The 71376-nt window shown below is 35.1% G+C and overlaps 6 protein-coding genes and 1 pseudogene across 6 annotated transcripts; 5 read left to right on the top strand and 2 right to left on the bottom strand.

Annotated features, from left to right (window-relative positions):
* The first annotated feature begins 5205 nt into the window (after positions 1–5205).
* Positions 5206–9682, top strand: LOC7490749 (uncharacterized). The gene is made up of 11 exons (XM_002298965.4): positions 5206–5566; positions 5786–5974; positions 6134–6187; positions 6737–6847; positions 7473–7535; positions 7642–7896; positions 8040–8186; positions 8266–8293; positions 8562–8632; positions 9121–9180; positions 9456–9682. The coding sequence occupies exons 1-11, from the start codon at positions 5327–5329 to the stop codon at positions 9522–9524; spliced, it is 1287 nt and encodes a 428-aa protein (XP_002299001.2). The 5' UTR covers positions 5206–5326; the 3' UTR covers positions 9525–9682.
* A 3322-nt stretch (positions 9683–13004) lies between these two features.
* Positions 13005–13388, top strand: LOC7480372 (auxin-responsive protein SAUR78). The gene has a single exon (XM_002298966.2). The coding sequence runs from the start codon at positions 13005–13007 to the stop codon at positions 13386–13388; it is 384 nt and encodes a 127-aa protein (XP_002299002.1).
* A 4832-nt stretch (positions 13389–18220) lies between these two features.
* On the bottom strand, positions 18221–23980 carry LOC7480374 (uncharacterized). Its single transcript, XM_024595634.2, has 8 exons — positions 23484–23980; positions 22822–22917; positions 21465–21575; positions 21082–21391; positions 20648–20738; positions 19968–20301; positions 19383–19531; positions 18221–18930 (listed from the first exon to the last, which is right to left on the bottom strand). The coding sequence occupies exons 1-8, from the start codon at positions 23820–23822 to the stop codon at positions 18414–18416; spliced, it is 1947 nt and encodes a 648-aa protein (XP_024451402.1). The 5' UTR covers positions 23823–23980; the 3' UTR covers positions 18221–18413.
* Positions 23981–30798: 6818 nt separating this feature from the next.
* Positions 30799–32008, top strand: LOC7490750 (serine/arginine-rich splicing factor SR45-like; annotated as a pseudogene).
* Positions 32009–34930: 2922 nt separating this feature from the next.
* On the top strand, positions 34931–36496 carry LOC7480375 (putative F-box protein At1g32420). Its single transcript, XM_002298969.3, has one exon. The coding sequence runs from the start codon at positions 35045–35047 to the stop codon at positions 36281–36283; it is 1239 nt and encodes a 412-aa protein (XP_002299005.1). The 5' UTR covers positions 34931–35044; the 3' UTR covers positions 36284–36496.
* A 531-nt stretch (positions 36497–37027) lies between these two features.
* Positions 37028–40911, bottom strand: LOC7480376 (protein Iojap, chloroplastic). The gene is made up of 5 exons (XM_002300513.4): positions 40577–40911; positions 38967–39090; positions 38084–38222; positions 37887–37975; positions 37028–37530 (listed from the first exon to the last, which is right to left on the bottom strand). The coding sequence occupies exons 1-5, from the start codon at positions 40826–40828 to the stop codon at positions 37409–37411; spliced, it is 726 nt and encodes a 241-aa protein (XP_002300549.2). The 5' UTR covers positions 40829–40911; the 3' UTR covers positions 37028–37408.
* Positions 40912–43365: 2454 nt separating this feature from the next.
* Positions 43366–44819, top strand: LOC7490751 (lignin-forming anionic peroxidase). The gene is made up of 4 exons (XM_002298970.4): positions 43366–43643; positions 43719–43910; positions 43996–44161; positions 44278–44819. The coding sequence occupies exons 1-4, from the start codon at positions 43428–43430 to the stop codon at positions 44670–44672; spliced, it is 969 nt and encodes a 322-aa protein (XP_002299006.2). The 5' UTR covers positions 43366–43427; the 3' UTR covers positions 44673–44819.
* The last annotated feature ends 26557 nt before the right edge of the window (positions 44820–71376 follow it).

A 71376-nucleotide genomic window follows, 5' to 3' on the forward strand; every position in this document is an offset into this window, starting at 1 on the left:
TATTTAATATATTTTAAAATTAAATAAAAAAAATATAATACACTATAATATCAAACCCGAACACCAACACTAAAATTATTTTAGTGTAAGGATTGAGTTTATTTGGAAGTGTGGTTGCGGTTGCTTTTCAAAGTGTTTTTCATTCAGAAATGTATTAAAATAATATTTTTTTTTTATTTTTTAAAAATTATTTTTATATCAGCATATCAAAATGATCTAAAAACACTAAAAAAATATTAATTTGAAGCAAAAAAAAATAAAAATTTTTTAAATTTTTCAAAAACATTTTTAAAATTCAAAAACAAACATGACTGAAGATAAAGGTAAATAGAGAGGTACGAGGCATCTATCCATTATTTTTATTTAGAAAATGGGAGTTTATTTGTTTTAGTGGATGGTGGAGCCTAGAAGATGTGATTGGAGACTATTTATGTGTTAGGTTTATGAGTTTAGTGATAGAGATTGACTTATTGTTTGGATTATTCTTTTTTTTAATGGGATTTTTTTGGGAAGGTATATGCTATAGGGAAATGAAATGAAGGTAAATTTTTCATGAATGACATCCACTTGTGCAAAGAAATAAGCATAGAGAACCATCTAGGTGGTGACCCAGTGGTAAGAGCTTGGGACCAAGAGGTTTGCTCCCTCTGTGGTCTCAGGTTCGAGCCCTGTGGTTGCTCATATGATGGTCACTGGAGGCTTACATGGTCGTTACCTTCAGGGCCCGTGGGATTAGTCGAGGTGCGCGCAAGCTGGTCCGGACACTCACGTTAAACTAAAAAAAAAAAAGAAGCATAGAGATGGTGATGTCATGGTTTAGTTTAATAGAGTGTTTGATCAATACAAGTTATAATAGTAATTGATTATTTAGTCGGGTATTGTTTGTTATTGCGGTTAGCTGAGCGGTTGGCCGCAATAACAAATATGCTCTTAATCATATATTAATTGACTTTTAATATTTTAGGAAATTTAGAATTGATAAATTCAATTAAATTTGTGTTGTTGAAAATTAAAAATATATTTGAGTTATTGATGGTAAATAAAAAATCCACTATTTTTTATTATTATAATCGTTTAAAGATGACTTGATCGGTTGTGATTTCTAGAAACTCTCTTGCTATGGTTAACTAGCTTCTTTTCTTCGAGCTTCTAGTATGGGATATGAGCAATTATATGAAAATGGCTGGACTTAATCAACTAATGATACACCTAGTAAAGCAACACCATGTTCAAGAAAGGATGGCTTGATTGTTCAGCAATGGCTAAGAATTCCTTAAATAAATTAATTTAATTCTTGATTTTAACTGTTAAGTTATATTTATTTATTGGAGTTAAAATCTTGCTTCAGATAAAAGTTAAAAAAAAATTAAATCCTTGATTTTGGTTTAAAATTTACTTAATGAAGAAAACATGAAAAATAAGTGCCTTGAATAACTATTTCTGGCTGATAGAAAATATGTTTTTACCATTTTATTCTTACTCTAAATAAACATTTATTATTGATCTAGAGGAAGAAATTTGATAAAAAGTATGTCATAGTTATGTTTTCATGATGAATTCGTTATTGAATAACATGTCTATTATTATTATACCCAACCCTGCCTAGTGGGTTAATCTAGAAAATTTATGATCTAGAATTTGACCAGAATTAAGTTTCAATTTAAACTAAAAAAGTAATTGAGTTGATTAAACTCGGTTGATTTAATGGGTTGATTCATGACATGATCAAACCTTGTTTAAACTTGATCAAATCAATAATAAATATCTTTTTAAAAAAATTAAAATGACACTGATAAAAAAATATTGATTTAAATCGATCTAATTATCTACGAGTTGATTTGGTAATGCAATAATTCAATAATCTACCCTTTTTGAATTAGACCTTGAACCGGTGTGCACAACTATTTAAAAAAACGATACAAATAAGATAGAAATATTTTATTAGTTATTCTTTTGAATCTATTTTTTTAAAAAAAAAACAATACAAGTAGGATAGAAATATTCTTATCATTTTTTATGGATCATGAATTTTGTAAGCCCCTAGAAAATGAATGCATGAAATTAAGTAAAAAAAAAAAACTCAATAGTAAAATACGAAGCTTTAGCGTAAAATATGAAACACACATAAGTGACTAAGGAGAAATTAACACCTAATATGGGGAAGACAAAGGACGAGATGACTAAATTGAAAAGGCATGAGTAAGTAAGGGATAAAAACAGAAAAAGGAAAAAACCCGTCAGCCTTAGGATGAAGAAGAGGGTTGAAGGCAGAATAGAAGAGGAAGGAAAAAGAAGAGACACTCTTCTCTTCAGCACCTCTTCTCAAATAACAAGTGGAGAAATCACATGCAAGTAGATAATTGAGAGAAAATAAGGGGTTTGAGTGAAGATTTAAACACAAAAAACAAAACAAAATGAGAGAGAAGAAGAAAGGAGGTTGGCAACAACAAAGGGGAGGTGAAGAGAGGCCAAGAGATTTAAGGGATAAAAGGTTTTAAGGAGCAGAAAACGCAGTTAAGACAAACCAAAAACCTTCCTTGACCAATTTCTAATACATTGGGTTAGTGTTATACAAGATATTAACCCTTAGATTATGGTTCTTGAGGGATTTTTTTGGGGTGGATAGAAGTGAAAATAGAGTGTAAAAGGGGAAGGAGAGGAAGACTTGATAATGATAGAAAATATTGAAAAACAAAATGAGTAAGAGAAGGCTTGAAGCCTTTCGGCTAGACATGAAGAGGATGAAAGGGGGCACTTTTTAATGTTGAATTGTATATGCATGTTAAAATAAACAAGTGTGGGATCATATAAAAGGCTATGATGTGTTGAAACATGAACATGTAAACAAATTTATGTGGTGCATGATTTTGTGAAGTTTAGTTTTGAATGTGTAAAATCTCAAGAATGAGTATGTAAATTTTTAAAGAATGTACAGATGAAAAATATTCATATGGTCTAGGGGGAACACCGAGAACAAGATCTTCTATTGGTGAAACTCACTCGACCGAAGAAAGAGGTAGGTAAAATCTCGTCTACAACTCATGAAGTTAAATCTGAGTTTCGGATTAATAATGAATGCTAAGCATGAAAGTAATGTGGATGAATTGTAAATATGATGTGAAGTTAATGTAATTGAGTTGCTTTCACAATGAGCGCCAATCAATGTTGGGATTGTTATAAAGTTTGGGGAAACTAATAAATTTGAGTTGCCTATAACTTATAAAGTTAAATATGAATTTCGGATTAAATATGAATGCTAAACATGAAAGTAATGTGGATGAATTGTAAATATGATGTGAAGTTAATATAATTGAGTTGCTTTCGCAATGAGCGAAAGCCAATGTTGGGATTGATTCTAAAATTTTTCAGAAATCAATGAATTTGGGTTGCTTTCACAATGAGTGAAAGTCAATGTTGGGATTGTTTCTAAAGTTTTCGGAAACTAATGAATTTAAGTTGTTTTTTATAATGAGCAAAAGCAACTATATATATATATATATATATATATATATATATATATATATATATAGAGAGAGAGAGAGAGAGAGAGAGAGAGAGAGAGAGTTGTAAGACAAATGGCTCATTAATTTGACATGTTTATTTAAATAGGAAATTTTATCAAAATTTCATTAGAATTGACTATTAATAGAAGAACATGATGACATGTATAAATACAAAATAAAAAAAAAATTAGCCATGAAAAGAAGTCACAAAGAAAATGCATTTTCAGTTTAATAATGTAAATTTATCATAGTATTTTCAAGTCTGTTTAGTATTGTGGTTGCTTTTGTGGTTGTGATTTTAAAAAAGCAATTTTAAAAAAAGTGCTTTTTGTGAGGTTTGTTGTTATTTTTGAAATGTTTGGTTAAAACTGCGGTTGAAATTATAGTTGAAAAAAAACAGTTTGTTGTGTTTGGTTAATATGCTTTTTGTATGAGGTTTGATTGAAAAACTACTGAAAAGGACATTATATATATATATATATATATATATGCAAAATATTGTTGTTTTATAATTATGATTACATAATAAAATGAATAATCCTTGTACATTAATAAAAGTTTTTCATTGTCCCATCAAACTATTTGCAATTCCATCTCGTACAAAATCCATACATGAAGGTCGCTGTGATCCTTGATTAGCTGAGCGAGGTACAATATCATATAAAAAATCATCTGGAATGAAATTGGGATTGCGATCATACTCGGAAAAAACCTCATCATCTTGCTTTCCCGAAACCTAAAGCACAATTCTCTCAAGAAATCAAGATCACCAACGGATAAAACTACACACAAGAAGACAGTTTACTGAAATCTTGAAATCCGCCAACACTACTAAGAAAACTGATCAACAAAGTGTAAGGAAAACACAACAAGTTTGAATGGCAGATTAACAACAAAAAGAGCCCCACAAGAGATAAATAAAACACGAAATTGATCCATAAATCGGATACAAAATCTCCAAATCAGTACTCAAAACCCAAAATGGCAACTACATAATTTCTTCAACAGACAATTTCCATTAAAAAATCAAGATTTCAGAAACAAGTTCCCAGCACTGTTGTGCTTCCTGTAAACCGAAACAATGGAGACTGCTCGGCACAAATGATTTTGGTGAAGATGATCTGATCTTCGCTTCACAACAAAAGGGACAACAGGGAACAATGATGAACACTGTCTCTGGCATCAATCTTCGTCCAGATCAAGGGAATAGGGGGGAAGGGAACAGAGGAGACGAGCTCGGGTTGGGAAAATATTGTGTTAAAATCTTTCGTTTGACAGGAGAAGGGACAGAGGGGAACAAGATGGAACACTGTCTCTGACATCAATCTTCATCAATCTCGTTCAGATCAGTAACAGAGGGGAAGGGAACAGAGCTTAAGCTCGGGCAAGGAAAGTTTTTTTACAAGAAAAAAAGTGTGTGAAAAGTGTATGGCATGGAGTGAAAAAGCAGGTGTTACTTGCTTTTCCAAAACTAAGGTCCAACCTCATTTTTTTGTGGGGCCATGTTAAATAAAAAGTGTGGTTGAAAATAACCAAACATCTCAATCCTGTTTTTTTATTAGCCGCAGCCACAGTGCCCAACTGCCTCTAATCTCTTTCTTAAGGATTAAGGATGGAGGTATTACAAATTTAATTTTTTTGTTTTTTTTTAAATTACGTGTAATGAGTAAAATCTTTCTTTTTTTTCCACGAAGCTTTATCCTGTTGTTTTTTTTTTTTTTCAAAAAAAGAAAAGAAAAGAGGAAACGGTGAAAGGTTTTACATTCAGTGGCCCCTTTTCCCTCTGTTTTCCTCACAGATAAACCCTTGTCTGTCTCTCTAAAATGGCAAGAGTAGCGTGCAGCAACCTTGTACCTGCCTTGTCTCTTCTTCCAAAGAAATCAACATCATCATTTCCTGTGTGTAGAAACCATTCTTTCTTCACTAACAACTCCCAATTTACAGGGTTTTTTGGGATTGCCAATAGGCGGTTTTCCGCTTCTTCTTCAAAAATAAGCATGAGCTTGAAAGCTGGAATTGTTGGCCTTCCTAACGTCGGCAAATCCACTCTCTTCAATGCTGTTGTAAGTATCTCTACCACCCATTTTGCTAAATTTCTTTGCTTCTTTAGAAAATAAGAGAAATGGATAAAGAATTGTTCTTGCGGGCCTCTCTGCTAAGTATGTGAAGTAAAGTTTGAATATTTGAAGGGGTGGACTATGGATTTTTGTGTTTATTATGTTTGTTGTTATTCTGGTGGTTTATGAAAACGTTTGATGTGGGATTGAATGGCATGTTTTCAGGTGGAGAATGGAAAAGCTCAAGCTGCTAATTTTCCGTTTTGTACAATAGAGCCGAATGTAGGGATTGTTGCTGTTCCAGATTCAAGACTCAATGTACTTTCTGAACTAAGCAAGTCTCAACGAGCCGTCCCGGCATCTATTGAATTTGTAGATATTGCTGGCCTTGTCAAGGGTGCCAGTCAAGGGGAGGTTGTTTGCTATTTCTTTTACTAGCATTGACTTATTTTGGAATTAATTGATTCGATAGTCAAACCTTTTTGAGGAAAAGAAATGGCTTTGTATTTGGACTTGAAGTTTGATTGTACAGTGTTGACTTGTATTCTTGCTATTTTGATTTATTTCTTGCAGGGGTTGGGTAACAAGTTCTTATCTCATATTCGAGAAGTTGATTCCATTCTTCAGGTTCATCCTTGTTCACATCTTTTTTCTTTTTTATGAGTTGTTCACATTGTTGCTCTTTTCTAGTTACTTACCATCACAGTATACTTGACAAAACTGCCTTTTCTTTGGGCTCTTTGGCGGTTTTAGTCTAGTGGTAAATCCCTGTCTCCCATCCCAAACAATCTTAGGCTGGAAGCTGGGCTTGCCTTCTTAAGAGGGTGGTGGCCCTTGAACTGAACCCTAATACTTGCAGAACTGGCATTCTCAGGTATTCACATTTTGTTGTTTCCTTGAAGTTGGTGATGGTCTAATTCAACAACTGAGTCGATAAACTAGATAAGGAAGCAGCAGGGGGGTTTTGGGGGTTGGGGGGCTGGCGCTTTTCTATTTTACTTATCAGGATGTTTGTAGTCATCACTTGGCAGGATAATGACTTATTTATTTTAACTCACAAGTTTGAATGTCTACTGGAAGGCCTGCTTTTTTGCACAATCCTGAATACTGTTGCTGGGCAATAAGTAGCTACTATTGATGTGAAAGTGTATTAAAGGCCTATTCGTTTTGGTTCAGGTTGTTCGCTGTTTTGATGATAATGACATTGTTCATGTAAATGGCAACGTCGATCCTAAATCTGATATTGATGTAATCAACTTAGAGCTTGTTTTCTCAGACTTGGATCAGGTATGCTAAATAGAGCTAGAAAATTTGCTCCCTCAGCATTTTCATACTATTGTTGTCTTTAACTCTTTATTTGTGATGGTACTTTATAGACAGCAAAGTGCAAACTGATATGAGATGTTAGAAGCTTGCGAAAGAGCAAGCTTATATACTAAGTATTTGAAATTTATGCGCTAAATTTGATATCGCACCACTTAGGATCCTGCGGTTAGGTAGAAGTTTAAAATCTCAATTTCCTTTGGCCAATATTATACCCGTTGCTTCCTCATATATACATAACCAGGTAGTTCTCTATCAATTAGCTGTTCATTTGCAGTGTTCAGATTTTTGGAAGTTTATACAAGGGCATACATTTAGTTTGGGGAGTTTCTAAATCTCATATATCTTGTCTTGTTTTACTTCATTGATGGTATTTGAAGTCTAAGGCATTATTTGGTGCAAAAATAAATCAGATAGGGTGCTCAAATGGGGTCTTATACTCTTGTTCTTCAGCGGTGCCTTTTTTCTTTTAATTGCATTTACTTGAAAGTTCCTTGTGAAGGTAACCTTTGTATGTTACTGTTAACATATGTTAATCATCATCAAATAAGCTGACAGAACTAATTTAGGCATTTTACAAGAAATGCAGATTGAGAAAAGATTAGAGAAGCTCAAGAAAGGGAAGGCAAGGGATTCACAATCAAAACTCAAGGTAAAATAAGGTTTCTTTGCTTTCAATGCCTGTGCAAGCAGCCTGTCTGCTATATTTGCAATTTCAGATAGATACTATATAAACCAATGCAAGTTTCTTACTTCAGGAAGAGGCTGAAAAGTCTGCCTTGGAAAGGATTCGAGAGGCACTCATGGATGGAAAACCAGCACGATCTGTAGCATTAACAGATTTTGAGAAGGATGCAGTAAAGCATCTTTGCTTGCTTACTATGAAACCAGTCATATATGTGGCAAATGTTGCAGAATCTGAGCTAGCTGATGCTGGAAATAATCCTTATGTCAAAGAAGTGATGAATCTTGCATCCGAGTTACAATCTGGACTAGTTACAATTTCTGCACAGGTACAGTGATATCTTCTAGAAACCTTAGCCTCTATACATGTGTTCTGCTGTTTATTGCAGACCAATATACCTTGTACAAGCTTTGAATTGTCATTTTCAATTGTTGCATGAAGCAGGTAATTTAAGGATGCTTATTATTGCAGGTTGAATCAGAGCTTACAGAACTGCCATTTGAAGAACGAAATGAATTTCTGAAATCACTTGGTGTTAGTGAAAGCGGCCTTGGAAACCTCATCACAGCAACATATATCCTTTTGGGGTTGCGTACATACTTTACCTCTGGAGAGAAGGTGAATAGTTTGATAAAAAGTTTTCTGAATATATTATTTATGTTCATTATTTGAAGTAGTATTTTCTTATTTTCCACAGGAATCAAAAGCATGGACTATACATGCAGGTTAGTTTTGCTGTCTGCTGAACTTTCTTTAATTGAAACTGACTCGCTCAAGAAAATGTTTATATTTTGTTCTGCTTGAGAATCAGTTTTACTGACTTTTGAAGGAGAGAAAAATCTGCTTACTTATTTGAGTCTTTTATATGTGGGATGCATGTATACATTTGTCATGAAGTAAAGCTGAATGGTCTGAAACCACCCAACCGATACCTCTTTACGTCTGCTCAGACTGTTATGATTGTTGCCTGAGTTTTTTTCCCTCTTGATTCAGGAATGACAGCACCTCAAGCTGCTGGAGTTATACATTCTGACTTTGAGAAGGGTTTTATTCGAGCTGAGACAGTAAGCATCTTAATTAGATTTTTTGGCTTTCTCTATTAATGTTCAGATTGTTGACTTTCTAGCCAAATATGGTGTGAGAATTGTGTTTATGCAATTGTAAAATTAACTTGTTCACATCAATCTTTTATATCTAAGAATATTGCTGGGATGTCAATCCCTCATTTGGGTGCCTTGGTAGTTCTTTTTCCCGGGCTTAAGCCTTCTCTCTTAACACGCCCTCCCTCTTCTGTTCAAAAAAAGAGAGAAAAAAGAAGAAGAATTGCTTAAGTGGTAGCAACGCAATGATCTTGAAGAGTAGAAGAGTAAACATGTGGTTTTTTCCATCTTCATTGAAGTGTTTAGAATATATATCCTACCTTTTGCACTTTTGGATTCTGTTATGATATGCTCAAGCGACAAGCACAGCTGTTGTTCAGTTATTGATGCTACCATTGCTTGTCTGACCATTAGTTTTTACTTGACCAAGGTGAGTTTTTGTTTTATTATAGGTGTCTTATGATGATTTCGTGGCTGCTGGTTCACTTGCTGCCGCAAGGGAAAAAGGACTTGTGAGTTTGTTGCTCTTCTGTGCACTTTAATATTCCTTGAATAGTAACGAAGCATAGACACATCCTGGGAGGACTGCCCTCATGTTTCTCCAGCCTTAAGACAGATTGGGAGAATGAACAATCTCTATCTCTTTCCAACCCACCCCACACACTCACATCTACACACAAACTTGGGGGGGGGGGTGGTGGGGGGAATCCTTTATGTGCATGTAGTCTTATTTCAGGTTCCTTTCCTCTTGAAGATTCACTTACCTGCGCTACTTTGACTTTTGCAGTTGAGATCTGAGGGCAAGGACTACATAGTTCAAGAAGGAGATGTAATGCTGTTTCGTTTCAACGTTTAACAGCCATTATACTAAAGATAAACACATCTTGTTGCTTTTCCAACACAATTGGTGAACAATTTTGAATACAGCTTAAGTGAAAGATAGTGTTCATTTCTTGAAATCATCTTGAACTGGGGACCTATCTTGCATACAAAATGAAACACTTTCATTTTTTATCTGCTCATCCAAGCAAACCACAGAATTTTGGCTGAGTAAGCTGAGAGTACCCGGGATGAGTAGAACAGCTCATAATATGTCAGACAAAACTGATATGAGTTATTTTATCCCGTTCATCGAGACTTCACAGGTTTATGGATAAGTTGAGAGCAGAGCATGTATCATGTAAGGTGATTTGGACTACTTTCATCCCAAGTATTGTTTGGATGGAATTTTCACAAGCACTCTTCTTTGAATATTACACAAGAATAAGGTCTAGAAAATAGTCTTGACAGCAATTTGAGTATCCTCAAGTGCCGAACAGAAGCCAGAAGATGCATTTTCTTGTTCATTTTGGGTTCCGAATCTAGACCCCCGTTTGCTTCTTAGAGGTACAAACGAATTTACATTTTATTTCTAGAGGTATCTACATGCTAGTTGGCTTGTACACAAGCTCATTCTGCATCATAAGGTGCTGAAACTGGTGTCTGGCTTGTCATTATAAGAATACAGGTCCGCAGGCTTGATTAATTTTTTTATAATGTAAAAAATATCGCTAAGAATGTGGGGAATATTTTTTTTGGTAATATTATTAAATCTAAATCTTGAAGTTTCTTGACTTGACGTGACTTGTTGCTTAACATAAGTTTTCAATCAAATTATATAAGAGTTAACCTAAAATGAATTAATTGATTTAATAAGTTCAAAGAAAATATAAATGACCTTTAAAAGCATGAATCAACTTATTAAAAAAACAGATTTATTTTAAAAATATTATAAAGATGACATTTTGGATGACCTCGGTCACATATAACTTGGTTCATGAATTTAATCGAATTTAATAATTTTTTTTAAAATAATTTTAATGCACGTGAAATCAAGCATCAATTATAAAATAAATGTTTATTCAAGATTGCAATAACTCTAAACAAAACATGAAAAAAATCATTTACGAAGTTTATCTCCTAACCAGTTAAACTTCTCAACAAGTTAAAACATTGATGAATGAAATTGAGAAAAAAACAAATAATGTTTTTTTTTAAAAAACATTAAATCGAAGTTAAATGTTGTTTTGCATTTATAGATGTTATAACAACTTAACTTTGCAAAAAAAATAAAATAAAAAAGACAATAACAACTTCGTTCAATTAAAAAATGTTAATCCACAATAATTGAAGGCGACAAGTATGAAAGTTACTATAGTAAAAAACAGTAAATTAACTATTTAAACCCATACTAATTAATCCGAACGAATCTTTTAAACCTAAATTAATATTCTAAATTCATAACTCGTGAAATTAAAAACTCAGGTTCAAGTAAAAATCTTATTTTTCAAACCAATTTAATACTAAATTATAAAATTATATAAAAAATCTCAAATTAAAAAACTAGCCAAGTAAAAAAATAAGAGCAAAAAAAAAAAAAAAAAAAAAAAAAAGAAGAAAAGAAAAAAAGCATGAAATATAAAATAAAAAAATAAAAAAAATAAAAGGGTTGTATTTGATTATGGTCTATTGTCTTTAGTCTCCAACTAATAGCATCATTTGAATTTGATTATGCTTTATCTTTTTTTTTTTTAGTTTAACGTGGGTGTCCGGGTCAGCTTGCGCGCACCTCGACTAATCCCACGGGCCCTGAAGTTAACGACCATGTAAGCCTCCAGTGGCCATCATATGAGCAACCATAGAGTTCGAACCTAAAATCACAGAAAGAAAAAATTTTTTAATCTCAATTTTTTATCATTTGACCACCACCTAAATGGTTTATGATCCATGACTCATCATGGATCCTCCAACCGATGTGATGGATTATGCTTTTGCTTCTGCTTCAAAGCAAGCACTAATCCCTTCTTCTGTCACTTCGAAGCTGAGCTGGAAAGAAGTTCTTTGCTTTCCATCATACCCGGTCTAACCATGGATTCACTAAATTCTCGGGTCAATTTCTAAATTATCAGGTCATTTATAGTTCTAAATAACCGAGTTTTGTTTTTTATGCTGATGTAGTTAGGTTTGATTAGATTAATCGAGTGATGAATTAATAAGTCTAATTTAAATCTTGGATCGTGAATTTTTTATGATAACTAATCAAGCCAGACAAAGTTTAATAACTGTATTATTTTTAATCCTCAAAACCCAACACATTTGTTTAGGCACCAAAATTTTATTTATTTTAATTTTTTTTGTTTTGGATCGTTTTGATGTACTGATCTCAAAAATAAATTTTAAAAAATAAAAAAACATCATTTTAATACATTTCAATATAAAAATCACTTTAAAAAACCACCACAACCAGAAATTTATTATTAGCTTTGGTAGATCCATCTGTGACCAATGTTTAATTGTCATCAAATTATCTTCACACTTCAATGCTACTGAGCTATCCCAGTCTGTCCAAATGAGCCTTAGTACTACTAAAAACGTTTGTAAATATTTTATTGGGATGCTTTCCCAAAACAGATGAATTAGGGTTACATGGATATAATTTTTTTTTTTGGTATTTAAGAGTGTGGTAATAATTATTTTTTAAAGTGTTTTTTACTCGAAAATATATTAAAATAATATTTTTTTATCTTTTAAAATAATTTTTATGTCAGCACATTAAAATTATTAAAAAACATAAAAAAAATTAATTTTAAATAAAATAAAAATCTCAAATTTTTCCCATTCCCTGTTTGGAACGCAATACCAAATATACACTTGGTTTAAAAAAAAAAAAAACTATACTCAGTTATTCATATATTTGAGAAAAAAACCATTTGAGTAGTCAAATAACCTTTGTTTTGTACACTAGATGTTTACCTATATATAATTTTGTTTTAAATTTTAATTTTGTATTCATTGATGAAAACTTAATTTTTATTTATTTTACATACAAAAATCCCATATATTTTTTTTTAGAACTTAATTTTTCTTGAATCACATTTAAAAACTTTTTTTTAAACCTATTTTTTTAAAAAGCATAACCGATACCAAACACATAATTACACGAATTCCAGGTCTGGTATGAAAACTGCGGGCTTGGACATTAATGCCCAACTGACCAGTAACTAGAGCTTTGTGTGTACTGTGTACTTTTGTGCCTGTAAAAGCCCCACCATACAACATCGATCCATAAAAAGATGGCTTGTTTAAGTCATTGATGCTCGAAATGTTCGGTTGCAGGGCTCAACATGCCCCACATTTCCAGCACAGTAAACAATGACATAGCACCCACCATGGCTGATCTAGCCAGCCACCCCAGTTGCTGCTGTCGCACCCTCTGTGAGTAAATGGCAAGTCTCCTATATATGCATGGCCCATTCATATTGTCTTTCTGTTCTTTCCTTGTTTCCCTCAAAAAACAATGAAGAAGATCAGTTTGATACTACGTAAATGCAAGAGTCTGTCAAGGCAACTAGGGAGATCTTCATCTTACAGTAGCCTAAGGTCCAAATCTACCAGAGAAGATTTATGGGGTCATCATGATCATAAGCAAGAAGATGAAAACCATGCGACTATATTTGTTGGAAGCACAAGGAAGAGGTATGTCATCAGCTCCAAGTATTTGAGCCATCCTTTAGTGAATGCTCTCATCGAGAAGTCAAAGCAAAAGCCGGGAGAGGATAGCATTTTGGTGGTGAGATGCGAGGTTGTCTTTTTCGACCACCTTTTATGGATGCTTGAAAATGCAGATCCAAGTGTTAATTTTGGTTCTTTGGAAGAGCTAGCTGATCTCTACATGTTCTAGAATCAATGGAGCTCGATCTCTCCATGCATGCATCAATGTCAAGGACTTGGTAAATCGATCTTCATGTAAGCAGGTGGTGCCAGCATGATCTTATTAGTTCGAAGTGGGATTATAATGCTTTGGAGTAATATTGCTCGTAATGCACTAATTACCATTCTTAATTGTTGGATTAGTGTATGGTAAACACCATGATCTAATGTTTAATCATGGTGATTCTTTGTTGTTTTCATTTCATTATTCTTGATCCTTCGTCTAAATAAAAACCCTCAAGGTTGTTTTTTTTCCTGTTCGGTAAAAAATTATATTTCAGCCTTGTGAATCAACAATTCAATAATAACACTGTTCAATTTCGTGGTAGAAGTAAGAAGTGATTGAATATTTCTCGTTAATTTTTTAAAATCGTTTAGAAAAGAATTTAATCTCAATTAACGTGTAAATTAATGAAAAAACCTTCATCAACGAGTAAAAAAATATAATTATAATATCAGAACAAACATTTATATATAAAAAAAAAGGCAAGGAAGAAGATCAATTAGCAAATACTACCACCATCATTGCTTAATTCCTAGCTTCTTGATGATTATGATTACAACATTATAACCTACGATCATCACTCCACTCCATTGTGGAAACTATTGAGATCTTACCATATCTTGATATGGCACCAACAAGATCTTGAAACACCACCAACCAGCCTTGAAGATAGCCATAAGAAAAACACTTGGAAGGAGATGAAAGTGCCTTTCCACTGGTAGAATCAGAGTCTTTGTATAGTATATTTTTTTGTTTAGAGAGGAAAATGATCACATCAACACACTAACTAATTATGGTGTTTACAAGGAGCTTTCCGGGCTCTTAAAAAAGGCAAAAAGCTGCCCTGAAAAGGCTTGGATGTAGATAGGGAGGATACCGGATTTGGAATCATAGTAAGTAACTTCCGGTGGTATAGTTTTGAAACCTGGCTTGTGATTAGACTTGAAAAATAGCTTACGTATCTACGTTATCGAGTCAGCTTGCATGTCACTGGATTAAATCTAGGTTTCATATCTAAAATAAAGTTGTTTTTTTAAAAAATATTTATTTTGATTTGGTCGAGTTTAGTTCAGACTAGATTAGTGGCCTGCGCGACACTACGAGCCGGATAATTTTTTTTAAATTAAAAAAAATAGGAGACGATCGTGCTTTTAAAGAAGTGAGAAAAATTTGATAATCGAATTAAATTTTGATTAATATGATAATATGATAAAAAATAAGGCAACATAAACAAGAAATAAATGAAAAAAAATTTCTATGGGAAAAGCTTGGTTAACACGCGAAATTCATGATCTGGACATAAGATATGTCAAGATTGTGTGTTTATTGTGTGTTCTAGATTTATGATAATTCAATAAAAAAATTTGATTATAAATAAAAATGAAATTGCAACAATTAAGATACAAATATAAATTAAGATATTTAATAGCTCAACATGAGTCATTTACCCGGTTGTGTTTAACGAATTTGTTTATTAAAACCAATTTGTAATAAAAATTGACAAACATATAAAATTTATTTTATAAAATAAAAGAAAAAAAACTATGTAAGGTTGCACATATTAAAAATATCATAAGAAATAAACATTTTAATTTATAAAAATAAATTTAATTTATATAAAAAATTACAGATGAATCACACTAACCTATAAAAAATTAAAGACATCCAATACAGTTAAAAAATATTAATTAAAAAAAAATACTAGAAAAGGAAAAGCCCAAGCGTGTGGGCCTTGAAGTCTAGGCCCGTGCGCCTAGGCCTATTTTTTTAAATTTTTTGTTGTCCACCCCTTTTTTTTGAAAATAAAGAACATGCAGGGAACACGTCACCTGCTGTTGTAGACTATGTATTGTCTGCCAACTCAGATTCCTGCCATCATTGTTATAGTTAGGAAATCAGGCCTACAAGTTTTTTTACCCAAAAAACCCGTTTTCAACCACAAAACACCCTACAAACATCAAGAAACTAACCTATCAACCCGTTAAACCAAAAAAAGGATCCAAACCACTAAATCAAACTGAAAAAAATTGCATCCTTGATATAGATTGGGTTTTGTAGGCTACATTGAGGTTTAAAATAACCACCATAAGACTCTTATAACTTAATGGAACTTGTTAACACTAATTTTAACTTGTTTGGTGGTCGTAATCGTCACCAACAAATAGTTTTTTTTCTCTTTGCCAGAATCCAACAAATCCTCTCCCATCCCATGAAGAAAACTGAAAAATTAAAAAAATAAAGTTTGGTATCAAAATGTATTTTTTAAAAATTAATGGGACCGATCACCTTATAACAAAAAAATGCTGGGGACTAAAATGTACTTCACAAACAAATTTGAAAGCGCCACCTATATTACACGTGTTTTTCACTTTAGTTCTTTATCTTTCAATTCAACCCTCTTTCTAAAAAAAAAAAAAACATGAAATTAGATACTAATTTTGGCTCAAAAGGGCTTAATTATACAAATAAAAACTTCAAGGATCAAATTGAAAATTTTAACAAAAAATCACTGTTACAATCCACAATAATTTGTGAGATAATGAACAGTAATTTTATGCAAGGTAAAAACACTAACTATTTTAGTTTTTGTTAATTTGTCTGCTTTAGATTTTTTACTTGAAAAATTAGTGTTTTTTGTTTTTTCATTGTCTCTCCATTTCACTTCCTTTTTAGCCGGCTCTTTGTTTTCTATTATCTTTCCTCCTTTTGTTTTTTAGGCTAGTATTCAAATTTTAAAGAATCATTTATATAACGGACTCTGGATCTCACGGTGGCTGGTGAAAAGGACACCGTCGATGATGGAAAAAAAAAGAGGGCTGGTGGTGGTGGTTGATTGTTAGACGACTGAGAGAAAGAGACTAAGGATTTAGAAATTTAGAGATTTTGATTTTGTTCTCTGTGTGTATGAAAGTGAAATTAAACGCGATGAAAGAACGTGATTTTGTTTTGTTCTGTAATAGCAATAGGCCAATAGTCGTTGGACATTTGGAGCTGGAGGAAACAACAATGACAATTTATGTTCTATGATGAAATCGTTAAATCGGTGGTGAAATCGTGTTTTTACGTACGTGATTTCACTCGATTTTAACGATTTTATCCGATTTCAACTATTTTCGAGTTTTTAGAATGATTTTGCACGTTAAACATATATTGACTTGTAAAATCGTACGATTTTACGAGTCAAATCGCGATTTTAACAACCTTGTTTATATTGATATCCAACTAGAAAAAAATTCCTTTGCTTGCTTTGATTTCTTTAATTATATTTTAACAATAAGAACATAATTTAGAGTGATATTTTACTTTTTTTTTTATTGAATATCTTTTTTTTTATCTGAATTATGATATTATGTAATGCAAACATTACTTGAAAAAATAGAAGATAAAAGTATAATCTACTTAATTTCAATTTTATGTTCTCCAGATATATAAAATGTTTCTAGTTTTCATGGTTTTGATTATAAATCTTTAACACATATTTTACAATATTTTGAACAATTTTTTTTTTAAAAAATCAACGAGTTAAGAGCCAGGTTTTGACTGGATCAAATTTATAACTAGAAGATTAATGGGTTAACTTAGGTTTTTGACCAGATTATTTAATCTATTCTCTTTTTCTATTTTCTTTTAAAATACAACTGGTTGAAATCCTGAATCAGCTGAATTCTAGATCAACCTATAAAACTTATCCAAGATTTAGAACTACTTATATAGCTATATATTTGCAATAACTTGACTTTGATGATTATTGAAATTGATTATAAAACAAACAACACATTATATATGAAGACGATCAACCTTCAAATGGAAGTGAAATACTTCAAAAATGAAGCACAATGCTTCCGGACCCTTTAACCTATTCTCTCATACCTGAGAAAAAAAACCCCAGCTGTTCATCCTACATTCATTCTACAGCGTCAGCATGGAGACATCTTCATTACGTAAAGCAATCATCATGGAGATCATTCTCATATCAGCACAAGAGCTCACGTCTATGAGCAACTCATCTTCAACTCCTGTGCAAACCTACGTGGTGGCCTACATCAACCCTAAGGAAAAGGTTGTCTCAAGAGTTGACAGAACCGGGAACACAAACCCTACTTGGAATGACAAGTTCGTTTTCTCTGTGGACGAAGAATTTGAGCACAGGAGGCCAAATTGTTGCTTGCTTTTGGAGATCTATAACGTTAGGAGATGTAGGAACATATCTTGCTTGAAGACTTGTTGAAGAAATTGCACGGCGTTCCTTGTGCAAAATCCACTGGTGAGCCTCATGGAATTATCAATACCGGTGCAGCAATCTGGAATGGCATGTTTCATGAAGAAATGCCAAGGTAGAATTCTTCCAAAGTTGCAATGGACCATAGAAAGTTGATGGGCAGTGGCTAGAAGCCTAGAAAAGTTTCATTATCCTGGTTTCAAAAACTGTCTTCCTATCCTGATCTAAGAAAGAGTCGCTCTCTTCCTCGTATGCAGGGAAGATGGGAAAGACGGTGGCTGGCCAGCCTTGGAGACCGACGATATCTTGAAGATGAAGGGCGATCTATATCTTGAAGATTAAAGCAATGAAGGTTTCCATAAGGCTCTGTATTCTCTGTTTCTTTTTTGGGTTACATTGTATAATTCTCTTTGAAGATTCATAGGGAAGATTTTTGTGTTTGCATGCTTTTTATTAATTCATATTCTTTACGAATTTACCAGCACATCATCTCCGACACTCGTTTTTGGGTAAATTTACAACAGAAGTTGAAGGGAGAGGCATGATAAAGATGCCAATAACAAGCCAAATGAAACAAATATACCAAAGAATCATCACAATCTAACACATTTCAAAATTCCCCCATGAAAGGGGGGGAAATAATGGTAACAACATGATGCCCGGAACCAAAAAATGTGGGCTTTTTTGGTTAGCTAAGTCACTCATGTACCTTATCCTTATCCGAATAAAAGAACTGCCCAATAAAAAAAAAAGCATTTCAACATACAGACACCTTAAGCACTTTTTTCATCTGATTTTGATGCCAGTTTACTCCTTTGTTGATGTTCTGCAACTTTATAATCTACCACTTCTCTGAAGAGGGCTGAGTCAAGCACACAATTCTGACTTCCATAAACTGCTGCTTGGACACTTGCCATCAATTTTGCAATTTCTCTCCCAGAAAATCCCTCTGTTCTTTCTGCTGCTTCCTTTAAGATATCATCGGTCAATCCCTTTATTTCTATCTTCTGCGGTTGTCTTTTGAACAAGTTCTGAAGCCAGCCAGATTTTCTTGATCCAGCCTGAGCTATATACTTGTCCAGATAAAGCTTGAGCAGCTTGAAGCGTTCCTCTGTCTGAGGTAAAGGAAATTCCAGGACTTCATCTATCCGGTCTGCAACAGCTGAATCAAGATCACCAGGGCGGTTTGTGGCAAGAGCAAGGACTATGTCCTTGGACTGGTCACCAGTGCGGAAAAGAAGGGCATTAAGTGCACTTCGTTGAGCTTCGCTCATGTAGGTCTTATTCCGCCTGCAATGTTCAGGAAACAAATTCATTTCTCTCAAGCGGGAACCTGGTTCAACTTGTAAAACTGAAAATAAATTTACTAGAACTAAATAACTAGCAGGGTACAGTAATATTTATGAGCAAATTATGTCTTGCTTTTACCCATTTAACATTATTTTATATAGTTCAACATTTTATCAGCTCACTCAGAATAACACAGGCTGCATTAAAGTAGACTAAAATTCAAAAACTAATAAAATTATCTGCTAGTGCATAAATGTTCTCTCCATAAAGAGATACTTTATAAGTACACACCAAACTAAAGGGGATTTTAGTCTATTTTATTTGTTTAATTTTATTTTAGTTCATTTTTCAGACTGAAGAATGACACCTCAAGCATCTTATATGGCCATTAACAAAGTATTTTAAACTCCTTGAAATGAAATTCTTTTATCCAAAAGAAAATTGTCACTTACTCGCACAGAAATGCATCTGCTTCATCAATGAATAGCAACAAACCCCTCCGAGACTTCTTGGCCCAGTCAAATAACTGGTGAATCTTTGTGACAGCCTGTGATCCCAGAGGAGCAACATCTCCACCAGTCATCAAGGCATAATCTAAACCCTGCATGTAAATTTGAAGTCAGAAGAAAGAAGAAAAGAAGCAGCAACACATTTTTCAGAAGCTATCTTAATATGATGTGATAACATATGAAATGCGAACTCTACAAGAGCAATTTGAAGTGTCAATAAATTTACATTTATCAAACTTGTGAGTCAAAAGTGCCAAATATCTAATCCCAAATAAAAAATACTAGCTAGCCAGCAGAAAGCAGAAATGGTTATGGCAATAAACATGTGAATTTATGACAAACATTTTGACTTCCATCCCAATGAATCCATGACATGACAAGGTCAGAAAAGTGAATGCACTACAATCTCTCAATTCATGCTTGCAACTTCAATACTGAACAAAGAAGATTGACATCACATGGCATAATTAATGAATTGAAGACTTCAAAGTACTAATAAAAAAATTAAATTAAGCTTAGATATCATACAGATTTTTGAGCTAACTCTCTAGCAGCCATTGTTTTCCCTGTTCCTGGAGGACCATAGAAAAGCATGTTTCGAAATGGAGCCTGATGGGATTTTGTATTGGCAGTTGCATTAGCCAGCTGTTCAATTCGTTTCTGAAGAGAAGGATGTAAAATCACATCACCAAATCCATTTCCATTTTTAGAAGCTGACCCTTTATTAGCACCACTTGATAAAGTTCTAAAGGAACGGGTAAAAACTCCTGACCAAGGGTATTTGCCCTTGGAGGACTCTCGTATTAGTGATGGTTGTCCTAATATTCTATCCACATAGCTCCAGATCACTCGAGCACCTTCTCTGCAATTCAAAAATTGGAAGCAAAAGCTGTAGAGTTAATTCACACATTCAGGAGACTTGGTGGACACAGTAGAAAATTGACTGCTCACACTTCCACACTAACTGCGCAATAGCAGACCCAGACATGGCCAACTAGACATCTAAAGATGTAAACTGATATTCAGCACACTGACCAACCATTTAAGACCTTGACAACTCAAGGCCATCTACTCAAAATAACAACAAACATAGCAAACTCAGAATCTCCAAAGTTTGACTACATATTAATTACAGGAAAAAACCTGCAAAGGTCACTAACAGCATACAAGTCCACCAATCAGCATCTTCAAGCAAGAGTAATTTTTACCTTGTTGTGTAAATCCCCGCTGCAAGAGCTGTGACCCCTCCCACAACAACAACCAGCTTGTTTTGATCGGTTAAAACAGCTCGCAAACCACCTATAAAAGTTAGATAGACTCACATAAGATGGTATCTTCTTGAGCAACAATCAATGAGCCAATAAAACCAAAACAATGCAATTAAAGCTTTATGAAGAGTACTGTTAAAATTAATTAGTAGAACACCAGATTTGATGTAGAGAAATCAGGGACCATCAAGCATTCAGTTGATTTGCTGATGGACAGGGTCCCTGAGCTAGGGTAGAGAGGTAGGGCCATCAGTTAACCAAGAGAAGTCCAGCCCTTCCTAATAATCATAATCTTTTATAAATGCCATAGCCAAGGCTCTCTTCAAACAAGGCTTTCTCCAAGTTTAAGCTAGTGCATGTGATTGAGTTTATACCTCCAATGTGCTCAAAGGTAGTGTTTATTGCAGCAACCCATTTCTCCATTTCAGCATTTGCACGATCCTTCAGTATTCGCCTATTAACATCTTCAGCTAGCTTTGCTTCATGGGCTCTCCCTTCTGCTTCTGCCATAGCTCTCACTCTAATTGTTTCACGTTCTACCTCAGCCTTTTCCCTCTCTGTTTGTCGCCGCTGTGCTTGAATCTGTTCTTCTGTTGCTCTTCGAGCCTGCTCCAGTCTTATTGATGATTCTTCTTGCAGTTTCACGAGCTCTTGGTTCCTTGCTCTTTGATATTCATTTTCAGCCTGTAATATGAACAAATTAAACTCCTCTCCATGAAATAACTCCTTTCAATCCTAAAATGTTAACAGTACATGCCTGCATCCTCTTCCTAGCCAGCTCATCTTCATAGCGAGCCATCTGGGATTTAGTTTGCGCCTGGTGCTGAGCCAGCTTCTTCTGCTCATCATATACCACCCTTTGTCTCTCCTGCCAAGCATATGGAAGAAAATTTAAGAAAAATGATGATATGTCAGCAACAAAAAATGTGTCAATCCTCAAAACATATCAAGTCTGCAAAAGCAAAATTCATTCTGCAGGAATATAGTAACACAGATTCTATTGTCAACTTCTCATAACAAAAAATCAAAGACCAATCTCCCACAAGCCATTTGCCACAACTAACAAGTACATTGCTTTAGGTGAATTAATGAGCAGAGAAAAACAAATTATCTGCCTCTATTTTGAAACTTATTTTTCCCCTTAGGAGAGTGGGTGCCTTTCATTCAACAAGAAAGTAAAGGGGCTTAATGGTTGGAAATTTTCTAAGTGCACAAATACCAATTTCAGCTAAAACTTCAAAATTAAACTACAGGAAATTTAAGAAAAACTATGACTCAAATACTAACAGATTTCTAATAAGAAGCTGATCTACAGAAAAATTGTCTTAACCCTAACATAACTGCACTGATAACAATAACTGATAAAACACAGGGAAAACCAATAAAGAACCACAACTATTCCCCAACAGAACTCCGATTCACATCAGTAAAAAACAGAGAAAAATGAAGAAACACATCTAGCACAAGTTCTCAACCTACACCTAATACCTAATAGAGGATAAAATGTTGGCAGTGGAAAGTAGCAATCTAGAAATAGTAGCATAAGATAGATGTTTCACCTCAACAACTAATCCACTGGGTGCTAGTAAAAGGGCATTTAAGATCACATAGCAATTTCTGCAAGCCACCGATTAAAGAACATTTTATGTGATCCACACTAAAGGAAGACCTGATATGCCTCAATCAGAAAACTTGGTCACAAAAAAAGAAGAATTGCAACCAAGCAGATTAACTTTAATTTTGTCAGGAAAGCCCCCTCATTTGTATTCCAGGAGAAATAAATGACGTATAGAATTCAATGCCTATCCTAGCAATATGCATTCCTGAGTTCATAACTCCGAGATTAGTTGGCAGTTTCCAAAAAAGAAATTGAGGTCAGTCATGTTATTATTTCGAAGACCTACAAAAATAACAGGTGACTCTTAGCCACCACTTGATCAAGTAAAAGGAACCCAACAAGACAACAGCAGAGACTCCAATATGCATTTTCACTTCAAGTATCTTTAAGACTTCTTAGCCACCAACCATTTAATGGCTAACAAAGAGGTCTCACAAGTCACAAGCTTGACGGAAATTAAAAAAAAAAGAGAGGAACTCATCATAGTGTAACTTACAGTTTCTGCCTGAGCTTGCATTGCCTTATATTCTGCAGCCTTTGCAGCCAATTCTGCCTGTCTCGTTGCTTCTTGTGTCTTTATAGATTCAAAGACCTACACAGACAACAAGCACCACTATTAGCACATCCATTAACTGAAGAACCATTCAAATGCACATTCTACATCAATGAATAACCAAAAAATCCTGTCAAAAGTCATTTCGAGCACGCAAATTTCACAACAGCAAAATGAATCCAAAGGCCTGGAAATGGAAAACTAAGAACAATTCAATTCACTCAAGCAATTCCGGAAAACTAACTTAAACTCTAATTTTTTTATACCAATGCAAAAAAAAAGTAGACTTTAAAATAATTGAAATTCTCTATCCACTCATCTCCATAACTAGAAATAACAACATAAACTTCAAAGCTAAAATCAAAACTCCACAAAAGCAATCTCAAAACCCAACAAAAATATCTAAAAAAAATCCTCCCACTTAAAAACCCACCAAAAAAACACCCAATAAACAATAAACAAAATCTAATTTCAAAAACCCAGCAAAAACACCACAAACCCATTTTCACAAATTTCCCATAAAACCCACCACCAAAAAAAAAGCCATACTTAAAACAACCTCAGAACCCCACAAAAAACTACTTTCTTTGAAATAAAGTTTCCACCTTTTTAGCATGGGAAGAAGAGGCAATCTCCTTCAGAGCCTTAGCACCTCTCTCTAAAGCCTCAGGATCAAAACCAGACGACGTTGTTCGTGGGTTATCATTCCTAGGAGCTCTAGGACCAGACTCACCACTACCCGCGACCGTTGATGGAGGCAGAGCGGACGGCTGAGATTGGTCAGAAAGAGAAGAAGTTTGAGGAGGGGAAGGAGAAGGATTTGAGGAAGAAAAAGGAGAGAAATTAAAAGGGCCATCAGCAAAAGACACAAGATTTGATTGAGAAAAAGAAAAGGAGGCTGCTAGTGCTGAGATTAGCCCTCCAATTTCGCTTGTTCTTCCCATTTCCTTTTTTGTAAAAAGAAAAGACAGTGTGGAGAGGACCCCTGGGTTTAGGGTTCTTCTGGTGTTGTTATGTCTTGAAGAGCAAGACAGTCGCCATGGAAATTGGAAAGAGAGATGGAGAAGGTTTTAGTAGGGTTTTGGTTTCGGGTCGGGTCGGGTCGGGTCTTTACTATATGATTATTTATTTATTTTTGTTTTAATGGTTTAGGTATTTAATTTCTATATTTTGATCAAGTTTTTGGGAAGATGCTTAAGTAAGTCTATTTACAAGGAAAAAAAAATTAATTCTTGTTATTTTCTTAAATCAAAATTAATATATTAAAAACTAGAATTAATTTTATTTTTCAAGTAAATCATTTATATCAAATTACATTTATAAAATCTTAAGATTTAAACTACAGATAATAAATAAATTACGCTCATGAATAATTAATTTGTCAGTTTGGCTCTTGAGACTTAATTTAATTTAAATTATGGATTATTAGGTTATTGTATGCATCATTAAATTAATCAAATCTAATTATTTTTTTTTAAAATTTTATAAAATTAATTAGAGTAACTGTTAATATTATTTAAATTGAAACATTTAAAATAATTCAAAGTGAAACTCAATTTAAATTAAATTTTAAATTGTTAAATTAACAAATTGACAATAATATTAAGTAGGGTTTAATAACTGTACTATTTAATGTTATTTCTTTTTAAAAAATATATTCTTATGTTTTTTTTTAAGAAAAACGAAAAAATTATTTTTTTCATTTTTTTCATTTTATAAAGCCTACACATGCTATCTTCTTAGTTTTTACATGAGAGTTTAAAAAATATGATAAAAATTATTTTTAAAATTTAAAAATATATTAAAATAATATTTATTAAATTTAATTTTTATATTAATAAATCAAAACATTAAAAAAATTAATTTAAAAAAAATTCAAATTTTAATTAAAAAAACAGATTTAAGCTGCAATCAGGTTTCGGAAATAGCAAAGCCAATGCGAGGCAGGTCCTTCATCGCGGTCAGGCTTCGGTTCCAGGTCCTCCACCATTTTTTTATGGTGGGGAAGGACTATGATTAGTTATTAAGTGTTTTTCTTTTCTTTTCTTTTCTTTTGATTAATTATGAACTTGTAATTCTGTAGTTTAATTGCTAAAGAAAGCATTTGAAGGATGTTAAAGCACAATTGATCATCGATAAAGCATATACCATTAAGCCTGAGCATAATAGATTAATTAAAGGGGTTGTTAGTGATGTAAATATTGAAATAGAGATAATGAACTGAATTCTTTCTTTTTACTTAACACTTTAACCATTGTCTATTACATTGTTTATATAGACTAGTATGGAAACAGAATAAACAAAATAAACAACGGTTAATTAACAGAATAACAGACTTCTATAACAGCTTTAACTAACTCTAACAACTTTAACAAACTCTAACTTCTTCACTGTTGCTTGCTGAAGAAGTTAACTAAAGATTGCAGGATTGCTTGTGACTGTTACTTGCTGGTGATTTGCACTGCTGTATTCATTGTTGAAGCTGCTGATGTGGAGAAGACAGAGAGGACAGAACTGCACTGCTGGCTTTATTGTGGACGTGAAGAAGATTGAGCTGTATACAATTCAATACTCCCCCTCAAGATGAGACGTATAAAAGGATCAAGGAGAATAAATGTTATGAAGACTCATCTTGGACAACAAAGGATAAAAGTGAGTGAAGCCAAGAGCCTTAGTAAATATATCCTCGAGCTAGTGTTTGGAGGAAACATGAAAAGTGCGCAGAATGCCTAACTGAATCTTCTCGCGAACCACATGACAATCAATGTCAATATGTTTTGTACGCTCATGATAGACGGGGTTAGCTGCAATGTGAAGAGCAGCTTTACTGTCACAATAAAGAAGAGTAGTTTGAGGTGGAACTTGTAGGTCTTGAAGAAGATTGTGAAGCCACACAACCTCACAACAAGTGGATGCCATTGCTCTGTACTTAGCCTCAGCAGAAGACCTGGATACAGTGGTTTGTTTCTTGGATTTCCAAGAAATCAAAGAATTGTCAAGGAAGACACAGTATCCTGTTACTGATCTTCTGGAATCAACACAACCTGCCCTTGGAAGACACAGTATCCTATTACTGATCTTCTGGAATCAACACAACCTGCCCAGTCAGAATCACAGAATGCCTTCATTTGTAAACTAGAAATAACTGGAAAGAACAACCCTTGAGCTGGAGATGCTTTAATGTAGCGCATGACTCTAGTTGCTGCAGTTAAATGAGGGACTCTAGGCTTGTCCATAAATTGACTTAAGACTTGCACTGCAAATCAAATGTCAGGTCTGCTGATAGTGAGATAAAGTAACCGCCCAACAAGCCGTCTGTAGGCAGTAGGATCATCTAAGATTTGTCCAGAATCTTTAGAGAATTTCATATTAGGTTCCATTGGAAATTGTACTGGTTTTGAAGCCAACATATCAGTATCTTCAAGAACTTCCAAGGCATATTTTCTTTGGCTGACAGAGATGCCAAGCTCACTGCGAGCTATTTCCAAACCAAGGAAATATTTCAACTGACCAAGGTCTTTTAGCTTAAATCTATCATTAAGCAGTTGGATAAATTTTGAAACCTCGGCTGAATTATCGCTGGCAACAATTATATCATCAACATAAACCAATAATGCGATGAATGAACCCCCCAAAGTTCTTGTAAATAAGGTGTAATCAGCTTTGGACTGTATGAATCCAAACTCGAGCAGGGCAGAAGAAAATTTAGCAAATCATTGCCTAGAAGCTTGCTTTAAGCCATAGATTGACTTGTGTAATTTGCATACTTTGGACTCCCCCTGTTTGGCAAAGCCAGGAGGTAAAGACATGTAGACTTCTTCATCTAATTGGCCATGAAGAAAAGCATTATTCACATCCAACTGATGAAGATCCCACTTCTTTACTACGGCAACTGTTAAAAGGGTTCTGACAGTGGTGAGCTTAGCCACAGGAGAAAAAGTCTCGTAGTAATCCAATCCTTCACACTGATTATAGCCCTTGGCAACTAACCTGGCTTTATACCTCTCCAAAGTCCCATCAGATTTTAACTTGACTTTGTAAACCCATTTGCACCCAATAACATGCTTGGAAGCAGGGAGATCAACTACAGTCCATGTATCATTTTGTTCAAGTGCTTTGATCTCATTATCCATAGCCTCACGTCATTCCTCATGTTTAACAGCTTGGATATAAGATGTGGGTTCAACAAGTGCAGAGATAGAAAGACTAAATAATTTCTGAGTAGAGGAAAGATGATCATATGAAAGAACTGAAGAAAGAGAATAAGGAATACCTGAAACTGTAGACGAAGGTGCAGGATCTGAAGTGGAGGTTGCAATATGACAATGATAGTCATGCAAATATCCAGGTGTGTGTTTTACCCTAGAAGACTTTCTACTGGGATGCGGTGTAATTTCTGAAGCAGATGGTATACATGGTTCTGTAGTGGGATTCATGTTACTTGAACTAGAAGGTGAATCATTGATGGAACTCAATGGGAAAGAATTTGTAAGTAAGGGATCAAGTAAAGGAAAAGCTGAGTCATGTATTGGAATAGGCAAAGGTAAGACAGAATCATTAGGAGATATAGGATACGTGAGTGCAAAAGGAAATATAGTTTCATGGAACACAACATCTCTGGAAACAAACACAGTTTTGAGATGTAAATCATAAAGTTTGTAACCTTTCATGCCAAAGGGGTAACCAAGAAATATGCATGGCTTAGCTCTAGGATCAAACTGATGTCGATTGCGAAGAAGAGTATTGGCATAACAGAGACAACCAAATACTCGCAAATGAGAATATGATGGAGGGGATTTAAACAAGGTTTCATAAGGAGACTTATTGTGCAGTATAGGAGTAGGAATTCTATTTATCAAATGCACGACTGTAAGAATACAATCCCCCCAAAACTTTAAAGGCAAATGTGACTGAAAATGAATGGATCTAGCCACATTCAAAATATGCTGGTGTTTACGTTCAACAGTGGAGTTTTGTTGTGGTGTTTCAACGCAGCTTAGTTGATGGACAACACCCTTTGATGCATAGAAATGGCTCATGTTGAACTCAACTCCATTATCTGACCGACTTGATTTTAGCATTGAATTGTGTCTCAACCAGATTGAAGAAAGCTTGAATGTGAGTTCTGGTTTGAGATTTATTTTCTAAAAGGTGAATCCATGTAAATCTGGTATGATCATCAACAATGGTCAGAAAATATGATGAACCAGTAAGAGATTTTGTAGAAAATGGGCCCCAAATATCACAATGAATTAAATCAAAAGGTTGTGGGGAAATGGATGAACTATGGGGAAAAGATAAACGATGTTGTTTGGCCAATGGACAGATGCTGCAATTCTTATTTGATTCATGTAGAACTTGAGGAATTACATGAGAAAGTAATCTCAAAGGCAAGTCTGAAGGATGTCCTAATCTATAATGCCATAAGCTTTTATTGACAAAGTTTACAGAGAAACTAGCAGAGGCTAAATCAGTGACAACATGATTGGACACGAATTTTACAGAATTGACAGAAACAGAATTCTTAGGTAAAAAAGAAACTGGATTTTACAGCAAATGATATAAACCTCCAGCTTCTTTACCCACACCAATCGTTTTCCAGCTTGTAAGGTGCTGAACAAAACAGAACTTTGATAAGAAGATGACACAACATTGTAGATTTTTGATTAGTTTGCTAACAGATATTAAGTTGAATGAAAAAGAAGGAATACAAAGTACATCAATGAGAACAAAAGATTCTGAGATCTTAATTGTGCCAATGTGAGTAACTGAAGCATATTGTCCATTGGGTAATCTTACGGATTTGGAAACAGCAGAAGTAATACTTGTAAAAAGTGACATGGAACAGATCATGTGATCTGTAACACCAGTATCAATGATCCAAGAAGTTTTGGTAGAATTTGTGAGTGAAGACTGTTGAGTTAAAGACAAGGAAGATGCAAAAACAGAATGTTTTGAATCTAGAGCATAAAGTTGCATATCACTTGTGAGTGAAGAATCACCTGCAATTGTCATATTTTCACCTTGCATGGAGACTTCTGATTCTTTAGTTGCAAATGAGGAAACTTGGTTGACAGACGAGTCATGCTCTGAGATGGACGGTTTGAACATGTTAATTAGCTGCTGACATTGTTCATAAGTAATAGGAAGCTGAGGGGTATTACAGCCAGAAACTTGATTAACACTAGGAGGTGCATTCTTTCCTCTGTTGAACTTGTAACCAGGTGGAAAACCATGAATTCTGTAACATTTCTCCACAGTGTGACCAGAAATACCACAATGAGAGCATATAGGCCGATCTTTTCGAATATGAAAGGATTTGTTACCGGCAAAACGAGTTGGAGACACAGTCTTTGTAAACAAAGCAGTGGTGTTCTGATTGAATGAGAGGCTTGATGAAGAAATCATACGTTGCCTCTCTTCTTGGATGACAAGTGAGAAAACTTTATTGATTGAAGGCAGTGGATCAATCAACAAAATTTGACCTCGAACCTGTGAATAACTTTCATTCAATCCCATTAGGAACTGATAGACTTGTTGTTGATGATGGTAAGACAGAATAGTTTTCAAAGCTCCACATGTGCAGGTAGGGATTGGCTGGTGATTTCCTAACTCATCCCATAATCCTTTCATAGCAGTAAAGTATGAGCTCACAGAATTGTTTTCTTGTGACAAACATGAAATAGATTTCTGGAGCTGAAAAATTCGTGGTCCATTGTGCTGAGAAAACCGATCCTGTAGGTCAATCCATATTTCAGATGCATCATCAATGTAAATGATGCTATTAGCAATCTCTGTTGAAACAGAATTGAGCAACCATGAGAGGACCATGTTATTGCAACGAGTCCATGCCAAGCCTTGAGAATCATAAAGATTGGATGGCTTAGGCAAAGTGCCATTAACAAAACTGAGTTTGTTCTTGGCTGATAAAGCCATCATCATCGCCCTTTTCCATGAATTATAGTTTTCACCATTGAGTGGCTTTGAGACGATCATGGCTCCAGGACTGTTACCATGATGCAAGAAGAAAGGATTGGAAGAATCCATCTCTGATGTAGGGTTGGTATTGACAGCCATTGTTAAGAAAGTAAAGAGAAAAAAAGAACTGATGAAGAGGATGAAGATGCGGAAAGAAAACTTCAAAGAAAATGCTCTGATACCATATTGAAATAGAGATAATGAACTGAATTCTCTCTTTTTACTTAACACTTTAACCATTGTTTATTACATTGTTTATATAGACTAGTATGGAAACAGAATAAACAGAATAAACAACGGTTAATTAATAGAATAACAGACTTCTATAACAGCTTTAACAAACTCTAACTTCTTCACTGTTGCTTGCTGAAGAAGTTAACTAAAGATTGCAGGATTGCTTGTGATTGTTACTTGCTGGAGATTTGCACTGCTGTATTCATTGTTGAAGCTGCTGATGTGGAGAAGACAGAGAGGACAGAACTGCACTGCTGGCTTCATTGTGGACATGAAGAAGATTGAGCTTTATACAATTCAATAGTAAAACTTCTGCATTTTTAGATTAATGGGTATTTTGTATCAATATTTCGTAAGTTCTTGTTCTCCAATGAATTAAAAAAAGAAGCTATATGTTGGAGTCTGCACTCTGTGGAGGAACTGTTTGTCCGTGGTTGGTTGATTCCAGTTTTATACTTCATGTCAGCTTGACTCTATTCTCTTTGATTGTGACTGTGGTAAGAATTGTTTTCTAGTATTTATTCTGATATGTAGTCTGGAAGATTCTCCTTGTATTCTGATACTTTTCAAGCCCCTTTTGTATCTTAATTTCTGAAGTTTGTTTAATGAAATCAGCACTTCATGAGCTAATGTGTAAAGTTTTACATGCATGCTTTCAAGCCTCTGTTTTTTTTCCCCCTTTTTTTTCCATGCTGTGGCGTTCTAACTATGAAGGAGCTTGAGCTGATGTTAGAGCACTCGGATTGTTACAGTATTACTCTGCTCATTGCTTTTCTATTTATCAAGGGTTGGAAATTAATGCTTACTTTCTGCATTTTCTGCCTCCTGATGGGTAAAATCGTTTAGGGAATTCTTACAGTTATGTTAACCAACGATCATAGATAGTGAAACTAATGTTTCATTCATTCATGCAGGTAACTCTGTAAGTTTATAAAAGCTTTTGTGCTGTGTAATTGGTAAAATGTGTGCTTTTAAGGTGCTATAACATGTTGCACTTGAGCAGGTTAATCTACCAAAAGGATTTGGGTACGTTGAGTTTAGGACTAGAGCAGATGCTGAAAAGGCTCTGCTATACATGGTACTAAATGCAGCTGTGACAAGAAAAATGTTATATGACTGTGAATGATGCTGTAAATTGCCTCCATGCAGGCCCAGATTGATGGCAATGTTGTTCGGGCAATGTTCACTCTATCTTCTACCATATCATGAATTAATGTATGTGTTCATGATTAATTGCTGTTGATGTCAGCTTCTCATCATCGGAAAAGTCTGGCTTCGCCTCAAAGATCTCCTGTTGGTTGAAGGGGTGGATCTCCTAGACGTCAGCTGGATCCTCCATGTAGACGTGCAGATTCTCCTGGTTCACGCCGAGCAGACTCCATTTCGTCGTGGTGAGACACCTCCAAGGCAGAGAGACCTGCATCACCAGCCCAGAGGTCGATCTCCATCCTCTAGCTCCTCCATGGCGATATAGGTCCCCATTAAGGCTGGCACTTGACTATCTATTACATATTTTCTCCTTTAATATCGTCAGTAATTTTGAAGCTAATAACACATTATCATCTCTTCCTAGGGCCTCAACCCGAAGGATGCGTGGTAGTCATGTTCGTAAACGTTTCTCCTGCTCCAAGGCAACAGTAATTATACCTTTTAAACTATTATAGTCTAAAACCTGAAATCCCTCAAAGCCACTGTTCCACTTGTTTTCTTTGTTGTAATAAATACAGTTTCTGATATTCTTTGGATTCTAACTTATTGGCAATTCTTTTCCTTTTACCTCAGCTCACCACCCAGACGAGCTCCTAGTCCTCTAAGAAGGTCTCCACTTCGTAGATGCAGCCGCTCTCCAATTCATTGGCCTGCTTGTTCTCGCTCAAGTTCACGAACTTTGATTGCTTTGGAAGATTTGATTGTATAACAAAATATGATTGAACCTTCTGTTGTAAAAAAAATATCTGAACTCAGAATACTTTTGTTACATTCTTTGGTGGTGTTGATTGACTCCGTTTTTCATCATCTTTGGTGGTGATTCTTCAATTAGCTATATATTATGTAGTTTTGATGTCAATCCATTATATACAATGCATGGTTCTTATGATTAATAAGCTCAATTTCAAGGGCATTTTACGATGCATGGATCATTCTTAAAAAATGCACTGATTTTCAGCTCTCTCTCTCTCTCTGTAAGATCTCTCCCTGAGACTTGAGAGGAAGAAGCGGTAGCAACAGTAGCAGCAGCGGTGCATAAGCCATAGGTAATGTTTACTTCCCTGATCTCTACCTCCCCCCCTTTCCCTCCCACCTTCTCCCCTGCCCTCCCTGACTCGTCAGTTGTGAATGATAAACTAGTGAAGATTTTATCCAGTTCTTGATACTTTTGCTCAGGGCTTGTCTCTCCTGTGTTTTATGGAGGCTGTGTATTCAATATTCAAGTATAGCCTCTTCCTCCATGGAAATTCTTTTCCCCCATGCTCATTTTTTCCCGCTAAGATGATTGATTCGAGAATGCAAAAACTGCATTTTTCTTAAAGGTTTTAAATGAAGCCAAGTTATTTTATTGCTATGAATTACCGTCCAAAGACGTTATAAAGGTATTTTTTCCAAGCTTGCTCTTGCAAATAATTATGGAAAAAAGAAGTCCTGCAAACTCTCTAGAGCCCAGCCCTGTCATGAGACTTGGTCTAGCGTGCTAGGTCAACATGCAACAATGACATTGAGCCTTTTTCTTCTTTCTGTTGGCTTGGCCATGGAACAGCATCCAAATTCTCCGTTGGCAAGAAATCTTCTTGAGAATTCATCAATTCAAAATTTCATTTTTATAGCATGTCGAAAACCCAAATATATTAAAAAAGGATTTAAGTTTATAATGTAAGATAGTTTGCATCATCAATTATGGTGACAGATATAGTTATTAAACCCGGCCCGGGATTGATCCGGCCAAGGGGCCGGATCCCGGGTTTCATTGGTCAACCCGGAAAATTAAAAAAAATTAAAGTTTTAATATTTTATATGAAAAAATCCATGTAAATATAGGTTATACATATTGTAAACAATGAAGTTTAAAAGAATATTTTAAAAAGGTTTTTATTCCACATTAAAAAGATATTATGTTAAGCTTTTAAGTTGAAGTATTTAAATCAAAAAAGTTTTTTTATCCCACGTTGAAAAAACATAACTTTTTTCTTGGGAACATAAAGTATATATACTAATAGGTTTCAAATCCCACATTGAAAAAACATAACTTCTTTCATGGGAACATAGAGTATATATACGAAAAGGCTTCAAATCCTACATTGAGAAGATACTATGTTATCCTTTTAAGTTGAAGTATTTAAACCAAAAAGTTTGTTATCCCACATTGAAAAAACATGATTTTTTTTTGGGAATATATAGTATATATATGAATAGGCTTCAAATCCCACATTGAAAAGATACTATGTTATCCTTTTAAGTTGAAGTATTTAAACCAAAAATTTTTTTATCCCACGTTGAAAAAACATGACTTTTTTCTTGGGAACATAAAGTATATATACTAATGGGTTTCAAATCCCACATTTGAAAAAAAAAAGGGTCTCGTCCGGGTTCGCCGGGGTCATGGGTCGACCTTCGGGTCGCCCGGGTTTGGTCGGGCTGTTGCCCCGGCCGGTCTTTTAGTAAATCGGGACCGGTCCAGCCACCGGGTCGACCGGGTCCCAGGTCGACCTGCCGGGCGGGGCCGAGTTTAATAACACTGGTGACAAGGGGCAAAGTGTACGAGTTTGTATGACGTTTCCTGCAAGCCTGTTTGGAAGTGTGGTTGTGGTTGCTTTTCAAAGTGCTTTTCGTGTCGAAATGTATCAAAATGATATATTTTTTATTTTTTTAAAATTATTTTTAAGATCAGCGCATCAAAATAATCCAAAATATACAAAAAAAATAATTTTTAACAAAAAAAATAATTTGAATTTTTATAGAATAAGATTTACACCGCGTTTCCAAACGATATAGTATTATTGTGTTATTCTAAAAAAATATATGAAAGTTCGACTATTTCAGTTTTGTTTATTCGGTTATTAATTATTTCAGATTTTAATGGTTTTGGTCCCGGTTTTCAAACGGGTGACAAGTTAATTGATGTCAGTCTAAGTCAAAAAGTTCAAAGAAAAAAATCAAAATAATGTCCTGGATAATTTGTTTTTAAGAAAAATCCTTAGAGATGACTTAATCGGGTTATGAATTGATTATTCCAGTAATTCTAGATTTGATTGCGTACATTTTTAAAATGGGTTAGAAGTAAACCTGGCTGGGTTCATTTTTTAAATGGGTTTAGATAGAAGTGATTAAACTCAATATTAATGGATTATTGAAGGGGTGTTTCCCGCCGTCAAGCTTTAATTTTTTTTTTTTAAATTAATTTTTTTAATATTTTTAAATTATTTTAATGTATAAATATTAATTTTAAAAACTCAAAAAATATTATTTTAATATATTTTTTAAAAATTTAATTTTTTTAAATTAATTATTTTACTGCGTTTGAATTATTATAATGAATAGATGTTAAAAACAAAATTTTAAAAGATAAAAAAATATTATTTTAATATGTGTTTTAAAAATTTAATTTTTTTTAAATTAATTATTTTAGTGTTTTTGAATTATTTTAATGTATAAATGATAAAAATAAAATTTAAAATTTAAAAAATATTATTTTAATATATTTTTAAAAAATATTTTAAAAATTAAAAAATAACTGCCACAGCTGTCCAGACTCCCCCACCAAGTGATAACTACAGTTTTGGTCTTACGGGTCTTCAACTCTTCATTCGGGCTCCAAGCACCGACCAAGCACGGGAACACAAATCAAAGCCCAATCCTTGAAAGAATCGGAGGTTTTTAACCCTAATACGAAGTATTAACCCTCTCTTGAGAATCGATTGGTGACTCGCCCTTTTGGAGTCGATTGAGAACGAAGGAAACAATGGACAAAGGCGAAGCCACCATTGAAACAGGAGCAACAAAATCCAGTGAAGGCCGTGAAAGCAAGATTGGAAGAGTTCAAGCTGTAGGATATCACATCCCACAAGATATAGTTGCTGAAATTCTTGCCAAACTCCCAGCGAAGTCTCTCATGCGATTCAGGTGCGTTTGCAAGACATGGTCTTCCTTGATTAGAGATCCTTTCTTTGTTAAGTTGCACCAGAACCAATCCTTGAATAAACCTTGCAAAACCGGACTCCTCATGTCCACAAAGCATCAACTATTCAACAGCCACTTTGTCTTCGCTGACCATGAAGGAAAACAAGCCCTCGAAGAAGACACAATCTCCATACCAAAATCTTCTAACGTTTTGGGGATTGCAAACGGTTTAGCATGCATCGTTAACGATAAACACCGTATCTCAGTCTATAATCTTAGCACCCGTGAAAGTACAACCATTCCTCCGCCTCCGCAGGAGATAAGAATTCAAGACCGTCTTTCCTTCGGGTTTGATCCTTTGGCTAATGAGTACAAGATAGTGAAGTTTTGTGCTCATGACAAAGAGCAATTTGAGATTTTTACGTTGGGGACAGAAAGGTGGAGAAGAATAAATAGGAAGCATTATAATTTTTATGGGGGCGCGAAGTGGTATGATTTTAAGGAAGCTATATGTGTCAAAGGAGTTATTTATTGGATGGTAAAATCTATGGCGGAATCGTTGAAGATTAATCTACATTCGTTTGACGTTCATGGCGAGAAGTTTCAACAAGTTGCTGTCCCAGGCAATGGCTTATGCTTGTTTAGTGATCTAATACAAATCGAAGGCTGTCTAGCAGTAATTCAAGATTCAGAGTGTGGAAATAAATTTAAACTAAAGATGCTACAAGACTATCATAACAACGTTTGGACCCATAAGATTATAGACATTCCACTAGGTCCGAAAGATGTTCGATATCCTACTTTGGCTGGAACTCTAGGAACTGGTGAGATCTTGATTCTGGACGATCACTTCTCTGGGTGTTTTAGACTGTTTTATAGTGATATGGGGAGTAAGAGATTACGAAGCGCAAAGATTGCCTTGCCATCTTTCTTTGGTGAGAATAAATGGAAAAGATATTATGCGAATCATTTCTCGCAAACAGGAGAAAATAATGGGAGTTGGCTCTACAGTGCAAGTATTTTTAGCTTTCATCATGTGGAGAACATCTTGCCATTGAAAGAAGACGGCGGCTTTATTTGAAAATGCGGTTGTAGCTGCGGTGCAATCCACGTTCTATAAGCATTATTTTGATGCTTTTGGTTGGAATGAGGGTTCCCAAACGGGTTTCTTTTTTTCCATTAATTAGTGGTTAGGTCTGCATGTCTTTTTTTAGCATTTGATTATTCATGAAAATAATTTTATTAGTAATGGATATATTTTAGATGAAAATACAATCCATTACTGTTTTTTTCTTTTTAGTCCAAATATAAGAGTTTTAGGTTAGATTGTGTATTAATTTAGACTATGATATTTTTTAGATGATTTTAAAAATAAATCATCTAATATTAAATGTTTGAATTCATGAAGCAAGAGCAAATTTCATCAGAAAACTTACTTTCTAGGATTATAATCTATTACTAATAATTCAATGATACCCTCCTCCAAAATAATGATTGAAGTCTCATATTCAATTGGGATTCCAATTAAAATTAAAAATCAAACATAATTGCAATCTTCATATATAGCATATCATAAGTAATTAGAAAAATTATATGAATATATCCCTTTTCATTGTTGCATTCAGTATGATTATTATTATTTTTATTATCCCTTTTCACCAGCTGAAAGCTGAGCTTTCAGTTTCTGCATTTGTTCAGGAATCCTGTAAGTGTTTAAATTCCAAGAACACCTTTGCTTGGTATCTTCATTTTATTGTCATCCACGAGCATTAGAATTCATTAGCATAATAATTTTCCATTAAAATTAAATTTAGAAAGACAAGAATGAGGAGGAAAGGAGGTTCTATGAAGGATAACAACTGCAACTGTGGATGATAATACATTCATTCATTATGTTAACAGAAGCATGTGGCTTTCACATATGTATGATCCATATAATGCGCTGAGTACAGCCTACAGGAACATAAGCCAAAAGAGATGCTTGAAGGATGTTGACACCAGCCCCCTCTTGCTCCATTACAAATTAGTGAAAGAATGGCTTCAGCTGGGACTGCTCACAGAAGTTTTATTTCAACCTATCTGCCTCTGCATGTCTATCAAGCAAAAGCACAAACAGGCAGAGGTGAAATTTGCCTCGTTTGCCAACCAAACACCATAGGCATGTGGAGATGGTTAAAAACTTTCAGGTCCTTGAGCAAACTTATTTTCAACTGCTAAATGGAGGTTGGTTCTCCAAAGGGAGTTCAATAGGTGTTGCATTTCCATAGAATTCTTCCAAGTTGTAGAAATCTCTCTGCGGAGGAAGAAATATGTGGATTACCACATCACCTGGACAACATACAAGCCAAATTGCTTTGATCAACAACACCAATAAATTTCTCACAGTGAAAATAACGCAAGCCCAACTACAAACCAACAATCTATCAAGAGAAGAAAAAGACTCTGGATTACCAATACCAGAGATCCTAAATACTATTACTTCAGAACATTATCAAGAACAAGGACTACATGAAATTATCAGTTGACCAGTACATGGCATCCTCTTCAATTTTATACACAATTGAGGATATGGATACGTTCATAACTGTGAAACTCGTTTTCTTTTCTCTTCTTTTTGGTTATATTTCCTTGTTGAGTTAATTTCATATAAACAGATGCCACTGGGTTTTCATTCAAGAACTTACCAAAGTCCAACAGGGTCCATGAGTTGGGTTTTCTGTCGCCAGATGGAACTTTTCCATACTTCTTTTCAGCAAGATCTCTTATTTTGGAACTACAAGGGGAGATAACATCATCTGACTCATTGCTCCAAATATTACATCTTTAATCTTATATCAACCAAATGTAAAAAGAAAATGAAATGAAAGCGCGGAGTTAATACTTGATAGCGTCTATCTGAGGACGTGAAAATGCTGTTGCAATGATAAAAAATCGAGTCCAGTACACAAGAGGCTTTACAAAGAGGACCTTTATATCTGAAGCCTTAACATCACTAGCAACCTTGGCCATTTCCACAGCAACTACCACAAGAAAAGAAGCAGGACATGGTCTGGTCAATCAGATGTGTAGTACATTAAAATTGAAGGATTATATGTGGAATGCCAAAGCCTGTGTGTATGCATAACTGCACTATGCATGCCTTGATCATAAAGGAACCCAGTGAACTTCAGAAGCTCACGAATCATTTACAAAAAGGGCAAGAACAAAAAACACCAAAGTCCCAAAGAGAACTGAAAGGCACCACAACTAGCTGAAACCGCACCAACTTAGCCAAGACTTGGCAGAAGTTGAAAGACATACAAGTCCCACTGTAATGAGATCGTTTGCTTAGCAAAAAAAAAAAAAAAAAAAGAATATACATTTTCAAAAGTCTTAGAAACATGATTGTCCATATCAAAGTACTTGTCAGCAGCACTTGTGAACAAAGCAGAACAGCATTGGTCTGGAGCAATGGCATGTCACAGGTGGCAAGAAAATTTTGAACGGCAAAATGAAGTAATTAAATGAATATGATAGCAATGACAATGTAAGCCATAGTAATCACATGATCAAGTAAAAGCAACAGCAAGTGTTCATTAGCAACACCGATCAAACTAAGATCATTATATTAATTGTAATCAGTAATGGAGCATAAAAGTACAAAATTAGATATCTAAGATTTAAGATACATGATACAAGCCAGCATCCACATGCATAGCGGAAATACTAGGCGCAGACAGATAATTACTATATGTAAGTAAAACATTGGCAATAATAGTGCTTACATGACAAGCTTTCAGCATCATCATCAACCTCTGCAGTAGGAGGTTTTTTGTCATTGCTCGTAAAGACCACTTTTCCATATTTATTGAACAAGTCATCAAACATCTCATCTGTATCTTCTACATTCTGCAAGGATATCAATCATGTCAGGAACACTGCCTCAAACGTACTGGAAGCACTCACCCTAACATTCAATAAGCAGATAGATAGTTATGCATTAATCACAATAATCTTCCAATTCCAGTCATCACCACACTGCAAAGTATTCAATACAAAATGAGAAAAGAAAGAATGTCATACATTCAAATAAACTGGTGTTAAAAGCCCCAAAAAAGCAGAGTGAATTTCTTTCAGTATCCATGAAATGCAAACAATTAAATTTCTAGTGATAGTCAGATATACCCTAACCTAATAAAATCAATTGACTTGGCCTAAAATAAGAAGCTGAAAACTCTCACTTTGTCGGGCATTTTATGCTTGTAAGATAGAATGCCTTAGATATTAACTCAAGGAAAAAAAAAAGGCATGGTGAAGGCTAGGTCTCATTCTGACTAATCAAAACTTAAAAAACTTGAAGGAGGGCTCTGGCATTCAGCAGGGAAAAAACGAAAGAAAGAAAAGAAATCTCATGCAATATATTAAATAAAGGAAATACCGTTTGATTTATTTTTCACCTTACAAGCTTTATTTATGACTACTGGAATGTGCTTTGGATAGAACAGTCACAAATAAAAGAGAAGCATAAAAATTGAACAAGATATAGTAATGTGATGATTCAATAAATGCATAAAACCAACTCCACAGGTTTATGACACCATAAAGAATAAATAACTAAGATTTCACATATTTGTAAGGAAGAACAAAATCAAATCTGAATATGTTGCAAGGGCTTGATTATAAATTAAAGATCATGCCTGTACTAAAGTCTAGATTAAGCACATACCAACCATTTACACCACAAAATTGCAAATTAATTTTCCAATCAAGCTTCTCCCAAAAATTCAGAAAAGCCACTTTAAGGAAAGTCATGAGAGTCTTAGGCTTACAACCAGAGGTTGAGCATGAGACACAAAGAGCAAACATTTCTTTCAAAATGTAGGAGACAACTACCCGGCATGGTCTCTTCTCAAAATCAACACAAAAACAAACCCCACCTCATAAAGAAGGTAAAAGAAAACTTTTGTTTACCCATTAAATCTCATTACCTAGCTTCTTCATATATTCTCACATCAGGAAGTCAACAGAACTGGCAAGAAAGGAGAAGAATTTCAACGTTTCCCAACATGAACAGTTTGTTTGATGTTATCTAATTTCCCCTCACGACAAGAATTCGGAACTTTTTAGGAATGATACAAAACACAAGTCAAGCAGTACATATAACAACAGAACTAAAATAGAACATGTGATTCAAATGCAAAGTCTCAATCTTTCAAACACTTTCTTCAGTTTTTCAAGTACCCAATCAAACTACACCATGATCAAGTTAACCAAAACATACAAAAAAAAAGAAAGAAGAAAGAGCAAGCTCATAAACTTGAATTTTCACATTCTACAGTTCCCAACACTAACAGTTCACATCAAACAAAAACCATCATAAAATGGAACACCATACCGAGAGAAAGCTATCATCATGATCTTTACGAAGAGCCAAACTTTCCTTCAAACTCAACTTCTCGGTTCTGAATTCATGCCAAAAGCACTTGTAATACCGAGGTAATTGGTGCCTATAAAAGCACAAACAGCCAGAATGTTTTCTGGGTTTTTGAGATAGCCTAGTTTCAACACGACCCAGTAGCTTAAACTCGCCGGAGAAGCGAGTTCCGGCACCAACGCCGGCTATGGATAAGGCGGGGGACACTGCCATTGTTGGTTTAGATATTAGAGAGGTAGATAAAAAAGAGAGGGAGATTTTGCATAAAGAGAGGAGATATCTGTAGTAGGAAGGTACAAACCCGGGCAGCTTGAGTGGATTTGTTGTTTTTGCTTGTACGGCTATTTCTGGACAAACTACAGATCAGTCCTCCAATTTCAACCTGATTCACATTGTTCTCCCATTAAAATCTTGGTCTTTTAGCTATGACATTGGTACTGATGACACAAGAAAAAACAAAAGAAATTTTTCTAAAAAGAATATAAGCATCAGAGAATTCCCTTTTTCTCAACGAGATTTTGTTTTTCAGGCTAATAACAACTACCAATCCAGCCCATCAACCCAACCATAAAAAACCTAATTTCTGTGTGAAGCTTCTATTTTAGAGATCCGTGATGAAATAGCACTTCTTGATCCTTAACAGGTTATAAGGTCCCGTTTATTTGTTGGAAAGTAGTTTTTTTTGGAAAGTGAATTCCGGAAAAGTGAATTCCGGGAAAATGAATTATTTTCTGATGTTTGGTAGTGTAATGGAAAATAAGTTGGAAAACACTTTCCAGTGTTTGGTTATGTCATGAAAAATAAGCTGGAAAATAACTTATTAATGTTTTATTTTTCTCAAGTTTATTAAAATAATGAGGAACAAATCTTACAAATTAAAATAATAGAGATCAAATAAAATAAATAATAATCAAAATAATAGAGATCAAATCTAAAAAAAAAAAAAAAAAATAAAAGATGAAGAAATTAAAATAATAATAATTAACATTTCATAAATTATTTCAAATAAAATAAGTAACAATCAAAAGAATGAGGACCAAATTTGATAGATAAAAAATTTCAATAAAAAAATAATAAGAAAAAAGTAAATAGCAATTATAAAAATAAGGACCAAAGTTAATATAAAAATTAAATTTTAAGAGATGAAATTGAAAAATAAATATTCAAAACAAAATATATATAGCAATCAAAAGTTTGAGGATCAAATTTGATATAATTAGCAAATAATGATATTTCTAAATTTTTCACAACTTCCAGAAAGTGTTTTCCGCCCTAATTTTCCAAGAAAACACTTTCCTGGAAACCAAGCCAAATTTTTCTTTGACTGAAAAGTGTTTTCCGTTGACCAACTTTCCTAATGACAAACAAACATAGAAAAGTTTGGAAAGTTGTTTCCCGGAAACCACTTTTCGGAAAACAAACTCAGCTAAAAGGGAAAACACTTTCCTGGAAACCAAACCAAATTTTCTGTTGACCGGAAAGTGTTTTCCGTTGACTAACTTTCCTAATGGCAAACAAACACAGGAAAATTTAGAAAGTGGTTTTCCAGAAACTGCTTTCCGGGAAACAAACATGGCCTAAGTTAGATTTTCATATCCCTAACTGAAACAGGATTCTGCAGAAGCCAGCAGCAGTAGGAGTCTCAGTGTAACAGTATATAAAGTTCAAGGCCATGGAAGAGGAAATAGTTAATCAAATCATGCAGAATCAGAGAAATCCCAACCCAAATTTATATGGCCGCAGGATTTTCGTGTGGCAGAATTATGAGGATTTTTGGAGTTATTTAGTACATCTCTCTTATGGAGGTGCTACACACATTAAACAAAACCTCAAGGCCTCCTTTTTGCTTGCATCGTGTTCATGCTGGTGAGAGTCAAGATACCCTGAGCAGCCTTACTTTTGTATCATGTGCGAGTCTTGCTTTAGTTCAACTAGTTTAGAAAATAACTAGTTCAGCGATCATGTACTTTTCTAGATTGAGATTGAAAATTTCAATTGTGTGCTAGATTTCCATGAAGTCAACGCTTTTTTTCTCTCCCTATTGGAGAAGTCAGCCAATCCTCAATATTTTAATCCCATGTCTCTAAAATAATAATCAAACAAAAATTTATTTAGGGAATTTTCTCCTCCTCTTCGTTTAGACCAACCAAATCAACTTTGGCCTAATTGTTGGGAGAAATAGTATGGCGTTTTGAAGATCACACTTCAATGCAACAAAAAAGGGAAAATTTCTTCAGTTTTATTTATTTTTGGTTACTTTTATACTTTTGTGATATGCTTTGATGAGGGAAACTTGGCTCTCTACCTCTTACTAAGTCTTGATGGTCCTGCTTAGCAATATATTTATGTAATATGGGAGATTAAATAATAAAAGAATTTTGCATGTGAAAGCTGAAGATGCCATAATTTATAAGAATAAAGAGTGTAAGATTATTCTAATAGTATTTTATTTATTTATTTTTAAAAAATATTGGTAGAGGGATTAATGAAACTATAAGAAAAGTCCTTCCCAATCGCTTTGGATGACTCTTCCATAGGATCTGGTAAGCAAAATTAAATGCTAAGAGAAAGAAAGTAAACCCTAGAAATTTTCAGAGGCAGGTGTCTTGTCTTACAGTTACTACTTTTGAAAGAGTCTTCTAAAGAACAAGTCATCAACTTAGGGACACAGCCACGCCAACGGGCAGTCTATAAGTATAGAGGAACTGAGGCTTATGCCATTCACATCCTCATTCGCTAGTAGATTTCTTTAGCTTCGGCACTATTTTCTACTACTTGATTAATTTTCAATACATTTTGCACAGCATACGAAATGGTTTCTCGTTTATCTTTAGCTTGTGTTGTTTTTTCATTATTCTTGATTTCCTCATGTTTTCCATGCCAAGCACAACTGTCTTCAAACTTCTATGACAGCACATGTCCGAATGCACTGACCACAATTCGTACTGCTATTCGGAGAGCTGTCTCGAGCGAGCGCAGAATGGCAGCATCCCTTATTCGTCTTCACTTCCATGATTGCTTTGTTCAAGTAAATTACTCGATCGCTACAACATTAGTACTGATTTCAGTCTGGAACTGATATATATGTTTGCTTATATTGCAGGGTTGTGATGCTTCAATCATGCTTGACAATTCTCCTTCAATAGATAGCGAGAAATTCTCATTCAGCAATAACAATTCAATCCGGGGATTTGAAGTCGTTGATGATGCCAAGGCTCAAGTGGAGAGCATATGTCCTGGAGTTGTTTCATGTGCTGACATTGCTGCTGTAGCAGCCCGTGATGCATCTGTTGCTGTGAGTAACACATTCCCTGCTCGGAAAGCTTCTCATTCAAACGTGATCAATCTAGTTATAAGTTCGGTTTCTATCTATAATACAGGTTGGTGGACCATCATGGACAGTGAGGCTTGGAAGAAGGGACTCCACCACAGCAAGCCGAAGCCTAGCTGACAGCGATATTCCTAGAGCTACAACTAGCCTTGTAAACCTAATTGGCATGTTCAATGGAAAAGGTTTGAGTGAAAGAGATATGGTTGCCCTTTCAGGTGTGTGCCTAAATAAGAACATGAACAGTTCCAACAATTTTCTAGGGCTAAACATCTATCTAAACGCACGAATGTATTACCGTCAAGGTTTGACTAAAGATTTCATTTTGATACAGGATCACATACAATAGGCCAAGCAAGATGTGTGACCTTCCGAGGCAGAATATATGACAATTCAAGTGATATTGATGCTGGTTTCGCCAGCACCAGAAGACGCAATTGTCCATCTGCTTCCGGTAACGGAAATAATAATCTTGCTCCACTTGATTTGGTGACACCCAATTCTTTCGATAACAATTACTTCAGGAATCTCATTCAAAGGAGGGGGCTTCTTCAATCAGACCAAGTGCTCTTTAGTGGTCAATCTACAGACAGCATAGTCACCGAGTACAGCAGGAACCCTTCACTTTTTAGTTCTGATTTTGCCGCTGCCATGTTAAGGATGGGAGATATAGAACCACTGACTGGTTCTCAAGGAGAGATACGAAGGGTTTGCAGTGTTGTTAATTGATTCGCTGAACAACCATTCAAATTCAAGATTTTTTTCTCTTTTAATTCTTAAAATAAATAGCGACCTAATAGTGATTCAAGTATTCATTATTTAATTGAATTCAATAGCGATTCGATCTTTTTAATAGACGTAATTAAGCAGGTGTTTATTTTAATTCTCAGTGAATGGAATGGCATAAATTTATCTCATGGTTTTGTGTTTTGTTTTTATTTTGTTGTTACAAGTGTCATAATTCAATTTCGAGTTTTTCCTAAAATTATCTTTTCCTTTTAAAAAAAAACAAAAGACCGATAACTTGACAAGAGCAGGTTAATAAGAGTTTCATGCATGGAGAAACCAATGTGAAATTTAGGACAAAATTGGGAGTTCAATTGTACCCCATTGCATTCAAGATTGAAAGATAATGCAAATTTAAGGTTAAATCAAATGATTATTAGATAAATTTGCATAAAAATTAAGTCTGATGACTTAATTAAGGTTTTAATAGGTCAATTTAATTTAATTATGGATCTAATTAAAAGTTTATTAAAACTTTATAATCAATTTGAGTCAAATTCAAATAATTAATTAAATGCAAGGCTTTTAATGGGTCAAATTCATTTTATCAAGGACTTAATTGGTCAAAACTTAATTATGAAAGCTTAATTTGTGTTTAATTGAGCAGATTTGAATTTTAAAGGATTAAATTTAATTTTTCCAAACCCAATTAAGTGAAATCAGGGATGAAATTGCAATAAAATCAAAGTTTGGGGGGTCAATTATGGGTCAAATTGATGAAATTCAAGACCAAGAATCTTTTTGCAAAAGGCACGTGAATTCAGGGACTCAATTCGATTGAAAACAAGGGTAAAATTGAAGAGATTAAAAGTTTGAAGGTCAATTAAGAATGAAATTGAAAATATTCAAGACCAAGGACCAAATTGAAAGAGGTGCAAAACTTAGAGGGTTACTTTAAAACTTGGCAGGGGTGAAATTGAATTGATTCTTGGAATCACAACTCAATTAAGGACCTGATTGAATAAATCCAAAGGTTAAGAGGCTGAAATTGAAAGAGAAGTTTTTTTTTTAAAAAACCTAATTCAACTTTAAATGCCAAAACAATGTTGTTTCATTTAAATAAAATAATGCGTTTTGGTAAGAAGAAAAAAATAATATAGTGTTAGACGACGCATCGTCTGACACTGTTAATCATCTTCTTCCATTATACTAGAAAAGCTACTCGAGTTGCTACTTTTTAGAGGCATTTAATGCCTCATCTATCTACCAAACAGAACAAACAAGCCATCACTCTCATAGCGTGACATTGTACTACACCCAGCTTGATTCCCACCATGTGGTCATCTCTGTAGCTGAGAATTAATTAAATGCAAAGCTTTTAATGGGTCAAATTCATTTTATGATGAGTTTTTTACGTCTTCCTCACAATTTCTCTCTCTCTCTCTCTCTCTCTCTCTCTCTCTCTCTCTCTCTCTCTCTCTCTCTCTCTCTCTCTTCATTTTCTTCTTCTTTGGCCAACATCTATGGTGTTTAAAAGAACATTATTCATGCTATTTTATATATATAGTTTTGAAACCCGGACCGGCCCGACGGATCGACTCAGGCCTGGGACCGGTCCGGGTCTAAGTAAAAACCCGTCGGGGAGTTGGCCCGACAAAACTCGGTCGACCCAGGTAAACCCGCCTACCTTCCTTTTTTTGTATTCAAGCGGCTGTGGGTCGAAACAGAAAAGAAATCATCTCGAAACAGAAGAGAAGGGATACAAAAGACAACATCACAAGCAGATGCCACCAGAATTTTGGGACCAAAAAAAGATACACTGCAAACTAGATTATAGCAATTCATTTAACTTACCAAGACAAGAAGACAGCCCTCCTTCAACAGCTAGATATCTCCAATCTGTACTTCAATATCTCAACAAAAATCTTGCAAAAGTTTTCAAATATTCTCCAAAATCCTCTAGCAGAAACTTCTCATATATGATCAAAAGCTTCAAGTATGCAATATATTTCCAGCTTCAACCCTAGCTGCTTACAACGACTTGAATCAAGGAAAGACAGGAGCTAGCTTGTCCCATTCAAATCTTCCTGGAACTGCCTTCTTATATTGATTATTAGAAGAAAAAATCTCTATCTAGAAGCTGAGACTCTTCCTATGCAACATGTCTTTTTATAGTCCACGAAATCCAAAAAAAGGAAGAAGAAAACAGTATCCCCTACCTCACCTGAAAACACACCTCTAGAATTTCAAATTCCTTAACCAAGTTCTCCTTGCTCGTAACTTTAAAGTATGATAATTTTTTTTTGGGTTGACCTGGGTCAACCCATCTGACCCGTGACCCGATCATTAGACCGGGTTGACCACCGGGTCGGGTTTAAAAACTATATATATATATTCTCTTTATTTACCCCTATGGCCCAATATTTCTTTAATTTATTCAAGAAACCCCACACTTTTCTTTTAATTTAGTTTGTGTTATTAGCTTTCCACTATTTCAATTTCATCCTTATCTTAAATTTAGGTTCTCAAAAATTGATTCATTTACATTAAATAAATAATTTTTTTATTAAAAAAAATCCAAAAAATTTGTAGCCGGGTTTTACATTCGCTGACCATTAAGGAAAACAAGCTTTCAAAGAAGACACAATCTCCATACCAAAATCTTCTAACATTTTGGGGATTGCAAACGGTTTAGCATGCATCGCTAACGATAAACACCATATCTCAGTCTATAATCTCACTACAAGATTTCACAGTTTTACCAACAGACATATTCCGTCGGTATGTGATTAAGGTATCGCTGGTAATTGATTTACCGACATCCTCACCTACGGAATACGTCCGTCAGCTTTCCTTTTGTCGGTAATACCATATTCCGTCGCTATATCGGTCAGAAAAATAAAAAAACATTTGCCGATGGTTTTACAGACGGAAATTGAGCGCCAAAAAAAAGGTTTCCCGTTTGAAATATACCGACGGATAAAAACTGTTGATACAATTATCGGTGAATGTTTGGAATACCGACCGAAGATATCCGTCTGTACATTCGTCGGTCATTGTGGCAGGCACTGTAAAATAACGACGGATTAAGTCCATCGGTAAAGTTGACGGTGAGTGCGAAATACCGACCGAATATATTCGTTTGTAAATTCGTCGGTGACTGTGGCAACTACTGTTAAATGCCGACGGATATATTCCGTTGGTAAAACCCTCTGTGATTATTTTTAAATATGTTTTTTAAAAATTATTTAGAATATATAATATAAAATTATATAAATTAATAGTAATAAAAACCAATTATGCAAATAAAATTTTTATTAAACATAAAAAATAAAAGAAATAAAGTTAAATAATATTCATTACAAACTGAATATGTTTTAAAAAATATTAAATTAACTATTAAAGTTAAATAATATTCATTACTAATTAACATAATGATGGAGCTGGAGGAGGAGGAGGAGGAGGAGGCTGGTTGTTATACGGCCAAAAAGGAGGAGGTGCACATGTATCACCACTCTGTGATGCCATGTTCATGACAAATTCGCGAAGCTGGTTATGCTCCGCTTTTTGTTGTGCATTATCCGCTTTGAGTTGTGCATACGCCGCTGATAGGTAGTCGTATTTTTCGGTGAGTTGAGCCGTGTGTTGCTGCAAGGCCACGAACTCCTTAGATTGGGTGCTCGATACTGATTGAGAGCCCCCAACGGTTGAAACACTACGGGCCGCCCGCAAGTTCTCAGCCGTAATGTTGGAGAGCCCGTAAACCTGATTTTTATCGGGTCCACCAGATGATCTAACCTCCATCCATAAATCCGGATCGAATTCCGGATGGGTCAAAGGATCGTCCCTATATCTCTCCCTCAACCGGCTGTTATAGGTATCCTGAAAATAAAAAAAGTAATCATCATATTCAATTCAATAAAAATAATAACTTACAAAATAAAATGGTTGAACAAACATACCATGAAATGTTGAGCACGGTTGTCAATGAACTGTTACGCCCCCTTTTGGCGGTCTTGACTCCACACATGCGTCTCCACAAACAGCTCCATCAGGCTCGGCTCACGTCCAAGAGACATAGCTTATAATGAAAAAAGATTAATTAACAACAAATTAATTTAACAATATATTTCATTAAAATTAATCTTACCATCCGTTTCGCATGTGCAGCAAACGGAACGGAGCCACCGGTGTGCGTTGTCACTGAGCCATGAATTGACCGATTCCGGTAGCCAGCACCGGACTGTGAGCGTCGTGTGAACCGCTTAGATGTCATGTGCTCAAGATAGCGCGGCCATATATCTTCCGAGATGTATATCGGTTTGAAATCCCTCCAAACCGTCACATCGTTCCAGCCTTGGAGACCCCTATCTCTCGCGGTTTTTTTTGCCTTTTTTTGTGCTTCATACAAAAAATCACGCAACCTACTTCCATAGCGAGAAATTAGAAGTTGAAACATAAATTTTTTCCTAAAAAAATCTTGTATTGTTTTCGATGTTACCTAGTTGCCGCGTGATTTTCCCACACCCTCCTCACAACTTTGTCATGCGCCCTGTCCCAGGCGAATTTGTGCTGTGTATAAATAATTTGATAAATAAAAATGATAATTTATTTACAATTATATTAATAAATTATTAGAAATAAGCTGGAAATTAGAAATTAACACCAACCTCAAATCTGCTAAACCATGCATCGATTTGAGTTATCTATTCAAGATGTCTGGATACCTGACTCCATTGAAATAATGAAATCTCCATCGACGATTTAAACGCCGATGATATTACTCGGGCGGCCTCAATGTTTGTGAACTTGAAAATAAATTAAATTCATGAAATATTGATTAGTTGTTCATAAATTATGTTATAATTTAAAAGAAAAAACTATAACCTTAACAAACTTACATTGAAAGGTTGTCCTTCCACTGTGCCTCGTACTTGCGGGTGAACTGATTCCACTGCGAAGGCACGCCACCTCTGCGCTGTGAACCCGCGCTGGAAGAGGCAACATCGGTTGACGGTGCAGGTGGCGTAGGTGCCGCTTCTTGAGAGGCACCTAAGGATATGTCATCCTCGCTGCTAGAAGAACTAGCTGCGACCATACGTGAGGAACCAACTCTGGTTTTCGTTCTACGCATCTACACAATTGTATACGAATAATTATATAATTAAATTCGAATGTTAAAAAAAATTCAACAGCACCTCCCCTATACTGGATACTATCCAAATCCACAAACCTGCAAATATTGACAAAAGCCACAACCAATTGACTCCATCTATACTAATATTGTATATACCATAACATCTATACATATAACATTCATACTAATTACAAGGTAAATTCAACATTAACAACATATTCAATCATTATATAAATACAAACAATAAAAAATATTCAATAATTTCAAAATAAACTCTAGACTAACAATTAAAATTACTAATTATTCCAACATATTCAATTACTAATTCTAAGGTAAATTCAATATTAACAATTACAATTATTCAATAATTATGCCAATACAACAATAAAATATATTCAATAAATTAAAAAAAAACTATAGAATTTAGAAATGAAACATGCATACCTTAATAATGTATTGATTTCAAGACTTTATCTACATTATAAAAATACACCAAAACAAAAAAAACATAAAAAAAATAAAAATAGCTAAAACAAAAAAAACCCTTAAAGTAAAATGAAATAGAGGAAACACATACCTTTTAATTTGATGAAGATTCACAAGAACACTTGCTAGAGATTGTAGGTGAAAGCCTTGGAGAAATGAGAGGAAAAAAATCAAAATTTAAGGTGAAGAACGGAAGAGATGAAAAAATAAACTGAAGGGGCGGACGCTGGGATTTATAAGCAGTTTTACCGATGGATTCACCGACGGATATAAAAAAAATTATTTTAATTTATTTTGTCGTTGACGTTTCGAAAATCCGTCGGTAATTTTTGAATTTCACACCAACATTTTTAATTACCCTCCATATTTTTCGTTGTTAGTAATTCCATCGGCAAACTCACGCGGTCAGAGATGCATTTAATGCACCGCCCTTTGGAATTCACACAGTCCAGTCGTCGGTGATTGTCTCTGTGAAATGCCAACGGACTCTTATCCGTCGGTATGGGCGTCGATAATTATGGCATTTTCAAGTAATTATTTCCGAACTCTCCGTGAAATGCCGACGAATCTTATTCCGTCGGTAATTGTGGCATTTGAAGTAATTATTTTTGAACTCTCTGTGAAATGTCGACGGACCTTAGTCCATCGGTAGGGTCGTCAGTAATTGTGGCATTGAACAGGAAAGATTATCTTTGGATTGCCTATTTACCTTCCTGCAAACACTTAAATGATAAACTGTACATCGCACAAAACAATAACAACACTGCTTAAACAATACATAATATATATTACATGAAAAAAATGTTTTACACAGGGTTTCATTCTGATAGTTAGTCAGAATTTTCTTCTTCTTCATTGTCAATTGAATAATTATCACCTTCATCACAATCTTCAATATGGATATCATCATCTTCATCGATATTTTCTTGTTCGCTAGAGCTCAAAACAACATTCAACTCCTCTGCGTCAACATCAACAAGATTTTCATCGAGAACACGAAAATTTAAATTTTCTTCCAAGTCAATCGAAGGAGCAACTCGATATGGTTCAACCAACTCACTAACTTGAAAGACTTCATCTCGCACACTTGTGTCTTCGTTCTCATCTGAACAAGCTCGACACGACCCTTGGGTTTCGTTTTTAAAACGGACAACCAATCCACTCTTGATCGATCCTTTATAAAAGAAGAGGTGTATGTGTAATAAATTTGTTGACATTGCTTTGCGAAAACAAAGACATCGTTTACGTTGCGGAGTCTAGCTTTTAAGTTGATTTCGACCAGACCATAGTGCGGATCAACTCTGATTCCTCTGTCAGTCGTGTCATACCAATAGCATTTGAATAAAAACACTCTATTCTGCTCACTATGATATTGCAATTCGATGACCTCTTCTAATCTACCATAGTAGTCAACTTCTAACTCACTACTAGTCGATCCCTTAACACAAACACCGCTGTTATATGTCTTTCTTCCATGCCCGTATTTTTTATTATGGAAAACATATCCATTGACAAAATACCCGTTGTAGCACTGAACTTTTCTTTCAGGGCCCACGCTTAGTGAAGACAATGACTTAGCAGCACTTCTTCTCATTTGATAAACCTTGTATATAATGTACATCAATAAACAGTAAACGAGAATCACGTAATGACATGCATACAATAATTTTGCAAGTGAGAATGAGCTTGTGATAGTGCTTACATGTGTTCTGAACCATGTGGCAAATTGTTCATCTTGTAATTGAAAGATCTGGGATTCGGTCAGCTGTGAGTTATTAGACAGCAAATATTGTCGATGTTCACTGCAAGTGGTAATGAGTGTATTATATTACAATATATAAATAACAATATATTATTGACAAAGTTTAATTAGTATTACATGTATATACACTTACTGAATAAAAGGTCTCAGCTCATCACAGTTAAATAGAACATAATTGTGTGCTTGTTTGAACTCTATTTCTGAAAAATATCTTCCTCTTACGGCATTTTTATGTATGGGTCGTCCAGGATTGGAGAATATTGACAAGTTCCCACTGGAAGACACTTCACCGCCATCATCATGCCGTGGAACGCGATTGATTCTTGTTCTCAGATGAGGTTCAAAATAGTACGAGATAAATATTGAGATCTCCTTGTTGCGATGTCGCGGTCGCACAAATTAATTACCCTAGCTTCAAACACAACACACAAGATAGTATAGAGCAAGCAAGGGGTCGATCCCACGAGGAAGTTTCAAGTCAGATTTTTATGTTGTACGTTATGTAATTGGGGGGGTTTGGTTTGTGATTTTCTAAACTATGGCAGCAATTAAACTAGCAAACAAAATCAATTAAAACCGAAACTTATCAAGAAAACAAATCTTGGTCGCAAGCACACATCCACCAACGGAAATTAGAACCGATCCTTGAAACGAAAATTGCAGTTTATGTTCTGAAATTTTATCTTTTCTTAACGTTGATTAATTAACGGATCCGCCGTATAACTAATCATAACCAACAAACAATCAAAGTGTCCGCACTAATGATTCAATTTAATGGTAGCTTTAAGAACTAGATAATTTCATCAAGATTAACATACAAGCTGTCCGCAGCTTGTGTCACTTTGTTCAAATGTTCTCCCTAAGTTCAATAACGTAGTTCCGCCACAATTATCAAGCTTAGTTGCTTCACAAGTTCATATATCACAACTCCAGTTTTGATATTAAACTTAGCAATAGATTGTTCACAACAATAACTTAGAGTCCGCTCTAGCAATCAGCTGGCTGCTGCTTGCTTCTGCTCTCCCTCTTTTCTGCTGGCTGCTGCCTCTTCTCTCTTTCTTTTTATATGCTAAGAAACCCTAGTCTTTATTTTACAAAATAGTCCTTCCTTAAGTTGGCAATTTACATTCAAGTACTTCAATAACTATTTTCCCTAAAAAGAAGAAATAGCCTTGCATGAAATCTTCAAACTCTGACTTAGAGGAGCTAAATTGCTGATATAAAAACTTGGATGTCGGTTAAGATGCTTCGGAATGTAATTTGGACTCGTTTCTTCACGAAACCTGTTTGCTGGCAGAATTCAGTTGTCATCGTTGGAAAATCATATCTCCCTCATATGACATCGTTTTTGGCTGAAATTTGGAGCGTGGATAGGTATTTGAATTAGGAATCCAAAAAAATTGAGTTTTCATCAATTGGACTTCTGTAGATCCAGATATTAAATTTTGAATGGCCAAAGGTCAACACTGGCAGAATGCGAGATTTGACTTTGCAGGATGTGATTTCCATGATCTTTCTCTTTTTATTTTTCTTGCATTACATTTCCAGAAAGGTATGGATGTTAGATTTTTAGTGCCACTGGAATCACTTCATTTTGATCTCTAGAACTCACGCTTTGCACAAAACATCAACTGAACGTCAAATCTGCCAATTACTTTCAATTTACTCCTTTTTGCATCTTTCATCCAAAAGTACCTTCAAAATATAAAACAAAGAATATCAAGACATTTTATATATAAAACATGGACAAAACATTAGGTAGATGTGGGTGAAACTATCGAATAATATGGTTACATCAAATACCCCCACACTTAGCTCTTGCTCGTTCTCGAGAAAGGATAAATAAAATCAAATTGAAAATAACTATGATCAATCTCTTAATCTCCCATCAATATCCAAGAATATATGCATTATAAACAGGAATCCAATCAAGAAGGATAAAGGGTATAAATTTTCATGAATTTATTTACATGCAAACTTCAAAACTCAATTAATCGTCGGGATTTAAATGAAATCTATGCCATGCCAAAGTGATAGGTCCTCTCATTGATATACACTCCAACACTCATGTGTTTAGGGCTTATGTGTTTAAATCTCTCAAATTCAATCAATGAATATGTTCTACCATAAGCTTGCTCTTCAATCTCATCTCCATTACTAACATATTTACAAGCAATGAATGAATCAAAAGGTCTTATTTTCCGGTTGTAATGGGGCTAAGGTTAAGGTGAGGTAAAAAAGAGTAAAAGAAAAGGTTCAAACCAAAGAAAGTAGAGCATTCTGAAAAATGATATTTCAAACAAGATATTCCATCAAAACACATAAATTTTCCATCTTTAATCACCAATGCTTAACTCCTTTTGATTTCAAGCTCTCTCAACATAAAATCTTAAGAACATAAAGGAACACTTTTTTTTCTTTCTTTTTTTTTTTTTTTCTTTTTTTTTTTTTTTTTACCTTTGGCAACTTTGCCCATCTTTTCATCAAGCATCACTTCTTCTTTCTTTTCATATAATTTCCAACCATAATTCCATGAGATATCACAAGTATATGCTCTACTAATCCTTGGCCAAGGGAAAAGGAAAACATATATAAAGTTAAGGCTTATACATGGATAAAGCAAAGAAAAGATAAACAAGCTCAAAGGGGTTTACTAAGAATAATTTGCTTTAGGTTGGCTTTTTGGCTTAAGTGGTTAAAATTTCTAATGCCTTTATCATCTTCATGTATATATGTAATGCGAATGTAATCTCAACAAGATATGAAGCAAGTTCTAGAGATACATATCATTGAAAGAATGCACAATCAAAGAATATAATGTTGAAGGCTCAAAAACTTGCATTGATATAACACTATAAAGTCAACATGGCATATTCTCAAAGTCAATCCCTAAACCAATTAAACCTTAAAATTTACATGCATACTCCTTCATTTGATTTATATCTTTATCTATCTCAACTAATTCTCATACATGATACTCATATTCTCAAAAACCAATGGGAGTTCAAAAGATCAAACATAATTTTTTTTTGAAAAATAACAAAGAAAACCAAAATTAAAAAACCAACATTCTCCCAATACCCCCACACTTAAAACACAACATTGTCCTCAATGTTGAAATAAAAGCAAAGGAACAGAAGAGAATGACAGAAAATAAATTAAAATGTGAAAAAATAAAAGATAAGGAAAAAGAAAGCAAATCTGATTTTTTTTGTGCTGGGTTGCCTCCCAGTAAGCGCTTTTGTTTTATGTCATTGGCTTGACATGTGGCATGCTCATTCTTCATAGATTGGTTCAGCTAACTCTACAGAAGTGGTGAGTTCTGCCGTCCAACCTTCATAGAAAGGTTTTAAACGATGCCCATTGACCTTGAGTACTTTGTTGGTTTCTAAACTTGTAATTTTAACTGCACCATAAGGAAAAACATTAGAAACAACAAAGGGTCCAATCCAACGAGAGCGCAATTTTCCAGGAAAAAGTTTCAAACGCGAATGATAAAGAAGGACTTTGTCTCCAACATGAAACTCCTTTCTTGTAAGCATTTGGTCATGAAGATTCTTAGTCTTTTCTTTGTAAATCCTTGCATTCTCGTAAGCATCATTTCGAATTTCTTCCAACTCTTGCAGTTGTAGTTTTCTTGCAATCCCAGCAGCATCATAATCCATGTTACATTGTTTAATGACCTAAAAAGCTTTTTGTTCAAGCTCCACCGGTAGATGACATGCTTTCCCATAAATCATTCTATAAGGTGACATTCCTATAGGTGATTTATAAGCAGTCCGATAAGCCCAAAGTGCATCTCCAAGACGTAGACTCCAATCTCGCCGGTTAGGTTGCACTGTTTTCTCCAAAATGGACTTGATTTCTCGATTTGAAATTTCAGCTTGGCCATTCGTTTGAGGATGATATGCTGTGGAAGTTCGATGAGTCACATGATATTTGCGTAGCAATGCTTCCATGGAACGATTACAGAAATGAGTGCCACGATCACTAATGATAGCTTTAGGGATTCCAAACCTGTCAAATATGTGAGTCCTGACAAAATCTAAAACAACCTTAGCATCGTTAGTTCGTGTGGCTTTCGCCTCAATCCATTTGGACACATAATCAACAGCAAGAAGAATATAAAGATTGCCAAATGAAGAAGGAAATGGACCCATAAAGTCAATACCCCAAACATCAAAAATTTCACTTACAAGAATATTCGTTAAAGGCATTTGATTCTTATGAGTGATATTACCTATTCTTTGGCATTTTTCACATGATTTGTAGAAGTGATATGCATTTTTAAAAATAGAAGGCCAATAGAAACCACTTTCAAGTACCTTGTGGGCTGTTCTTTTTGCTCAAAAATGCCCACCACAAGAATGAGAATGACAAAAAGTGAGAATGGAATGAAATTCATCTTGTGGTACACACCTCCTAACTACTTGATCCGCACAAAATTTCCAAAGGTAAGGATCATCCCAAAAATAATATTTAGCATCAGCTCGTAACTTATCTTTTTGGGGTTTAGACAAACCTGGAGGGAATTCTTTGGTGACTAAATAGTTTACCAAATCAGCATACCATGGTCTTGTAGAGGAATGCAACATATACAACTGCTCATCAGGGAATGTCTCTCTTATTGTTTCGATCTGTATATCCTCGGTCCTCAGACGGCTCAAGTGATCAGCCACATGGTTTTCGGCACCTTTTTTGTCTTTGATCTCAAGATCGAATTCTTGTAAAAGCAAGATCCACCTAATCAGTCTTGGTTTGGACTCCTTCTTCAAAAGATACCTGAGAGCTGCATGGTCAGTAAAAACAATGACTTTTGTACCAAGTAGATATGACCTGAATTTTTCAAGAGCAAACACCACTGCAAAAAGTTCCTTTTCAGTTGTATGGTAATTGCATTGTGCTCCATCCAACATGCGAGAAGCATAGGCGATAACATGCAAATTCTTCCCAATTCTTTGCCCAAGCACAGCTCCTACCGCATAGTCACTCGCATCATACATTATCTCAAAAGGTTCATCCTAATTTGGTGGTTGGATGATAGGGGCAGATGTGACACGTCTCTTAAGCTCATCATAGGCATCTTTACATGCTTGATCAAACACAAAATCCACTTCTTTGGCTAATAGTTTGCACAAGGGTGCTGTAATCTTTGAGAAATCTTTGATAAAGCGTCGATAGAAACCTACATGGCCTAGAAAAGAACGAACTTCCCTCACGCATGAGGGGTAAGGCAATGATGAAATAACATCTATCTTAGCTTTATCAACCTCTAATCCACGTGAAGACACAACATGCCCAAGAACTATTCCTTGTTCTACCATAAAATAACACTTTTCATAGTTCAAGACAAGGTTAGTTTCAATGCACCTTTTCAAGATTAAAGATAAATTTTCTAGACATTTATCAAAAGAATCACCATACACCGTGAAATCATCCATAAAAACCTCGATTATTCTTTCAACATAGTCAGAAAAAATACTCATCATGCATCTTTGAAAAGTTGCAGGAGCATTACAGAGACCAAAAGGCATTCTCCTATATGCATATGTACCAAATGGACATGTAAATGTAGTCTTTTCTTGATCCTCAGGATTAATAACAATCTGATTGTATCCACTATATCCATCAAGAAAGCAATAAAAAGACTTACCTGCTAGGCGTTCAAGCATTTGATCCATGAATGGTAATGGGAAATGATCTTTGCGTGTAGAAAGATTGAGCTTTCTATAATCAACACACATTCTTGACACGACCAAAAGATTAATGTCTTTTCCCAAGTGCAGGAGTGTCAAAGTAATAAATAACCCGGCAAGACCGGGGTCGAACCACAGGGAGGTTAATTGTATAAATTATAGTTAACAACAACACAATAACAACAACAATAATAGTAATAATAATAATAATAATAATAAAGAAGAAGAAGAAGAAGTTGATGAGAACTTTGAAATGCAAGATTAACGTAAGGATTAAACAATGATAACAACAAATGTCAAGGTTAGAGGATCCACTAATGGTATTTCAAACAAGTATAGTATAAACTCTTATTATTCAATTGGAAACCACACACAAAGGAGGTTCCAATCAGATTATAAATTGTTAACATGATTACATTAGCTATCTTATTCGAATAATGCTAATACTTGTAAATGTTGTCAGGCATTCATGATTATAACTTATGTTAACAACAAATCAAGTTCCTTTCATAGCTCAGGTGTCGGTTATACCATACAATATGGGCTATGAAAGTGCCAAGTATTTGTTGTACTAAGTGTTATACAACATAAATCTAGATTAACCATTTAACAAGCAAAGTATTAAAAGTGAACAAGATAACAAATATAAAGCATGTTAGTGTCCAACATTAAGGTCCATGTTAAGTTTATATTATACTTATTCTTACACCATTAGTGTACCCTTTTCACCTTGACATAATTAACTTAGCAACACATAATGAAAGAAAGAAACATAAAGAAACAAGGAAAGGAAATGAAAAGCATAAGCAAGAAATTAATATTAGCAAAACTTAAGCATTACAAAATATAAAGAGAGAGCAAGAGCATGATCTTGATCTGAACACCAAGATGCCTAAATACATGGCAAATGCCTCCTTTTATAGGCCAAAATTCAGAACTATTGATTTGTTGACTAATGGATGAGTGGGTGGCCACATCTTGACTTGGTGACAATCCTTATCTTCTTGTCTGCCAAAAACATCATTGATGATGTCATAATTTGAACAAACTTAAATCGTGAAAGTTCTAGAGAATTGTCTCAGCTTTCCAGGGTAAAACTTTGAGATCATTTGGACTTCTAGAACTCGAGATATGGGCTGAACACTAAACAGTGTCTGGGCTGCAGGATAAATTCGGACTTCTTCGTTGTTGCTACAATTTGGACTTGAAAAAGGCCTTGTTAAATCTTGGGCTCCTCATGAAAGTTGTAGGCCTAGGTCTTATCTTTCCATCCATATAAAGTACACCTAAATCCTAGATCTACAGCTCCAGATATGACCCGATTACCGAACAATGTTCCAGTTTGGACTGCACCAACATCTCTTTTCTAAGTTTGGCCTTCTCTTTGTCCTTTCAATTTCAGTACTTCAACTCATCAATCAATTCTTTCATTTATGTGATAGGCCTGCATTTAAGATGAACATTTACCATAAGTTAAAGGTATCTTATATTATTAGATATGTTATTATAAAACATGCTTTAGTTAAGGAGTTATTGATACTTCAAGTGCAAAATGATGATATAAAACCTTGATAAAAATGCACTTTTAAGTACTAATCAATTCTCCATCCACTCAAGATGCGAGTAGGAATGAGCTCATCATTTTTGTTTATCACCAACGGGATTCCGGTCTTTTTAGGCACCACATGGATTGGCGCGACCCATTTACTGTCAGTGATGGGGTAAATGACTCCTGCATCTAACAGTTTTAAAATTTCAGCTTTCACTACCTCCATCATAGACGGGTTCAACCTTCTTTGCATTTCCCTTGTTGGTTTTGCGTTGTCCTCCAATAGCATATGATGCATACACATTGAGGGACTAATGCCCTTGATGTCGGCTAAAGTCCATCCAATGGCCGTCTTGTGATCACACAACAACTTCACAAGTTTTTCCTCTTGCATACTTGTCAAACCTTTTGCTATGATAACGAGAAGTGTATTGTTGTCGCCAATAAATACATATTTCAAATTATCGGGCAAAAGTTTTAATTCTAACTCGGGGGCCTGTAAAATAGATGGCAAAAGCTTTTTATGTGAGAGTACTAAATCAACAAAGACATTACCATGGGGAACGGTTTGCAAAGCTTGTAAGGCTAATACTAATTCGTGCACGTTTTGGGGAACACACACGTGCCTCTCCATCTCTTCTATCTTGGTGAAATCATAGCCATAGCTCAAAGCTATGCTTAATCCGTCTTCGCAATCAAAATCACAAACTTGCTGCACACACTTATCAATTTGGTCATAGCATGTGATAGAATAAACATTGCTATAAGGATATTTCATTGCATCATGAAAATTGAATTCAATTTTTTCATCTCCTACCTCCATAGACAAGGTATCCTTACCACAATCAATCTTTGCGTTGGCGGTTTTCAAGAATGGTCTCCTAAACAATATAGGAGTGCTGGTTGATGAATCACAAGAATCATGTTCCATATCAAGAATATAAAAATCACAAGGAATAACCAAACTATCAATCTTGACTAGGACATCTTCTATCACACCAAGTGGGTAAACAAAACTACGATTCGCAAGTTGTATTACAATGCTAGTTTTATTCAAAGGCTCAAGACTAAGAGAATTATAAACATGTTTGGGCATAACACTAATGGATGCACCTAAATCGCATAAAGCTCTTTTAAAACTAGCATTACCAATAACACATGGGATAGTAAACGCACCTGGGTCTTTTTGTTTCAAAGGCAGATTCTTTTGAACAACAGCAGATACAACTTCACCTATACTTACCGTTTCATGACCTTTTAGTTTGAAAGCTCTCTTGGTAGTACACAACTCCTTCAAGAATTTGGCATACTTGGGAATTTGCTTGATAGCATCAAGCTAAGGAATGTTGAGTTCTACTTTCTTGAAAAACCTCTAAAATCTCTTTTTCTTTGTCTTCTTTCTTTGACCTAGAAGAACTCACAAGAAAGGGTGGAATTGTTTTAAAACTGGAATTAATTGAGTGAGGAGTTACCTTTGGAGTGTTGGTCTTTATTTCAGTTTGTGGAGGAGGAGGATGTTCCTTCTTTGTACTCAATTCAGTTTCTATCTCTTCTTCTTCCTCCATCTCAATTTGTTTCAACCTTTTCTCTTCAAGTTCTTTCCCACTTCGTAGCATGATTGCACTAACATTCTCTTTTGGATTTAATGCTTGGGAGGGTAACTTTCCATTCATTTGTGCTTCCAATTTCCCTACACTTGAAGCTACTTGCCCCATTTGCTTTTCCAAGTTGTGAATACTTGACCTTGTTTCCTGTTGAAAAGACATGACATTTTATTGCAAGGTAACAGTATTAGAAGCCAAAGTTTTCATCATCTCACGAAGATCATCATTGGATGATGACCCCATAACATTGGAGTTTGTGAATGGAGGGGGTTGTCTTGCTTGATAATTTTATTGGGGCTGAAATCCATGGGGATGGAACTGTCGGCCTTGATTGCCTTGTTGGGATGGGTTGCCGTAGCGTAAGTTGGGATGATCTCTCCATCCGGGATTGTAGGTGTTGGAAAAGGGATCATATTTACGCTGGGGCTGTCCGTTGAATGTTCCATCAATTGCATGAGCTTGTTCAATGTAGTCTTCTTGCATTGTTGGGCACATATCCGAAGCATGTCCTTGTAAGGAGCATATGCTACAAACTTTCACCTGCTGCACATTTCCACAAGCCAAAGAACGCACAAGAGAAGTAAGATCATTAACTTTACTTTCAAGGTTAGAAATACTTACCTCATTTACTCGTTTGTTGGAGAAGTCTCCACGAGTGCCAAATTGTTTTGAGTTGGCTGCCATGTTTAAGATCAATTGGCGTGCAGCCTCGGGTGTCTTATCCACCAATGCGCCTCCACTTGCAGCATCAATGATACTACGGTCAGTAGGCATCAATCCTTCATAGAAATATTGAATGAGCAGCTGATCGGGTATTTGATGATGAGGACATTGAATGTAGAGTTGCTCAAATCTTTCCTAATATTCGGAGAGTGTCTCTCCATGAGATTGCTGAATCCCACATATTTCTTTCCTTATGTTGGCAACTCGAGATGCTGGGAAATACTTCTCAAGGAAAATCTTCTTCATAGCATTCCAAGTTCCAATAGATCCTAGGAGAATAGAGAAAAGCCATGCCTTTGCTGCCCCCTTCAAAGAGAAAGGGAAAGCTTTCAACTTAACTTGTTCTTCATCAACTCCATTCGGTTTCATGCCAACACAAACCATATGGAACTCTTTGAGATGAGTATGAGGATCTTCTCCTGCAAGACCATTAAATGTTGGTAACAAATGTATAAAACCAGATTTGAGCTCAAAGTTTACATTATTGTCAATGTTTATGCACAATGGTTGATTTTCCACGTTAGGAGTAGCAAGCTCCTTGAGTGTTTGTTGTCGTGCAATAGCCATGGTGTTGAGGCGAGCTTCCTTTCTTAACCTGCGTAAAGTGCTTTCTATTTCAAGATCAACCTGCACTTGATTTTGATTAGTAGAACGGGTCACAGGCATAAATTGCTAAGAAAACTCAAAAGAAAGTAACCACACAAGAGATCGAAAACAATGCAAATTGTACAAAAATCCTACGGTAGAAAACTAAAACTGCCTAAAAACACTAGAAAACAACGGAATTAGGCCTCAATAGGGTAGGGCTAGTGATTTATCACAAGTCCTGTTCAGAACGTCGTTTCCCTTCAGGAAAAAAAAGACCGATACCTAATTCCACAAAAAACTCTGTTTTGAACAGTACCGCTGCCGCAAGTGAACAATACCGTCGCAAGCAAAAATTCTGTTTCTCTTTTTTTTTTGTTTTTTTTTTGGAAAACAGCAAATAAAAATAACAGTACAAGCACAAGAATCAACTAAAATTACCTCCCCAGCAACGGCGCCAAAATTTGTTGCGATGTCGCGGTCGCACAAATTAATTACCCTAGTTTCAAACACAACACACAAGATAGTATAAAGCAAGCAAGGGGTCGATCCCACGAGGAAGTTTCAAGTCAGATTTTTATATTGTACGTTATGTAATTGGGGGGGTTTGGTTTGTGATTTTCTAAACTATGGCAGTAATTAAACTAGCAAACAAAATCAATTAAAACCGAAACTTATCAAGAAAACAAATCTTGGTCGCAAGCACACATCCACCAAAGGAAATTAGAACCGATCCTTGAAACGAAAATTGCAGTTTATGTTCTGAAATTTTATCTTTTCTTAACGTTGATTAATTAACGGATCCGCCGTATAACTAATCATAACCAACAAACAATCAAAGTGTCCGCACTAATGATTCAATTTAATGGTAGCTTTAAGAACTAGATAATTTCATCAAGATTAACATACAAGCTGTCCGCAGCTTGTGTCACTTTGTTCAAATGTTCTCCCTAAGTTCAATAACGTAGTTCCGCCACAATTATCAAGCTTAGTTGCTTCACAAGTTCATATATCACAACTCCGGTTTTGATATTAAACTTAGCAATAGATTGTTCACAACAATAACTTAGAGTCCGCTCTAGCAATCATCAACAACAATCATAGGAAATATGCATAGGAAAACAATCATACTCATTCATAACATAAACTGAAAATAAAAGGAAGAATAAATCTCACGATTCTTGAAATCCGAAGGTTTGTTGTGTCCTTGCAACCAAGAAAAGAGCTTAGCCTTGCATAACTATTGAACAACTACTTCTAAAGAATGAAAAGAACATGATTTTTTGGGTATGTAGAGGAGAGAATTTATGTTTATTCTCTGCTGGCTGCTGCCTGCTTCTGCTCTCCCTCTTTTCTGCTGGCTGCTGCCTCTTCTCTCTTTCTTTTTATATGCTAAGAAACCCTAGTCTTTATTTTACAAAATAGTCCTTCCTTAAGTTGGCAGTTTACATTCAAGTACTTCAATAACTATTTTCCCTAAAAAGAAGAAATAGCCTTGCATGAAATCTTCAAACTCTGACTTAGAGGAGCTAAATTGCTGATATAAAAACTTGGATGTCGGTTAAGATGCTTCGGAATGTAATTTGGACTCGTTTCTTCACGAAACCTGTTTGCTGGCAGAATTCAGTTGTCATCTTTGGAAAATCATATCTCCCTCATATGACATCTTTTTTGGCTTAAATTTGGAGCGTGGATAGGTATTTGAATTAGGAATCTAATACAATTGAGTTTGCAACAATTGGACTTCTGTTGCTCCAGATATTAAATTTTGAATGGCCAAAGGTCAACACTGGCAGAATGCGAGATTTGACTTTGCAGTATGTGATTTCCATGATCTTTCTCTTTTTATTTTTCTTGCATTACATTTCCAGAAAGGTATGGATGTTAGCTTTTTAGTGCCACTCGAATCACTTCATTTCGATCTCTAGAACTCACGCTCTGCACAAAACATCGACTGAACATCAAATCTGCCAATTACCCCCAATTTACTCCTTTTTGCATCTTTCATCCAAAAGTACCTTCAAAACATAAAACAAAGAATATCAAGACATTTTATATATACAAAATGGACAAAACATTAGGTAGATGTGGGTGAAACTATTGAATAATATGGTTACATCACTCCTCAACAATATAGGCCTCACATATCGAAGCCTCAACATGCGCCTTGTTCTTAACCTTTTTCTTGAGATTGAACAAGTATCTGCATTGAATTAATCAAATATTTTTAATTAAGAAAAACAAATAAAATACTTTTATATATGAATTACATTGCAACTGTAATATCTAACCGTTCGAATGGGTACATCCATCTATACTGGACCGGTCCTCCAACTTTTGCCTCGAACGGTAGATGTATAGGGAGATGCTCCATTGAGTCAAAAAATGATGGAGGGAATACCATCTCAAGTTTGCATAGTGTCTCGACGATATTCATTTCAAGCCTCTCAATGTGATCAACATTCAACTTGATGGAACTTATATCTCTAAAGAAATGAGTGATCTTCGTGAGTGTATCCCATATCCCCTTTGGCAACAAATCACGAAAAGCTAATGGGATGAGTGTTTGCATAAACACGTGGTAGTCATGACTCTTCATTCCATACAATCTGCATTCCTCCATATTAACCAGCCTTGATATGTTCGAGCCATGTCCATCCGGAAAACGTAGACTTTTAAGCCATTTGTAGACTAGTAGTTGTGTGTTTTTCTTTAAAACAAAGCTTGCTCTTGGTTTTGCGACCCGTGACTCATCACGAACCAACTCCATATTTTGACGGTTACAGAACAAAGCTACATCCAATCTAGCCTTGATGTTGTCCTTTGTCTTCCCCTTTACATCAATGACGGTGTTGAAAATGTTCTCAAACACGTTCTTTTCAATGTGCATGACGTCAAGGTTATGGCAGAGAAGATTGGTCTTCCAATAAGGAAGCTCCCAAAAGATACTTCGCTTTACCCAATTATGGGTCAAACCAAAACCAGAGAACTTCTGCTTACCTGATTGGAGACCAAACACAATGTCACTGTACTCTGATACAACATCATGCAATTCTTCACCAGAAAGACGGGGGGGGGGGGGGGTGCAACATCATTTTCAACTCTACCAACAAAGAAATCTTTTCTGTTCTTTCTGTACCTTTGATTATGTGGCAAGAAAGGACGGCGGCAGTAAAAAAAAAAAGCTTTACCTCCGTTTGTTAGCGTGAATGCCTTGTTGTTTTCCATGCAGTATGGACATGCTAGTTTCCCATGCGTGCTCCAACCAGAAAGCATTCCATAAGCTGGAAATCATTGATAGTCCACATCAAAGCCGCCCTCATAAGGAAATTTTGTTTCCTCGATATATTATAAGTCAAAGCTCCTGAGGACCACAACTGCACCAACTCATCAATCAACGGTCAAAGACAAACATCTATATTCCGGACCGGGCTGCTCGGACCTAGTATGACCATAGATAAAAACATGAACTCCGACCTTATACACATCCCCGGTGGCAAGTTATAAACCGTCAGTATGACCGACCAACAAGAATAAGGAGCAGCAAATGACCCGAATTGGTTGAGTCCGTCTGTACACAACCCAAGATGCACGTTCCTTGATTCAACTGAAAAGTGAGGATGCACACTGTTAAAGTGTTTCCACGCTTCACCGTCAGAAGGATGCACCATCACTCCATCAACCGCATCATGTGATTGGTGTCATGTCATGTGCTCAGCAGTCCTTGGTGACATGAATAACCTCTGTAGTCTATATGTGATTGAGAAGTATCTATGTTTTTTATATGCCACTAGAGTCTTTCCCCTACCAGTTCTGGGTTTGTAACAGGAATGCCCGCATATCATGCACTCGGTCATCTCAGCATTTTCAAGGTAGTATAACATGCAGAAAGTCAGGGCACATGCAATTTTCTGGTATCTTAAACCGAGGGGTTTCATCATGGACTTCGCAGCATAGAAGTTCTCTTTCAGCCTGTTCCCTTCAGGTAAAATGCTTCTCGCCCATTCAATAATCTTGTCATACCCGGCCTCACTCAACCTGTGATCTGACTTGATGGTGAACACCTGTGCTATGGTCGATAATTTACTGTGGTTCATGCAACCATCCCATAATGGTTCGTCAGAATCTTTCAACAAATCAAAAAACCTAGCTGCATCTGCATTAGGTTCTTCTTCTACAATTGGACATTGACTGACATTACCTTGATTCATTCTCATTACATCCATAACTATATTCCTGTAAGGATTAGTGTTGTCATTTGCCGCTTCATGCACGTTGCTAGCACTAGAAGTTGACCCAACCACCCTTTCTTCCATTCTCCTTTTACTAACAAATACTTCTCCGTGTGCATACCAACACTGGTAATTCTCCATAAACCCTTTGTGTAGAAGATGCATCGTTACAACATCTGGATGCAGATACTTTTTATTTTGACACTTCTTGCACGGACACCTAATACCACCTCTAGTAAAATTTCTGGGAATAGATGTTGCGAAATTAATAAAACCCTGAATCTCGTTACAATAATCCATCCTCTGCAATCCTTGGGGTGAATCTCGATACATCCATGAACGATCATCCATGACTTCTATCGAATCTCTATAAAATTATGATGACAACATGTATTAATTAACTATGTTAGGTAAATATATTTGCAAAAATATTGGTTTACCTCGAGATTATCCAACAAACCAATTACAACTTCTCATAAATATTAAATATTCATTATCAATTATCAACGTCTATACAAATTAAAACATATATATCAATTTATGAAAATTACAACTCCGCAATACCATTGATGATAAAAATTAAAACGAACCCATTAAACAAGCTATAAATTATTTCAAAACAACACATGTAATTTGGTAATTCAATAAAGTTTCAACAATTTACAAACAAATACAATCTTACAAAATCTAAAACAAACCATAACAAGTATAAAATTATACATTCATATACTACAAGTTTGTTTGAGAAATAACAATAAAACATGTACATCTACTAACAAAATACATATACTAAAAAAACAATAAAAATCGTGATATTTAAATGTAAAAATTTAAAAAGATAAAATTACTTACAAAAACTGATAAAAATCCGTCGGTAAATCAGAACACGGATGCTGTGACAAGAAGACTTCAAGATATATGACTTGTTGTGCTGAGAAGAGGGAGATTTTTTTTTTTGGGGGGGGGGCGTTGGTTGTTTGCAGTTGGGGAGAGTTGAGATGAGGAAGAAGAAGGAGAAATAGGGGAGGATAGGGTCGAGTTTGAGGGGATATATTAACTTTTGCCGACGACTTCCTCGACGGATTATTCTGTCTGTGAAGCCGTCGGCTAATCTGTCGGCAAACAGGGCACGTCACCATACGGTGCTGCCATTTTGAATCCGTCGGCGATTCCGTCGGTATTTTCATCGGTGAATCGGTCATGTCACCATACGGAGCTGATGTTTTGAATCCCTCGGTGAGTTCGTCGGCATTTCCATCAATGAATCGGTCACGTCACTGTACGGAGCTGACATTTTGAATCCCTCGGTAAAAAATAACCCCAATAACTTCCACGTCAACAAATCGTTTTTTTTTTTTTAATTCTCAACATTCCGTCCGTAATTGCGTCGGTATATACCGACGGATGTTGGCCATCGGTAGCTACAGACGAAATTACCGACGGAGTAAAGTCTGTCGGAAATGGCAACCCCAAATTACCGACAGAATTATTCCGTCGGCAATTCCGTTGGTATTAAGCGAATTTCTGGTAGTGTCTTAGCACCCATGAAAGTATAACCATTCCTAAGATAAGATTTCACATATTTGTAAAGGAAGAACAAAATCAAATCGGAATATGTTGCAAGGGCTTGATTACAAATTAAAGATCATGTGCTCAAGCAGCAAAACCTAAGATAAGATGGCAGATCATGCTTGTACTAAAGTCTAGATTAAGCACATACCAACCATTTACACCACAAAATTGCAAATTAATTTTCCAATCAAGCTTCTCCCAAAAATTCAGAAAAGCCATTTGAAGGAAAGTCATGAGAGTCTTAGGCTTACAACCAGAGGTTGAGCATGAGACACAAAGAGCAAACATTTCTTTCAAAATGTAGGAGACAACTACCCTGCATGGTCTCTTCTAAAAATCAATACAAAAACACACTCCACCTCATAAAGAAGGTAAAAGAAAACTGTTTTTTACCCATTAAATATCATTACCTAGCTTCTTCATATATTCTCACATCAGGAAGTCAACAGAACTGGCAAGAAAGGAGAAGAATTTCAAAGTTTCCTAACATGAACAGTTTGTTTGATGTTATCCAATTTCCCCTCACGACAAGAATTCGGAACTTTTTAGGAATGATACAAAACACAAGTCAAGCAGTACATATAACAACAGAACTAGGAATGATACAAAACACAAGTCAAGCAGTACATATAACAACAGAACTAAAATAGAACATGTGATTCAAATGCAAAGTCTCAATCTTTCAAACACTTTCTTCAGTTTTTCAAGTACCCAATCAAACTACACCATGACCAAGTTAACCAAAACATACAAAAAAAAGAAAAGAAAGAGCAAGCTCATAAACTTGAATTTTCACATTCTACAGTTCCCAACACTAACAGTTCACATCAAACAAAAACCATCATAAAATGGAACACCATACCGAGAGAAAGCTATCATCATGATCTTTACGAAGAGCCAAACTTTCCTTCAAACTCAACTTTTCGGTTCTGAATTCTTGCCAAAAGCACTTGTAATACTGACGTAATTGGTGCCTATAAAAGCACAAACAGCCAGAATGTTTTCTGGGTTTTTGAGATAGCCTAGTTTCAACACGACCCAGTAGCTTAAACTCGCCGGAGAAGTGAGTTCCGGCACCAACGCCGGCTATGGATAAGGCGGGGGACACTGCCATTGCTGGTTTAGATATTAGAGAGGTAGATAAAAAAGAGAGGGAGATTTTGCATGAAGAGCTGAGATATCTGTAGTAGGAAGGTACAAACCCGGGCAGCTTGAGTGGATTTGTTGCTTTTGCTTGTACGACTATTTCTGGACAAACTACATATCAGTCCTCCAATTGCAACCTGATTCACATTGTTCTCCCATTAAGATCTTGGTCTTTTAGCTATGACATTGGTACTGATGACACAAGAAAAAACAAAAGAAATTTTTCTAAAAAGAATATAAGCATCAGAGAATTCCCTTTTTCTCAACGAGATTTTGTTTTTCAGGCGAATAACAACTACCAATCCAGCCCATCAACCCAACAATAAAAAACCTAATTTCTGTGTGAAGCTTCTATTTTAGAGATTCGTGATGAAATAGCACTTCTTGATCCTTAACAGGTTATAAGGTCCCGTTTATTTGTTGGAAAGTAGTTTCTTTTTGGAAAGTGAATTCCGGGAAAGTGAATTCCAGGAAAGTGAATTATTTTCTGATGTTTGGTAGTGTAATGGAAAATAAGTTGGAAAACACTTTCCAGTGTTTGGTTATGTCATGAAAAATAAGCTGGAAAATAACTTATTAATGTTTTATTTTTCTCAAGTTTATTAAAATAATGAGGAACAAATCTTACAAATTAAAATAATAGAGATCAAATAAAATAAATAATAATCAAAATAATAGAGATCAAATCTAAAAAAAAAAAAAAATAAAAGATGAAGAAATTAAAATAATAATAATTAACATTTCATAAATTATTTCAAATAAAATAAGTAACAATCAAAAGAATGAGGACCAAATTTGATAGATAAAAAATTTCAATAAAAAAATAATAAGAAAAAAGTAAATAGCAATTATAAAAATAAGGACCAAAGTTAATATAAAAATTAAATTTTAAGAGATGAAATTGAAAAATAAATATTCAAAACAAAATATATATAGCAATCAAAAGTTTGAGGATCAAATTTGATATAATCAGCAAATAATGATATTTCTAAATTTTTCACAACTTCCGGAAAGTGTTTTCCGCCCTAATTTTCCAAGAAAACACTTTCCTGGAAACCAAGCCAAATTTTTCTTTGACTGAAAAGTGTTTTCCGTTGACCAACTTTTCTAATGACAAACAAACATAGAAAAGTTTGGAAAGTTGTTTCCCGGAAACCACTTTTCGGAAAACAAACTCAGCTAAAAGGGAAAACACTTTTCTAGAAACCAAACCAAATTTTCTGTTGACCGGAAAGTGTTTTCCGTTGACTAACTTTCCTAATGGCAAACAAATACAGGAAAATTTAGAAAGTGGTTTTCCAGAAACTGCTTTCCGAGAAACAAACATGGCCTAAGTTAGATTTTCATATCCCTAACTGAAACAGGATTCTGCAGAAGCCAGCAGCAGTAGGAGTCTCAGTGTAACAGTATATAAAGTTCAAGGCCATGGAAGAGGAAATAGTTAATCAAATCATGCAGAATCAGAGAAATCCCAACCCAAATTTATATGGCCGCAGGATTTTCGTGTGGCAGAATTATGAGGATTTTTGGAGTTATTTAGTACATCTCTCTTATGGAGGTGCTACACACATTAAACAAAACCTCAAGGCCTCCTTTTTGCTTGCATCGTGTTCATGCTGGTGAGAGTCAAGATACCCTGAGCAGCCTTACTTTTGTATCATGTGCGAGTCTTGCTTTAGTTCAACTAGTTTAGAAAATAACTAGTTCAGCGATCATGTACTTTTCTAGATTGAGATTGAAAATTTCAATTGTGTGCTAGATTTCCATGAAGTCAACGCTTTTTTTCTCTCCCTATTGGAGAAGTCAGCCAATCCTCAATATTTTAATCCCATGTCTCTAAAATAATAATCAAACAAAAATTTATTTAGGGAATTTTCTCCTCCTCTTCGTTTAGACCAACCAAATCAACTTTGGCCTAATTGTTGGGAGAAATAGTATGGCGTTTTGAAGATCACACTTCAATGCAACAAAAAAGGGATAATTTCTTCGGTTTTATTTATTTTTGGTTACTTTTATACTTTTGTGATATGCTTTGATGAGGGAAACTTGGCTCTCTACCTCTTACTAAATCTTGATGGTCCTGCTTAGCAATATATTTATGTAATATGGGAGATTAAATAATAAAAGAATTTTGCATGTGAAAGCTGAAGATGCCATAATTTATAAGAATAAAGAGTGTAAGATTATTCTAATAGTATTTTATTTATTTATTTTT

The sequence above is a fragment of the Populus trichocarpa genome, chromosome 1, assembly GCF_000002775.5.
Source record: "Populus trichocarpa isolate Nisqually-1 chromosome 1, P.trichocarpa_v4.1, whole genome shotgun sequence".
In the NCBI taxonomy this organism is placed as follows: Eukaryota; Viridiplantae; Streptophyta; class Magnoliopsida; order Malpighiales; family Salicaceae; genus Populus; species Populus trichocarpa.

What these genes read in the sequence shown, in the direction of transcription:
- LOC7480376 (XM_002300513.4), bottom strand. Translation starts at nt 40,828, where the DNA reads ATGGCAGTGTCCCCCGCCTTATCCATAGCCGGCGTTGGTGCCGGAACT. An exon ending in CCTCAGATAGACGCTATCAA is followed by an intron (nt 37,976 to 38,083) that starts GTATTAACTCCG and finishes CTCCCCTTGTAG; the next exon opens with TTCCAAAATAAGAGATCTTG. An exon ending in ATGGACCCTGTTGGACTTTG is followed by an intron (nt 37,531 to 37,886) that starts GTAAGTTCTTGA and finishes TATGTTGTCCAG; the next exon opens with GTGATGTGGTAATCCACATA.
- LOC7490749 (XM_002298965.4), top strand. Translation starts at nt 5,327, where the DNA reads ATGGCAAGAGTAGCGTGCAGCAACCTTGTACCTGCCTTGTCTCTTCTT. An exon ending in ATTCACAATCAAAACTCAAG is followed by an intron (nt 7,536 to 7,641) that starts GTAAAATAAGGT and finishes TTCTTACTTCAG; the next exon opens with GAAGAGGCTGAAAAGTCTGC. An exon ending in ACTTTACCTCTGGAGAGAAG is followed by an intron (nt 8,187 to 8,265) that starts GTGAATAGTTTG and finishes TATTTTCCACAG; the next exon opens with GAATCAAAAGCATGGACTAT.
- LOC7490751 (XM_002298970.4), top strand. Translation starts at nt 43,428, where the DNA reads ATGGTTTCTCGTTTATCTTTAGCTTGTGTTGTTTTTTCATTATTCTTG. An exon ending in TCCATGATTGCTTTGTTCAA is followed by an intron (nt 43,644 to 43,718) that starts GTAAATTACTCG and finishes CTTATATTGCAG; the next exon opens with GGTTGTGATGCTTCAATCAT. An exon ending in AGATATGGTTGCCCTTTCAG is followed by an intron (nt 44,162 to 44,277) that starts GTGTGTGCCTAA and finishes ATTTTGATACAG; the next exon opens with GATCACATACAATAGGCCAA.
- LOC7480372 (XM_002298966.2), top strand. Translation starts at nt 13,005, where the DNA reads ATGAAGAAGATCAGTTTGATACTACGTAAATGCAAGAGTCTGTCAAGG.
- LOC7480375 (XM_002298969.3), top strand. Translation starts at nt 35,045, where the DNA reads ATGGACAAAGGCGAAGCCACCATTGAAACAGGAGCAACAAAATCCAGT.
- LOC7480374 (XM_024595634.2), bottom strand. Translation starts at nt 23,822, where the DNA reads ATGGGAAGAACAAGCGAAATTGGAGGGCTAATCTCAGCACTAGCAGCC. An exon ending in TGCAAGCTCAGGCAGAAACT is followed by an intron (nt 21,576 to 22,821) that starts GTAAGTTACACT and finishes TATGCTTGGCAG; the next exon opens with GAGAGACAAAGGGTGGTATA. An exon ending in TGGCTAGGAAGAGGATGCAG is followed by an intron (nt 21,392 to 21,464) that starts GCATGTACTGTT and finishes TTCATATTACAG; the next exon opens with GCTGAAAATGAATATCAAAG.